Below are 71,936 nucleotides of genomic sequence, written 5' to 3' on the forward strand. Positions count from 1 at the left end.
GCTAGCCTCCCCATTGTCCCTAATTTGGTCAATTTTACCCAAATAATTAAACTTATTCATTGGCCATAGCTCTGTCTCACCTCATGTCTGTCTACCTTGCAAATTTCCAGTTTCCCCACTTTAGACCCACCTCACATCACGGCTTTACTCTATAAAAATCCCTAGAAAATACAGAATCTTTAGCAACCCACTTGGTACCCTTTCTGTCTCTTTTCAAACAGAAGCTTTCTTTCTCTCAGTAAATATTTCTGCTCTTAACCTCCATTGTTCCTAAAATTTATTCTTCGATTTTAGAGAACACAAACTCGTACCAGACATGGTAGTTCAGGAGTTTCATTGTCCTGTATCAGTTATACTACTGATTTCTCTGAGTTCACTGAAGAGAAAGATTTATACTGATATTGTTTGGACAATTGAATACAGATATCTTGTACTCTGGCTGAATGATTTGGAGATGACAGTGTGCAATGTATGTACCATTGTTGCTCAATGATTGATGTGTTTTGAAATTTATAGTTTTTTATTTCCTTTTATCTTTGAATAAAATGGATTAAAAAAAAAAAGAATTTGGGGCCAGCCACAGACAAGCCTCTCTCTGTGAGTGAGAGCCACTCGTGGACTGTGGAGGGAACCAGGACTCCCTGGAAGAAGATGCCTGCCTTGAAACTGTATCATTTTCATTGTTTTCTTGGGTTGGGTTTATTCTCTTTTGTTTGATTATGTTAAATCTGATGGCATGAACAGCTATTTGAAAGACAGCAAGACATATTATGGTAGCCATTTGGGATTTACTATTGGCTTGTTTTCAAGTCCTTTATTGCATCACTATTTTGGCTTTATTGTTCTGTTCTGTTCAATTTTTACTATGTCCAAAGGTATCTGCAGCTATTTTGAAGACAACAAAAGGCATTATGGTAACTAGTGTTGGTTTTGAAGTCTTGTATCACTTATACCAGTTTATTTTGATTGGTTTTATTGTTTCATTTTCCTTGGTTGTATCCTCTTAAAAAAAAAAACAGTATTTAAGCAAGGTGTGGAAGCTCATGCCTGTGATCCCAGCACTGAGAAGGCTGGGGCAGGAGGATTGCTGTGAGTTCAAGGCCAGCCTGGGCTATATGAGTAGTTCAAAGCCAGTTGAACTACACGGCAAGACTCTGTCTCAAAAACTAAAACAAACAAAGAAAAATGAAAGGAGAGGAAGACTTGGATAGAGCCCTTTTCCTTTCATACGAGGATGCACCTGCAAACCAGGAAGTGGGCCCTCACCTGGCACTTTGATTTTGGACATACCAGCCTCCAGAACTACAAAAAATAATTTTCATTAAATCATTCAGTCTAGGGCCGGGGATATAGCTCAGTGGTATAAGTGCCTGTCTGGCAAACACAAAGTCCTGAGTTTGATTTCTAGTACCCCCTTCCCCCCCAAAAAAACCCCACAAAAAATCACTCAGTCTACCTAAAAATTAAAAAAAAAATTGTTATCCAGAGCCTTTACATTGCACTATGCCCTTTTACTTTATTTTTTTCTAATACAGGGTCTCATAAAATTCCCTGGCCTAGAACTTGTGATCCTCTTTCCTCAGCCTTTGAACCTCCCAAAGAGCTGAGAGATATAGGAAGATGTGAGGAACAGAAACTGTGAAGGGCATCTCTTAGGGCTCCATTTTTACTCTGAGGCACTGCTGTCTGCAAGAAGAAATTGCTGAGGCTGGAAATGAACACAGAAACCATGCAGAAGTCCTTCTGGTTTTGTTTTTTGTTTTGAAATGTTCTGCTTTAAGTAATTCTCTATATTATATCATCTTTTTTTGTTGTTGTTGGTACAGGGAATTAAACTCAAGACCTCACGCTTCCCAGGTAGGTGCTGCACCACTGGGCTAAATCCCCAGCTCTGTTCTCTATATTACTGCACAAAGCAGAGACTTGAATTCATCTTTGGAGAAGAATGAAGAGAAAAAGCCTGTGAACTGCTTTTAGTAACAGATGCTTTAGAAGGGCTACCACTTAAGCCCTGATGATGGATCCCTTTAACTCTAGTCCACGTTCATTTTTGGTACTATAGTAAAATATCAGAGGCTGAGTGTTTATAAAGAAAAGAAGTTTGTTTGGCTCACAGTTTTAGAGGCTCCAGGGTGCAGTGTCAGCTCTGGTGAAGGCTTCATGGTAGATGGCAGGAGTACTTACAAAAATGAGATCACACAGACAAAGAGGAAGCTGAGAAGCAAGTCAGGGCTCAGGCCCAGGCTTGTATAACAAAGAACTCCAGGCTCTCCTTTGTGGGAAGCCCCTAGGGTTTAAGGACCTCTTGCCAGGCCTGCTCATAAAGGTTTACCACCTCCCACATCTGGAGGCTAAGGACCAAGGTTTCTGCACATAGGAGTTACATCCAAACCACACCACCATGCTCATAACCCTTTATTTACAACAGCTGATGTAAGTCCTAACTGGACCCAAGGTTTTTCATTTTTTTTGTATCAGGGATCAAACTCATGACTGTGCTTACAAGGCAAGTGCTTATGCAACTGAGCTAAATCCCTGGCCCCTGGACCCAAAGTTTTGGGGGATAATTGTGCATTAAAATTAATCTGAAAGCAAATGTTCTAGAGTTAGATTAAGTGGCCAAATGAACTGGTGTGTGAATTGTATACAGTTGAACCAACCCTAGCATTTAGGAGGCTGAGGCAGAAGAACTTCAGGGAGTTCAAGGCCACCCTGGGCTACATAGTGTTTCAAAAAACAAAACAAAACAAACATATATATATTTGGATCACGTTATAATTTGGTATTAAAATTAAATTGCTTGCTAAATGCAACACATGAGTTTTCCTGGATTCCAAATGAGTATTTATTAAAATGACAGTACATTATAGTAGTTTAAAGTTAGAAAACCTTAAAATAAGACTAAATCAAGATAATGAGTGTTCCCAAAGACAGGTGGAATTAATTAATCATAATTTTCCTCTTAATTCCATTTCATCCATATAAACAGAAATTTCTCTGTTAAAAAAAAGCTGTGAAATGAAAAGCTGGGGTTCATGACTCCTTTTAGAGTTTTTACACCTTCACAAAATAAGAAATTTTAGGCTTGTAGTTAGATACTTAGATACTTGTTGATTGATGTGAGATTTCATTTGCTAAGAGGAAGTTTAATTCAAGTTCATCTAAAAAGTCCCTGAGGAAAGAGTGTTATTCAAGGTAGAAGAGTTTTCAGTGTATATAGCCTGATTTATAGAAAGGTCCTAGCTATAGGCTCCCAAGTTTCCACCCTTTAAATCAGCAAAGGGGAGGAAATCCAGGCTCTTCAGCTTAGCTGCAGCGCTGTCAGTAAACTCCCTGGTGGCTTCCTGCAGTGGGAGCCGGGGTGGACCCATTGGAATCCCAGACACTAGCGTCATGATGGCTTTGGTCTGTGCCACTCCGAAACCTAAAGAGAAAATATAACCAAGGAAACGTATCTGATACTGTCCACTTTATAACAGACTTCCCAAAGAAAAGTTCCCGTGCTAACAAGGATGACCATCTTAGGAAAAGGTGAAAATGAGAGATAGGAACATTTATAGTCAATATGACAGATTAGGAGGACCCAGGAAATCTCTCTTCCTCCTTGAAACTCACAGAAGTGCTGGAAGATGTTAACACATTGACAAACCATAAAATAAAAGAAAGACTTACAGTCAGTCTTACGATCCAAGAAAGACAATCAGGCTTACGATCCAAAAGGAGGAACCAAAGAAAGGTGTCAGGAATATAGGGGTGGGAGAGATGAGAGGGTCAGAAAGGAAACAGCCCTTAAGGACAGTCTGATTTAGGTACATACTGTGTCTTTTTGTTTTTTAGTACATAATGTTTCCTGCTAGCACAAAAGTTACTTAAAGTTTATTTGAGAGGTCTCTGAGAAATTGCATTGTTTCAGGTGACTTATGACTCACTGCTGCCGTTTAGTGCTAGGGTTATAAAGCTAGCACATGAATGGATGATAAAGCCTTGACTTTGGGCATGGATTTAAACTCCCCGTAAAAAATGAGTGAACTGCCTCCTAACGTGAAAAGCAATAGAAAGCAGCAACCACAGCGCCACCCACTGGCCTGGGGGTAGAGTGGCAAGGAAGCATGATTGCTGCCAGGGCTGTTAACGGAAAAGAGCTCATGAAAGAAATCGCTCTTGGCTGGGAATGTTGACACACGCCTATAATCCCGGCAGGTTGAGGTAGGAGGATTGCCATGAGTTCAGGAACACATAGAAAGAAATCCCAGGCCTATGCCACCAGTGAATACTGAAATCAAATTTGCACTCTGCACTTGGTATAGATATCGGAGTAAGTTACTGACTTGATGACTGGTTAGCAGTGGTAAAACTGAACTGTCCTAGCAGTGGCAATGGAAATTAACTGGTAGGGCAGCTTACAGCCAAGAGTACTGGAGAGTGGATTACCTAGAAAACAACAGTCTCTGAAGACCAGCTGAGTACAAACTGCAAAATACATGAGAAGGATTACACGAGCCCCCAAATGCACAAATGAAAAAATTCACATCCTAAAAAGAGATGATAGAAAATTCTAAAGGAGACCTCATAGAGATAAAGTAAAGAATACAAGTCATAGGCTAAAAGATGAGCACATGGATAATGAACAGGTAGATCTGGGAAAAATGCCAAGAAGAAATACTGGAAATGGAAAAATACTGTATAATGAGGGAAACTAAACAGTGGAAACCATGACTAAAAAATTGGTAGTTCTAGCCAGGTGCGGTGGCACATGCCTGTAATCTCAGCACTCAGGAGGATCACTTTGGGTTCAAGGCAAGCCTGCGCTACACAGTTGAGTTTGAGGTAGCCTAAACTACATAGTGAAAACCTGTCTCAAAAAAAAAAAAAAAAAAAACCCAAAAAAACAACAACAACAAAAAGAAGGCATAAATTTGAGATGACCTAAAATTCATCTAATAGCCTTCCTTTTTCTCTCTCTCTTTCTTTCTTTCTTTTTTTTTTTTTTGAGACAGGGATCTTGCTGTGTAGTTCAGACTGGGCTTGAACTCACTATGTAGCCTCTAACTTATGATTATCTTATTTCAGCTTCTCAAGTGCTGGAATTACAGGCCTGTGCCACTATGCCCTGCTTGAACAGGTTTTCAGAATGAGAAACTTGAGTGCAGTTAAGACAATATTCACAGAAAAGAGCAGAGATTTGGCCAGGAATGGTGGTGCACACCTATAATCCCAGCACTTGGGAAGCTGAGGCAGGAGGGTGGCCACAAATTTGAGGCCAACCAGGGCTACATAGTAAATTCAAAGCCAGAATAATCTACATAGCAAGACCCTGTCTCAAAATTACCCCCCCCAAGCAGACTTTTTCTGAACTGATGAAAGATAAAACCTTCAGTCTGAAGCAGATAAAAAAGCAAGTAATTATTAATATGCAGCAAATATAGCTGAAAATTACCTATCACTGTTATTTTTTTTTAAGCTGGCTATTGAATTCCAGATAATAATAGGAACTAACTTCCTAACTTCCTTCCTTTCTTTCTCTGAGGACTGACCCAGAGCTTTGCACATGGTAGGCAAACTCTATCACTGAATTATATCCTTATCATTTTTAAAAACTTTATCTTGATATAGGGTCTCACTAAGTTGTCCAGGGTATCTTTGAATTTGCAATCTTTCTGCCTTAGCTTCTAAAGCAGCTGGGATTACAGGTGTGCACCACTATGCTTGGCAACTTTCTTTTATTAAATTAATTACAGTAGAAACTGAGCAATGCCTCCCGCCCTATCCCTACACCTAAAAGCGATCTAGCAACAGTGAATTGTTTCAGATAACATCTTCCAGGCGTGTTTTATAAAACTGTTGCAGTACTATTGCTGGTAAGCAATGCTAACTTAAGTGGTACAGAGGCAAGCTTTTAGTTCTTTCAAGATTTTAGTATTCCCATATCTATTTTAATGTACTTTAGGAGCATATAACTATTACATCATACCCAAGATCTTGGGAAAAGTATGCTTAGGACATGGAAATAATAAAAGATAATTAACAGAAAGTGTGGCACAGAAATCTGGCAAAAATGATAAAGGGGGGGAAATGGAAACATTGCTCTGAAGAGACGAAGAGGGTGAGCTGAGAGTCCTGTGGGAAACAGGGACACTGCGTGTAATGGCTGCTTAGAGAGGGTGATGCTGCCAGGACACGGCTGAAAGGCTGCATAGGATGCGGGATGTCTGCCAGGAGTACACTTGAACATTAGCTGGACTTGACCTGTGTCCAACTGGCCCAAGTGCCAATCTCTTGAAGAAGTGGAATGAATAGTCATTTGTTCTGGAGTAAGATTCTGGAGCGGTTTTTCTGCTCAAATTCACTGTATTTCCCTCAATTTCACTTTGGTATATTCTCTAACCTTCCACTTACGTGTACTTGTGCTAATGAACTCTTTTTAAATTTTCAGATATTCTTGGGAGAGCTGTCAGTCATTTGGTTGAGTAAGATTGTATTCAGATTGCCATCTTCCAGGTTTAGCGGTAGAATTTTAATGTGCAGAGGAATGGGAAGGAAGGAATTGCTAATACTGTAAAAGAATAGAAAATAGAAAATGGGTGTGCCTGTGGTGATAACAATATACTAAAACGCAAGAGAAGCTGTTAGAAGACTGACAAAGACTACTGTGTGAGTTTGTCTCACCATTTTATATGGTTGGCCCTGAAGGTTTGTATTGGAAACAAAACCCTGCTTGCAAAAGAGGAATAGAAGGTGTTCTTGTTAAACTCTTGGGGAAAGTGATGGAATTCTATTTCCTTGACATTTGGCAGCTGCAGGCAGAGCTGGAAGAGATGTGACACTTACCTAGTTTGATCACAAAGTTGATAAATCGCTGGATACAAAACTGAAAGAAACAAACAAATCTAGAGTCAATATTGCTGAACTGTGAAAAGAACTCAAGGAATTTAGAAGTCAAATTATAGAAACTGCACAGTCTACACATCACATTTTCTCTCTCTCTCTGTGTGTGTGTGTGTGTGTGTGTGTGTGTGTGTGGTGAAGTCAGGTTAGGATGGATTGCTAAGGTAGGATCTTTCCTCACACACAGGCTTTACAGAACTGGCCCATGCTGAGAAAAAAGCTGCAATGACAGACCACCCCAGTGAGGGAGGTGGGAATGCACCCCTTACCCATCCAGCTCTCGAGGTAAACTGAGTCCTAGTGCAGTAGTTTTCAAATAGGACCACTCATGCTTCTGGGGGTACCTTCTAAGATACTTAAAGGCACTTGGCCAATGCTTAGAATTTATGACAATCAACTTCTACATCAACTTCCACAAGTGCTGTTTTCTAAAGCTTATCAACATAATGGAGGTGCAACTTGTCCTTTTCTATTTCCCTTTCAAAGTCTTGTCCTGATTTTGAAAAAATAGGCAGATTGCTATTATCCCTGACTTAGGATACTCTTAGGGCACCAAATAAAGGAACTAATTAAAATGTTAGTGCTGAGAAGTGGGGTATAGCTCAAGGGTAAAGCGCTTGCCTAGCATTCATGAGGGGCTGGGTTCCATCCCCAACACAAGGTGGGGTGGGTGAGGGAACCACACACACCAGAACAGAGTGTGGATACTGATAAGGAATGTAGGATTCCTTAACTAATAGACAAGTACTCTTGAAAATCAGAGTTTTTGATCCTCTGCTTTCAACACTGTGCCCCAGTTTGTCAGGTGAAAACCATTAACAATCAAACATTCTTTTTTTAAAAATTAAATTACATTTAATTTAATTTAGAGAGTAATACAGAATAAGGCCCATCAAAACAAAGCAATAGGGCCAGGGATTTAGCTCAGCAGTATAAACGCCTGCCTTGTAAGCGCATGGTCGTGAGTTCGATCTCTGGTAAAAACAAAAACAAAAACAATAAAAGTGACATAGTGCTTCAAAACAAGATAATAGGAAATCAATAATGGCTACCATAATACATCTTCTTATCTTCAGAATAGTTGCCCATACAGTCAGACATAATAAAATCAAACAAAACAGGGGCCGGGGATTTAGCTCAGTGGCATAAGTGCCTGCCTTGCAAGCAGGCAGTCATGAGTTTGAGCCCTGGTACCAATTAAAAGAAAAAAAATCAAACAAAACAAAAGATAATAAAACCAAACCAAACAAAGCAATAATACAGGACTTCAAAACAAGATCATAGAAAATTAACAATGGCTACTATGCTTCTTGCTCTCTTAAAATAGCTGTCCAGACCATCAGACATAGGCATGTAGGACTAACCAAACAATAGAAGAGCTAAGTGACTTTACTTATTATCTTTACAGAAATTTCAGGTGTGTGACTTCTAATTTCTACTATATCTGTGTCTCCTGAAATTGTTCTGTGTGGGCTGGAGGTCTGAGATTGTATTTTGCTCCTTCCTCTTGACATTTTCCTATGTTCCTCTGAATCAGTCCATTGCTGCATGCTGGGTTTTCTGCATTGGCTGCCAGTTCCTTGGTATAGTGGATTGGACTAGGCACCTGGGGTCCTCCAATCTGGAGTTCCTGGAATAGTGGACAGACACAGGGTAGTGGTTCACCAGTGCTCCCCTGATGGTGGCAGGGCCACGGGGTGTGGCTTCTTCATACTAAGTCCATTTGTTCACAGATTTGGTTCAGCTCTGGTATTTCTTTGCTGATTTTCAGTCTCCTTGATTTGTCTCTCTGTGACAATGGGGTGCTGATGTCTCCTATTATAACTGTTACTGTTCTTTTCTTTTCTTTTTTTTAAATTTTATTTTGAAAGTATACAACAGAACAAGACAGAATAAAGCCAACTAAGATCGTACAGTGAAACTGGTACAGAACTTCACAGCAGGTTACCGGGATAACAGTAATAGGTATCACAGTATATTTTATCTTTATAATAGTTGTTCTTTCCATCACGTATATCAAATTGAGATGAAATATAGAATACTATAGAACTTATCAAAACAATATTGAATAGAGCAGTACCATTAATCAGAAAAGAGCAAAACAGTAATAAAAATATTTGCCTTCAAAGAGATGGTAGAAGGAAGTCCCCCTTATTTGCTATGGTCAGCCTCCCAGGAGACGCTCAGATTTCTGGTTGCTAATGGGTAGTGGTGGAGGGGGAGAGAAGGTGGGTAGGAGAAGTGGTATCTTTGACTCTAGGCCGTGCATCAGTAGGTTCACTATTGCCTAGCAGGGAGACAGGCTGGTTGTTTGGGTTCACAGCGTCCTAAGTTCCAACGTGGCGTGGATCTCAGGAGCTGCTGCTGGTTCTCCCCCTGGAGGGGCCGCAGTCTGCCAGACCACCATGGCTTACCAGGTGGGGGAGGTGCTTGCTTTGCTTCCCAGTGTCCTAAGTTCCAACATGGTGTGGATCTCAGGAGCTGCTGCTGGTTCTCCACTTATTTCATTTTCCATGTCTATCAATAACTGTCTTATATAGTTGGGCGCTTCTATATTAGGTGCATCTATATTTATGACTGCTATTATAGCACTTGTGCGGATTCCAATTTTCTCACTGACCCTAATCAATCTTGTGTCGTTCTTTCTTTCATCTTGTAGTTGTTGGATGGATTTCTCATGGTCTCTTGCTATTTTTAAGATATCTTTCTTTCCATGATCACTAGCTGCAATTCTGTCTTCAAAATCTGAAATTCTATCCTTTCCTTTGTTCATTCTCTTGCATATACTTTCAATGGATGTTTTCATCTCCTAGGTCTCTGTTTGGATCTGTTTCACAGACTCCTCTTCTTTACTGTGTTGAGCATTTTTTATTTCCATCTTTTTCTAAGTTCATCTATGCTTTTATTTATGTCTTCTCTAATATCTTTGATTTTAAGCATCGTTTCTTTTTGTACCTGTGAGATCATTTTCTCTATAGCATTTTCCACTTGTTTTTTCACTTCTGTTGTTATTGTTCCGAAGCTTTCAGTATATGACTTCTAACTTCATGCATCTCATTGAGTTTTATGCCTGTCCTGGGTGGGCTGGGGGTCTGGGGGTCTGGAGTTGCACCCTGCTTCTGCATCTTGCCATTCTCCACCTTTTTTTTCTTTTTGTCTTCTATGTTGATGCCCCAAAACCTCCCATGATATGTAGCTCTACCACTAGCACTGAGGCCTCTCTCAAGGAAGAAAGGAGGTGTCCATTCCTCAGGGATGTCCTTCAGATGTAGCTGATTCTTTATAGCTATCCCAAGAACCTACCTTCTGGCATTTATGGTTCTATGATAGAGTCCATGTTACACCCCAGAGATGTGCTGGGTATGGAGCGGATCTTGGCCTCTGGATGTGGGGGTGGGGACTATCTGTTGGTGAAGTTCTCCAGAGTCCAACTGCGTTTCTGCACTCCTGTTTCACAGGCTTCCAGTTACTAGCCGAGCCGATTACTTCACCCTTCAAAGTTATGTGTGTGTCTGCACGCTGGACTGTGGTCCGGGGTCTTGGATTCCCATTGGTCTTACACTCTTCCAACTGGCCTTGTAATCCAGGGTGGGAGAGGGGTAATGGAAGAGGCTGGGAGCTGAACTCAGTGTCTTCCAGCTGGTCTGCCTTCCAGGATGCCTGGAGCACAAACTTACCCAACAACTGAGCATTCTAATTTTGGCAGATGACACAAAATTGTTCAAAGAATTGAGTGACATCACTGTAAACAAAACTATTTCCATTTGTAATGTACTATTTTCTAAGAACAGGGTTTTGCAGCACTTATTTCTTTAAAAACACAGCTGAATCCTAACTAATTCTGGTATTTAAAATCACCCATATATCCATGAACAAACATAAAAAGAACCTCAGATACCTCTTTAAGAGATACAATAACATTTTACTTTTATGTTGAAAAGTATTTATCAAAATGTATAAGATATTTGTGCTGTTTTAACCAGCTGTCTACCTGAAGTGAAATTCAACACAGAATATAATCTTTTTTTTTTTTTTTTGGTACCAGGGATTGAACTCATGACTGCACGCTTATAAGGCAGATGCTTATGCCGCTGAGCTAAATCCCCAGCCCCAGAATATAATCTTAATATTAAAAACCTTATAAATACACGCTCTCCCACCACCATGTATAGTGCAATACATTTACTATCCTATATCGTGCTGCTTTTTTGTATCACGTGAATCTTTCCAGAGCAGAACAGAGATGTCATTCTTTTAATTGCATGCAATTGCATACAATTTCATGGTATAACTTGGGGATAACGTATTCAACCACTGGCTTACAGATGGATATTTGGGCCGTCTCTGTCTTTTGCTGTTATAAACACAAACTGCAAGGAATATGTTTGTACACGTGTCATTTCAGTCTTGTAAAAGTAACAGATGGCACTTACATCCACAAGAGTAAATGGGGCTGAGCTAACTTTTCACCTGTCTGCCTGCACTGACTGAATGCTTTGGAGGTGGTAACCAGCTTTACTGAAATTTTGCCCCTGGCGTAAATGATCGTATGCCAGGGTGGCCCCTGGCACATGAGTAAATGAGTCCCTGTCACACTTGCCTTCTGCAAGACGGCAGAGCACGTGGTGAACTGAATTCCTTACCAACACTATTTGAATGAGATAATTTGAGTAGGGACAGAAGGGAGAAAAAGACAGAAATGGAATCAGCCTGAGGAAGAGCCATACAAGGGAGGCTCACACCACAGCTACTTCAGTTTACACCGTTTGTGACTATGCTGTCCTTCATCTTGGTGCAGGTTGGGACTTCCAGAAATGACTCATACAAAGCTAAGGAAACAAGAACAGCAAACAATGCTTGCAAACAGATGGTAGCGCTTACACAATCTAGACTTGCTCCCTGAATTTTCTCTTTTTTTGCAGTACCGGTTATTGAACCTAAGGCATTCTCATTGAACTACGACCCCACCCTCTACTCTCTTTTAAAAGTTTGTTTAAATTTTGAGACAGAGTCTCATTAAATTTCCCATCTGGGTTCAAAATTACCATCTCCCTATTTCATCCTCCCAGAGTCCTGGGGTCATAAGCAGGCACCATCATATACGGCTGTTACTCTTACTTAAAATCTAGTCAATGATTAGTTTAGTTGATATAGCCTCCTATCCTGCTCCTGCTCGTGGCTTCATTTGGTCGGGGGCTGGACAAAGATAAATATTTAACCATAGGAAGCTGTAGAGGCCTGCTGGCTCAGGCCTGAGGGTGGGATGCCTGCCATGCTCAGCACATTTCCAGGGTGGACAGGAGCATCTGCCCTGACCTTGGATTAAGCTTTCCTAGTTTTAGGTTCTCATTTCACAGCTTCCTCATGCTCTCTGATGACTCAAGTGTGACATTCTCAATGTGATGGCCATATGTGGTCATTTCCCCAGAAACTTGTGACTGTTATTTTATAGTTAAAAAAGTATAGAGTAAAAATAAGATCCTCTTCAGAAAGAACAGAAGACCCATTCCTATGTGAGGCCTGTCTTGATTAGTCATACGGGGACAGATTCAGTTTTTTTTTTTTTTTTTGTCTTTTTTGTTTTTATTGGTACCAGGGATCAAACTTAAGACCGCACACTTGCAAGGAAGGCGCTTATGCCGCTGAGCTAAATCTCCAGCCCCTAACAGATTCAGTTTTAAGCTAGTAAAAGTAAGAAACAGAAAAAAGGTAAAACAAGGGAGGCAGTGAGGCCACATTAAGGGCAGCAGATGCGCCAGGAATGCAGAAGGAGGAGGATAAAGGATCTCCAAGTAGGGGAGGAAAACGGCTGTGATTTATGTGATTCATGTGAAGGGAAGAAAAAGCTTACCTGATAGCTCAGGGCTGAAGAGAAGTCCTTCCGTTCAAAGGCCTCCAATAACTGGTTTGTCTTTTTTCCCAGGTAGTTATAAGTACTGGCAAGACAAAAGCAAGTGTTGCAAGCTCAGTAACTCAATGAGGAAGGTCAAGATCTTCACACTTTTGTTGTTTGAAAAGGCAAACAATTACCCAAGAATCCCATATTTTTATTTTGAGGGGATCAGGCTGTCTTCAATTCTGAGTGCTCCAGTCACATGAAACAGTGCAACAGGGAAGGCAGATAATACCAAAAGAATAAGAAAAGAGGAAAATGGAAAAGAGTTTTAAAAAAGATGAGACATATTTGATGGGGAGGCATATTTGAATGAGGCCAACAGTTGGCCCAGGGCATACACAGAAGTGTAGTGTGAGAGAACTGTGGATAAAATGTAGCATCTGAGTCAAGTCCTAAATCACTAAATCACTGTGCTGAGAAACTGGGTGCAGGGAGCACCACAGTAAAAGTGGAAGATGCCAGCGAATTATCTAAATGCCTCCCCTAAAGGTTTCCATGTGAGTAGTAATATAGTAACAAGATTAAGGACCATTAGTAAGTGCTTATCATATCCCCGGGACTTAACATAAATCATGTTCTCAAACCCCTAGAAAGTGTCTAATTTCTACTTTTCTAAAAAAAAGACTGCCGAGGGACAGGCATGGTGGCCTATGCCTACAGTCCTAGCTGTGAGGGAGGCCAAGGCAGGAGGATTGCAAGTTCAAAGTCAGCCCAGGAAACTTAACAAAACCTATTTCAAAGTAAAATAAAAGCCCTGGACATGTGGCTCAGTGGTAGAGGATATGAGTGCGATGACCTTGGGTTTAATTCTCAGCACTAAAATAAAACAGTTACTGCTTGGATTTTCTTTCTTTTTTCTCTGGTAATGAGGATTGAATATAGCACCTTCACATTACCCTACATTGCCAACCCTTTTTAAATTTTGTTGTTGTTGAGGCAAGGCTTCATTAAGTCTCTAAATTGTCCAAACGAGACTCACACAGAGTATGGAATTCTAATAGGTGGGATTACAGGACTGTGCCACTATGTCCAGCTAATTTCCCAATATTTTATTAGGATATATATATTTTTTTACCAGGGACTGAACGCACTACTTCGTGCTTGCCGGGTAGGCGCTTCCACCATTGAGTTAAATCCCTGGCCCTTTTTTTTTTTTTTTTTGAAAGAGTCTCACTATGCAGTTCAGGCTGGCTTTGAGCTTAATTTGTAGCTTAGGCTGGTCTCAAACTCGTAATGATCCTCCTGCCTCAGCCTCCCGAGTGCTGGGATTACAGACATGTGCCACTGTGCCTGTGCTTTCCCAATATTTTAAAAACAAAATTTATCTTCTTCTACATGATCTAGTTTGAGTGGATTTTTGTTATCCATAATCAACTTTTTTTTAAAGATACGATCTCACTATTGTAGCTCAGGCTGGCCCCAAACCTGCAGGAAACTCATAGTGACCTTCCTGTGTCAGCCGTTCAAGCGGTGGGACCATAGGTATGTGTCACTATACCCAGACAGTGTTTTTGTAATCAAATTTCTGGCATGGACAGTGTGTGACTATCCCTGAGACGCTGGTCACCAAGGTCCATAGAACTCAGGTTGATTCCAGTAAGTTCCAGGCCCTGTGTGTGTCTCTGCTCAAGTCTCACCTGTAACTACAATGACTGGTGCACCATGTCAGATGCCTGGGTTTCTGACACACAGCCAAGCCCCACTTAATTCCATTCCACTAAACAAGTATGGAACCAACGGCAACTTCTACTGGAAAGGATGGACACCCAAGAAGGTAACCATGCTGGAGGAGCGTGCCTCTAGGAGAAGCAGGGAGTTTATAACAGCTGGGGAAACAGGCCATGCTTACCTGCCCACTGCTCCCGTTGCCCCCATCACCAGGCCGCTCAGCAGTTGCTAATGAGACACAGAGAGAGTACATTCGCTTTATTGAAAAAACGAAAGTAAAGAGATGCAGCCACATAAACAGCGACCATATTGAAAGAGTTGCTGGCCCAGACCGGACACTTTAACCAGGAAAAGCTGCAGCCAAGTTAGGGGACTCCTGCCTCCCCCGCCCCCTATAGATTTACCTGTAACCCTATACCCCCATCTCTAGGAACCTGTCTCTGGCGCTAAACATGTGCCAATGAAATACCTGTGCATCTCTAATGGCCTTAGGGCACTGCCCTAAGCTTAGGCTATTTAGATTCCCCCACGCCACGTGTCCGAGAGAGAGAGATCGCCAGATTCCAGCGGCCAGTGCGCCAGTCTCCTCTCCCTGTGTTCCCAGAATAACCACGGCCCCGGGTGCAATGGAGATGCTGCGCCCCGGGGCCGGGGCGGGGGGGTCTCTCCCCACATTCCCGAAATAAAGGTTACTTATATTTTATATTTCTTATCTTTGCAGCCACAACCGCCCACTACTTTCACGGCCATCCACTCCACTCCTTCCACGGACCTCTTCCTCTCCCTCTTCCCATCCTCTTCCCCCTTCTTTTCAGACCTAACACATATAAACACGAATTGCTTTGGAGAGAACCTGCCCTGCTGCGATACACCCAAGCATGACTTACCTCGTCCACCCCAAAGAGCAAAGCAAACTGTCGCTGGTGATTCTGATCCACACACTGCCCGAAGTCTAGGAGGTCGGTGTCACTGAATTTCAGACCTTGGAAGGTAGGGATCTTATCCTGAATGCCATCCAACAACTCCTCAGCACGAACTGTTCAAAACAGAAAATGCCCCTCTAATCTATCCAGCAACAGAGAACATCAAATAAGATCTGGTAGGGTCCCGTCAGCACAGAGCCACTCCACCTGTTGTTAGCCAGAGATGGCAGCAGATGGCGCAATTGCTTGCCCCTGCCCAGCGGATCCTGTGTACCCCTTAAGTTACAATCCTAAAATTTCCCTTCCTTGAGGATACCAGCTAGATACAATGATAGTGGGTATATATATACTTGATCTCTACCCCCAACTCCTGTGAAAGTGTTCCCAAATTCCTTGCATGTGTAAGAGTCAGGAGGATCTTTTGTTTTGATATTTTAGTGATGGTGAACCTTTTAGAATTATCAGTGATAACAAGCAGCCTGCAGGGGACCTGTGATGTGGGTTTGTCACCACTGTGATATTTGGTTTTTGACTCTGGTTTAGGAAGTGGTGTTTCTAAGACCTTTGGAATTTCTTGAGTGATAGGTACATCTGATGATTTCTAAAGCCTGAGGAATGTGTTGGGTGACAGAAGCATCTTGATTATACATATATATATATATATATATATATATATATATATGGGGGGTATTGGGAGTTGAACTCAGTACCTCACACTTTCTAGGCAGCATTTTAGTTTTTTTTTTCTTGTTATTTATAAATAAGGTCTCACTTTGTGGGGCAGGCTGGCCTAGCACTTATGGAGGTTACAGGTATATAGTACCACACCTGACCCAACAGAAATGTTTTGTGACGTCTGGTGGGCTCCTGGACATTTTGGATGTCAGGAACTAATCATGTGATAGAGGGTTGGGACTTTTAGTTCCATCCTCCAGTATCTTGGGAGAGGAGAGGTCTGAAGATTGAACTGATCATCACTAGCCAATGTAATCAATCATGCCTAATTAATAAAGCTTTCATAAACCCCACAGGACAGGGTTTAGGCAATTTCTAGGTTGCTGAACACTTGGAGACTCCTGAAGAGTGGTTAAACTCAGGGAAGAAGTGGGAAGGCCCTACCCCTTTCCACGTCTTTCCCTATGCATCTCCTCATCTGTATCCTTATCCTTTGTAGCACATAGACAATGTAGGTACAACATTTCCCTGAGTTCTGTGAGCTACTAAATCAATCAAACCTGAGGAGGGTGATGGGAAAACTGACTTACTGCCAGTTCATCAGAAGCACAGATCATAAGCAGGGTCTGAAGTGGGGACAATCTCCTGGGACTCAGCCGTCGACCTGCGGGATCAGATGCTATCTTGAATTAGACAGTGTCAGAATGAAACTGAGTTACTGGATGCTCCATTAGTGTCCAGTGCAGAAGTGGTTGTTGGTGGGGTGAAATTCCCACACTGAGTATCTCATTTTGGTGACCAGAGGTGAAGTATTTAGTGTTGAACGTGTGAGAGTAAATAAGAATACTGACAAAGCACAGTCTCCAATTTTTTTTTGTAGGAGGTAGCAAATAATGGGTTTTAAAAAATAATCTAATAAATTTCATCTAATTATAAAAAAGTCATCTCATTGGAGAAGTATAGCAATACTAAAAAGAAGCTAGAAGAAAGTCAGCAAAGATCAGGGTATCTTCCTGTGGGCTGAGAATACAGCAGGTACAAGGTAGACAATGTCCGGCCCTTGCTGGGCTTTGATCTTGTGTCTTCTCATGAGAATCGGAGGCCTATGTGGTGGAGTGACAGTGTGCGCTCTCAGTGCCTGGAGGTCACCTTGCACTGCAAGGAGATGTAAATGGCTGATGAGGGCTGGGAGAGGGCGACGGCATATCTTGCGAAACTGAACTATCTCCTCAGTGGTACTGTGTGTTTGAGGGACAGGGTGGATGGAGTGGAGGACTTTTAGTGAAAGACGGTGAGATACAGAGTCAGGAGGAAATATGAAGAGAAGCAGTACTTACTCTTTACCCCTGTTAGGGCAGGAATGTGATAGTAATAAAAGGGCAACGAAGGAGCAGCCGCCGCCACTTCCCTTAGAAAGTTAATCAGGACGTCTGAAAGAACAGGAGGACACGTCACGGCGTAAACAAGTGGGAAACAGTGGCTTTCCGTCATAAAAAGTGAACTATCTGATGAAATGCAGCCATCTACCCTGGAAGTTGATATCGCTACTGCAATGTCTTTTCAACCATTTCATTTTTTTTGTTCTGTGGAAAGGCCAAAATATGATGATTTTTTTCCCCTCTCATACTAAACTACCATTAAAAAAATCAAGGCTGAGGGTGTAGCTCATTGGTAGAGCACATACTTAACATAGCCAAGGTCCTGGATCCAGTATTTAGCCAACTGTGCTCCTCCAAAACAGTAAAAAACACTGGTGCAAACTTCCCTCTATCGTAGGAGACAATCATTTGATGCTCTTGTAAAAACCTGAAACTAGTCAGGTAGGACTCCTGTGCTCTTAACGCGTGTGGCAGAGATTATGCCCAAGAATCAAAACACTACAGTTGTTACTGAGAGAATGATAATGAAAGTGTAAACAACATCTGCTTCAAGAAAGAAGTTATAAGACTGGTGGCACCTTTTATACAGATTCAACCAGAGTTCGATGGTTTTCACCTGGAGGACAGATGCAAACAGATCAGAGCATGCTCTTTACTGAGGAAGAGCGCTCCCTGCACTCTCAGGTGAGCTCCCACTGTGAATTACTGCAGATGACAAAGAACTGCTTATACTGTAGATGTGACTGTAGGAAAGAGAATTTTATGGACTTTCTCTTAATACTGTGATGACTTAAGTCTCTGATACATATTTCAGATAAAATTATTATGTATAATTCATTATTTTGCTTTTTAGAAGTTCTGCTCTATAAGAATGTATAAAGTCATGTGAAAAAACTTTTAAAATGTTCATTCTAACTTCTTAAATTAGACTGGGTGTGGTGGTTCACACCTGTAATCCCAGCACTCAGGAGGCTGAGGCAGGAGGATCACCATGAGTTTGAGGCAAGTGGGGGGGCACATAGTGAGTTCAAGTCAGCATGGACTATGTAGTAAGACCCTGTTTCAAAAAAACAAAACAAAGCAAAACAAAATCTCAAGCAATATTTAAATTACTTATCAACATTAAGAACTTTGTATCTAATAAGAGGTAATATTTCATGATGATTTTGAACTATTATACTTTTACCCATGGATTTAATCATATATACAAATAACATCTGGTTTTATCCTTTTAAACTTTGCATTTCTTTTATTACTAATCAATAAGGATCAAAAAATCAACCGAGACTTAGATATATAAATAGTTTCCAAGAATGAAGAAGGAGGTAGAGAAGAAAGTTCTGATGTTTTGGAAGACAAAGGACATTTCTGTTAAATCTCTTTTCAAATTTATCATTGTTCATCAACTCTCAATAGGACATATAGTTTCAAAATGCCATTCTCTTGTCCTCCCTTTTTTTGAGAAAAATAGTTCCATGCTTTGGCATGTGATTCTGATACACATGTAATTGACCAGATAGGCACCCGCCAACTGGGCTCAGTGGATGAACCAATCAGATTACTGGCAAAAGACTTGAGGTGCTTTAAAGCAATGCATTTGTGCATCCAGGGTGAGCAAGTATTTTAGACAACCACTATCTACCATTGCAACTTCGGCCTGTATGATTTCATGTATTAAATATAACCACTCTGAATGGAAGCAAGAAGCCAACACGGTGAGGCACGGTGCATTCAGACCCACCTATTTACCTTTGTTCCACGGCTTGAAAAAGAAAGGTGCAATGACAGCAATGCCGTCAGCTCCTATGTCCGCTGCATGCTGGGCCTGCACAAGAAGAATGTGATTTATTACAGTCATCTGCAGCTTAGATAGCAGAGTTCCATTAGAGTGAAAACATTGGCCAAATTAATGAAGATATAGCCAGGAAAATCACAGGTTGCAAAATAGAGATCCTTAGTGGAGAAAAGCCATGCACTTAATCAATACTTCTGTAGATTCTGTCAGTGCAAAAAAACCTGGCTAAGGAAACATGTGTTCCATTTAAATTATAGCTGTGAGTACAGGATCTTGCAGGTGTAATTTCTCTTCTACTGGTCAGCCTACTGAGTGATATTATCTTTCCATCTAGTGGCACATTGGGAAGGCAGCTGAGAAAAGTTAAGATTATACTCATAACAAGAGTTATATTATAACATGCTTCTGCTGTTTTCTAAAATTCTCCTAGAAAAAAATTAACATTTCCCTGTGCACCCATTTTTAATCTACCTCAAGTAGAGCACCTAAACCTATACCACACTGCGGGAGAGCTGCATGTGGTGACTGTCCTCCAACTAGAGTGTGCATTCCTTGAGGGCAGGACTCAGATCTTCTTTACCGTTGTGTGCAGGTCAGTCACAGAGCTGGGCACATAACAGGGCCTTGGCAGATACTTGTTGATTGCTTCTGAAGGTGTTTCACTACCGAGGGGAAAAGGGCTTCTTGGTGAAATGTTAACTTGTAATGTCTGTATCTAATAGAGATGATTAATTCTCTGTAGGAGTAAGTTAGAGCCAGGTGTGGTGGCACCAGCCTGTAATCTCAGTCAGCACTCAGGAGTCTGAGACAGGATGATCACTGCCAGTTCAAGGTCTAGTGAGTCAGCCTGAACTGCATAGTGAGACCCTGTCTCAAAAAACAAAACAAAAAAACAAAGAAACACTCAAAAACCAAACAGAACATTGGTTATACTTTCAGTAACACAGAATCAAAATGTGTTTGTTTGTCTGAGACAGGGTCTTGTTATATAGTCCAGGTTGCTCTTGAACTCACTGTATAGCCTGAGCTGGCCTTAAACTTGCGGTGAACCTGACTCAGCCTCTGGAATGCTGGGATTATAGGCATGTGCCACCACATCCGACTAAATGGGATGTATTGAAATTACTTGTTTAGTATTCCATTTAGGAAAAGAGTAGAATAACATTAGCTGAAAGGAAGAGAAAAAAAATACCCACGAGAGGGTAAACACAGTGCCTATTCAAGGGTCATCTAGGGGACAGCTGTACATCAGTGGACAACTGTATTATCGCTTCCTTCTGTCCTGATTCCAGGTTATTCTTACACTAAAGGATTAGCTCCAAGATGACCTCTGTACTGTCTAGCAGTCAACCCAGTGGATGACATGATCTTTACATCTTGATGGAACAGTATTTTAAAGTGCTTAGCACACATCAGAAATCAATTGAAAAGAGAAAAAAGCCTCTCTACTCCATAGACTGTAGTTGAAAGAGGAAACAAAGGCTCTCAGTTCTGATTCCAGCCTTATCCACTCTAGTAATGTGTCTTTCCTTGTGGTTTGCCTAAGGGCACCAAACTCTTGTCTTTTATCCTAACTTGTTAATCCCTGAACCCACAGCAATCCATATCTGCATTCTTGTCCCTGTCTTCTAGCTGAAGAATGTCCTGGGGATAAACTTGCACAGCTCTGTGAATGGTTGGTAGCACAGATTTACCACTGGCAATTGGTGCATTTCCATCACCCCGGACAGTCCTCCTGGGTTGTAGATTTCTCCCCGTTCTCCAAAATAGCACGCCAGTTACCACCCTTCTTTGACCTCCCTTTTCCTCCTGTATGTCCAGCAGATGGCCTTCCGCTTCCCAGAGAAAACGGAAGTTGGATCAGGCTTTGCTCTCAGCCTGCAAATTTAGTTACACTCACATCTACCTTCCTTCCTCTGGAGGAAAGTCCCATGGTCTCCCGTTCCACTGTGGCATCCCCATGGGTCCCGGTCTTTCTATGGCTCAAGGCCTGCTACTAGATGGTGGCTTCCTGGAGCCCCACACCTCTCCTCCTCTGGCAGAGCATCGCACATGACAATTCCGGTACTAACACTAATGTCAGCTAAGAGTGGAGGATCTCCGTGGCCTCTCCCGTGTGGATCTGCACACGTACCAGTTCTTGTGACTCCTTCAAGCTCAGTGCCCCTACATGAATCACCACCTGGTCCAACCTGCAAAAAGATAAAATACTGACAGGTCCCTTGAGGTTTAGAAACGCAGAAGGATTGCATTGTCCACATTAATGCTGGTTTTCCTAGTTAGCTAATACTTTATTAATCTCAATCTCAAGACTGTTCTACAGTGATCTGTTATAAACGACTGTAATTCAGAGGTCTTACTGTGATTTTTTTGCAAATTAAAAATATTTAATAACTCCAAAAATCACAATAAAATCAAAAAGTAGTAAAAGCATTACCACTGGGCGTGGTTGGTCTTTGGCTGTAATCCCAGTACTGTGGGAAGCTGAGGCTGGTGGATTGCAATTTCAAGCACACCTGGCAATTTAGTGACTTAGCAAGCCTCTGTCTCCAAAAAAAAAAACAAAACAAAACAAAACAAAACAAAAAAAAAACAAAAGCAAAAACAAAAACAAAAAAACCCCAAAAATCCAAAAACCCAAAAAACTAAAATACAAGGTGGGAGGGGGTGAGGTGTCTCAGGATGCAGGTGAGTGTGAAGGCCCTGGGTTCATCTCACAGTACCATCACCATCAAAGAAAATCATTATAAAGTGCAAATATTAAAAAGACAGAAAGCCAGGGATTTAGCTCAGTGGTGTAAGCGCCTGCCTGACAAGGATGAGTTCAATCTCTGGTACAAAAAAAAGATAGAGGGTTATTCACTGGGTGTGATGGTGCATGCCTGTAATCTCAGCATTTGAGAGGCTGAGTCACGAGGATCATTGCGAGTCTGAGGCCAGCCTGGACTACAAAGTAAGACCCTGTGTCAAAACAAAGCAGAACAAAGCAAAACAAAACAACCCTCCCCAAATACAAGGTTATTAATTTAGTGCTGATAAAATCAGAAAAGATACAGGAAAATGCTCTGTTCTCATTTAGTGAGTGCACTGGCCACCACTCAAAGTTATTTTAAATTGCCTTTTTCTGCCCACTTCATTTGCTACTGTTGTTAACTGTGACTACCTGATCAAAGAACTTGGAAAATGTTTTCTGGCACACATTTTATGCTGCCTACTCAAGAGTAGGAGAAAGAATTTTTGTACATCAAGACCACAGCATTATGTATTATAAACATATCTTAATAAAACTTAAAAAAAAAATAGCCACACTAAGCTGGACATGATGGCACAAGCCTTTAATCTCAATCTCAGCTATTAGAGAGGCTGAGGCAAGAGGATCACAAGTTTGAGCAGGCATTGTGGCTCATGCCTGTAATCCCAGCATTTGGGAGGCTGAGGCAGAACAATCACCTTGAGTTCCAGGCCATCCTGGGCTACCTAGTAAGTTCAAAGCAGCAGTTCTCCCGTTAAAATGTTTTTTTTTTTTTTTTTTTTTTTTTTTTGTCTTTTTCCTTTTTATAGGTACCGGGGATCGAACTCACAACTGCCTGCTTCAAGGCAGGCACTTATGCCGCTGAACTAAATCCCCAGCCCCCATTAAAATGTTTTTGAGGGGGGTAGGAAAATGGCGGCGAGCTAGGGGATCGAGCGAAGAATCTCTCCAGAGAATTCAAACTCAAAGATAAAAAAAGACAGCATGGAGAAGACCAGACAAATCGATAGCGATTCTTATTAACCAAGACAGTACAACTGGAGGATTTAAAGTCGTGCTGAGACCGGAGGCTACAAATCCCGCGCCCTTAAATCAACAAACAGACTCGTGGACCCAGCACGAAAAGCTGAGTTGCTTTTGGAGACCGCGGGAAACTGAGACCCAGATCGAGACTCCAAGTAGCAGCCAGTTCTGCACCGCTGCACCAGCGCGGATGTACAAAGCTCTGGCGATTCAAATCTAAACGGTGCACAGAAATCTGACCGGTCAGCGCTGAGCCGCGAGTGGGGGAAAAGTGGACAGCTTGGTGTGCGGCGGTCCCGGAACGAGGACTTGCACCGGACTCTGGTGAGTACAGAAAACCCCGCCACTGCTGGGTTTGGCCAGAGAACAGCTGGCCCGCCACCACGGGGAAATCAATAACACAGAGTCTGGTGCAGACATATTAGCCTGGCGGCAGAAATCGCAGCTTGGTGATATCACCAGATCCCCCTGTAGGGAGGGCTGGTGGAAGACATCTTGAGTCCTGGCAGAGCCTGATTACTTGTTGGCTTCAGCTCCACAGAGAACTTAGTGGGAGCCATCTTTGTTTTGGGCAGATCTGCTTTTCTGGTGCACCTATCACAGAGAGGTTTGGAAGAGAACGGCTGGGACCTGGGCAGAATCCTGTGCCATTACTCAGCTGCTTCTGATTCAAAGAGAACTGGCAGGAGCTACTGGGGCTAAACCAAGCCTCTGCTTGGGGCCCAATAAGCAGATACAAAATAGTCACAACTCAGTGACAACCAGAAAGTACAGCCTAATTTATGAACTAACTGACACAGAGGCTAGAGACTAGACTGTACCGCCCCTACATCCCAGCCTACCCCAGATAACAGCAAATTGGGGAGGACAGCAAAAACTCAAGCCAGCACGCTTCTGAAAGGCCCTAAGCAATTCGGAGAGGGCCAGAGAACTCCAGGACAGTCTGAAAGAAACCAGAAACATGACAAGAGATAAAAATAAAAAAAACCTCCAGCTGTTCAACAGGAGAAATTAAACCCAAGAGAACTAAACACTGAAGAGAACAAGCACAGTAACCATCCTCTACTCGACACAGCATCAGCCGAAATTAAAAAGTACTTACATGATCTCATAGAGGAATTTAAAGATGTACTCCTGATCCAAGTGAGGCAAGATATAAAGAGATTAATTAAAGAAATGACAAGCCCCGCCCAAGAGAACACAGATGGAAGAACTGAGGAAATCAGAAAAGAAAGAGAAGCATCTGAAGAAGAATTTAAGCATAACTTAGAATACATGAAACAGATCCAAAGAGAATATCAGGAAACTCAGAACTCCATTGAATATTGGCAAAATGCCTTGACAGAAACTAAAGACAACCTTCTGAAACTTGAAGAGAGATTTAGGGCTTATGAACGTGAAAGAAAAAGCCTCTTAAAAATAACAAGGAACCAGAAAGAAGCAATTCTAAAACTGGAAGATGATAAAAAGATACATAACCTAAGGATAAAGAATGTGAGTGAGGAAGCAGGAACATCCAAAAATGAAATACAAAAAATATTCACAGAGATATTAAAGCAAAATTTCCCACGTATAGCAAAAAGAAATGATATCCAGATAAAAGAAGCATACAGAACGCCAGCTACCTACAACCAAAACAGATCTATGCCTAGGCATATAATAATCGAGATCCCAGAAATCCACCAAAAAAACAGAATATTAAAAGCAGCCAGAGAAAGGATGCAGGTTACCTATAACGGGAAATCTATCAAAATAACAGCAGACTTATCAACACAAACTCTTAAGTCAAGAAGGGAGTGGGGAGAAATATTCCAAGTCCTGAAGGAAAAAAATATGCAACCTAAGTTCATATATCCATCAAAACTCTCTCTAAAAATTAATGAAGAAATAAGATACTTTCAAGACAAGGAGGAACTGTGGGAGTTCGTGGCCACCAATCCAACCCTACAGAGAGCGCTGAAGGACATTACAGAGAAAGAGAGGAAGAGATATCAGGATTACAGCTACAGTGGCAGAGAAGCCTCAGTGAACGGGGCAGACCATGGAATGAGGGAATAAGGTGGACAAATTATAGCAGAAAAGTGGAGTAGCAGACATGAGGCAGAGACGGTAAGCTAGTCTTTAGTAGAGACAGCTCTGAAACTATATTTAAAAAAAAAAAAAGCAGAGGTCATTGCTAATGGTGTATAACGATTTAAAAGACAGTAGTCCTAGTGACATATTTAGATTGAATTAAATTTGTTCTGGTCTGTCCACTCATATCAGATTTGAGGACACAGACCTCTAGAACCAAAAATAGCAGGTTATACCACGGCAACTATCCTTACTTTCCTATTGACTTAGGCTGAAATTCTGTATTACTTACATTGTCTTACTATGACTGATCTTAATTGTATCTGAATCATAAGACTATTGGTTGGCCTTGACTGATCCTATTTGAAATCGGTATGCATGTTAGAATCAACCCTAAAAGTAGAGGAAACTACTCTGAGCATGACAAGATGTAAAGGATATCCATACTGGTATGAATCAGTAACAGCTCTCAAATACTACAATGCAGTCAAAGATAAGTTTTTATAAAAATAGGTGATAGTATGTTTAACTATAATAAGCCAGTGTTGTCGACAAATCTATTGAAAATAACAAGAGAAAACATAGTAGCTATGGAAGATCATTTATATTATAGTTTTATAAGTCCTATCCATTGCATGTTTATCTAGGAAATTGTTTCGTTGTCTTGTTATGACTTGGTTTTCCCTATAATACAGAGAGGATAGGAACAAATACTCTGAGGAAGAGACCTGAAAAACCCGAGGCTTATTTTGTAGCATTATAATATAAATTCTAGCAATCTATTGCTTGCTGATTAAAATGACTCTGGACTGGCTTCTTCAGCTCAACTTCAGCATATGCAGAGATGGGGACGGCTATCACAAAGAGAATGAGAGATGCGATGGTAGTTGGTATTGTCTTCCCTAATTTGGAACTTGAGGACCTAAAAAGACTCCATCATCCTGTAATGATTTGATTAGTTCTATAATATGCAATAAGTATAGAAAGTGGGTGAAGTTAGGGACAACTATTTGTAAGAAGCTAGAGACAGTTAGATAAGGTAGATCTCCAGTGGACTTGCTTTGAAATCTGTATTTCTTTAAATTGTTTTTTATTTTTTTTTAAATGTTCTGTTCTGTTTTGATATGGTTAACCTTATCCTCTTAGAGATGTAAAACAAATAGGTGGGACTGATAATCATATTACGGAGCTTTTGTTCGGCCATAGAGCAGAATGGTTTGTAGGGTCATTTTTTTTTGAATGTCATTCTATATACTTTAATTCTATAACCTGAACAGCCATTTCGAAGATGACAATTTGTAACTTATCAACTGGCAATTTCTTACCTTTTGTTTGTCTGTAATTTAGAATTATTTCTGCCCTTTTTTTTAAATCTCCATGTATTTTTTTTTCGTTTCCTTTTCTTTAAATAAATAAAAAAAAAAAATGTTTTTGAGAGCTAGACCCAAGCCTCTCCACAGACTGTGGAGGAAAAGACCAAGACACCTACAGGGAGGACATTCCCCCTCCCCCCGCCAAAAACGTATCATTTTCATTGTTTTTTCTTTTGGGTTGAGGTTTATTCTCTGTTGTTTTGTTTAATTCTGATGGCAGGAGCAGCTATTTGAAAGAAAGCAAAACATGTTATGGAAGCCATCCTGTATTTACCACTGGCTTGTTTTGAGGTTCTTTATTGCATTCCTTGTTTTGTTTTTATTGTTTGTATTCTGTCCTGCTCTGTTTGATTGTTAATATGTCTGAAGGTATCTGCAGCTATTTTGAAGACAACAAAGCCACTGTGGCAGCTATTGTTGATTTCAAAAGGTTTGGAAGTCTTGTATCACTTACTCTGGTTTATTTTAATTGATTTTATTCTTTCTTATTTTGTTTTTTTTTTTTTCTCTTTTGTTTTCTATTGATTTTACAAGGTGGGAAGACATTAAAAAAGGAATCTTTTGCTTTTTAGTGGAAAAAAAAGTGAAAAACGAGGCAAACTACAAAGGAAAAAGAGAAATCCTCCTGTGGGAAGAGCAGAGTTGAGCTCAAGCTCTGAGTGCAGGGACCACGGGAGCTAATTTCTTATGTTCCCTTTGCATCCACAAAGGGAGCCTCAGTGACAAGCTGTGACTTACTAGGCTGGAGCTGTGACCCACAGCTTCCTTCCTTCCTCACGGCTGCCATAGAACCCGTGGCCTCACTGAGGCAGGAACATCCTCAAGCTTGGTCAGAAGAGGAGTGTCATCTAAAGATGCTGCAGTTACAGACATTCACAGTCATGCAGCACCTGGAGGTGGTAACTATGAACTAAGAGGACTTAAATATGACAGTGAAGGACAGAGGGAGGAGGGGGAAATGTCTGCTGACATCAAACACAACCAACCTAATTACTGTTGATACTCTAGGAGACAGAGGTGGGCAACTTAGCAACTCAGAGAGACCCTGTCTCAAAACAAAACAAAACAAATAAAAAGAGCTGGGGAGATAGGTCACTGTGCAGGTCCCGAGTTCGATCTCCAGTACCACAAATAAAACAAAACAAAACATGAAATGGAATGGAGCCAGCAAAAGCTATTAAAATAGTAGAGAAGAATCCTGAGCATTGTACAAAAAACCAGCAAAACAAAAACAAAAAACTCCTCAACAGTCCAGGCTCAACCAAACAGCAGAACTTTGAAAAATAGTAACTGATTAACCCATACTTGAGTATTTATATTGATCAAGTATTGTTTTAGCCTTGTGTTTGATGGTGTAAGGAACCTGACAGTAGGTAAAATGCTGAGATATTCTTGGTGGGAGAGGAAACTGAAGAGGCACCTCGAAGGGTAGAACCAGGGAACTGGTCCTGTGAGAGATGCATCTCTTCTAAAAGCTGCTTCCAGGCTGCAGATGCAGCTCTGTGGGAGGGCGCTGGCCTAGCAGGTGAGGCCCTGCGCCGAATCTCAGGACCACCAAAAAGAAAAAAGAAAAAGAAAGCCATTTCTACCTTTTAACTCCTCAGGACATTCTTAGGAGTTTTGCTCCGAGTCCTTGTGGCTGGGGGAGCAGCCACAGTTAGCCCTGCAGCAGCGGGCTAAGAGCTCAGCAGCGCGTCCAGTCACCGGGGTCAGGCTTCCCAGGGGCTCTGCGGGCCTCTCGCTGCCCTCTTGCCACGCAGACCCGCATCCCGTTCACACCCAGGCACTGAGTCTCCAGGCACTGTTGCTCTGCTGTGTCTTAGGTAAGGATGCCTAGCTGGGGGGCGACACCACAGATGTCTGTTTCCCAGGGATAACGGGAGACTTCCGAGTGGAGGGAGGAGTCACCAGCAGCTTCACTCACCCCTCTGTCCTCCTGCTTCTAGGCCATCATGCACTTACTCCTCTGGCCTCCCCAGCCTGCCAGACACCACCTGGGAGAAGCGCCTTGGGCTGCAATATGAACCACCCAGTGACTTCCAAAGTCTCCTGGCCAGGGTGGCCACTTCTCACTTCCCTGTCCCATTCTCACAGTGGCTGCTCCAAGTTGACTCCTCTAGTCAAGCTTGAAATTCCACCCAATGAGATGTCCTTGCTCCCCAGATGCCATAAATATAGCATCGCACTCAGGCTCCTGGCCTCTCTGCTCTGCGCTCGGCTACACCCCTACCTACAGGTGCACGCAGTACTGCATTTCTCAGCTGTGTCTACAGGTGGTTTTTCCTTTTTAGCCACTTCTCTGACACCTTCCTGAAAGTACAGAGACATGGCTCTTTTCGGTATCTGTCCTGAAGCAGAGCCCTTTCAGCACACACGATGTTCAAGCTTGCTGACTTTAGGACACCCGCTCCTCCTTAGTCGCTACTCTGTCTCTCCTTCCTTTCAGTCTGGGAGGATGCCAGGCTCTCTGCCCTGCCACCCACCTGCAGATCACTGCAGTCTGGATTCCCTGCGGAAACTGGCCAGGCCCCCTCTTTCTCAAGTCGAAGATGACTTCCTCGTGTCAAGCTAAGGGTCTCCTTGGGCCTCCTTCTCCTGACTTTCATGGCATCTAATAATGATTGTAATCAAACACACCATCCATTATAAACTGTTATCTTAGTATTATGTGTTGTAGTCTTTATCACAATGCCATAAAATAGGTTTCTTTTTCTTCTTGTGATATTGGAATTGAACCCAGGGCGTCACAATGAGCTATACCCCACCTCTTTTTTATTTTTGAAACAGGATCTTACTAACTTGCTAAATTGCTGAGGATGGGTTTGAACTCTAGATCCTCCTGCCTCAGCCTCCCAGAAGGCTGGCATTACAGGCATTCATGACCACACCCAAGTAAAGGCACTGGTATCATCTCTCATTTACACAGGCAGGGAGGCAGTCCCTCAGAGCTCTGGGTCACTCTGCCACACTGATGCTCCTTCTCCTTACCAGCAGTGACAGGGTTCAGCCTCTCCTCTGCTGCCCTTCGGAGGGCTTTTTGTCCTTGTTCTCACCTCTATCCTCCGTTCCTACTGCTTTCCTAACGTTCAGCCTTCGCCCTCTTCTTTTCCCACTTTGCCCATGGCTGTTAATCTTTCTGGGTCCCAGATCTACCTCCAGAACAGCTGAAAGCAGAAGGATTAGTTCCACAAACGCTTCTGGGATGTACACTGGAATTTGGTGCCTAATTTCAAGGTATTCAAGGTGCTCAGAAGCCCCATAAGGACCCCTGAGGAGGGTGTGGGCTGACGTGGAGACCTGTGCTCCAGGCCTATGTGGGATTTACCTCCAGCCTTTTCCCTCCACTTGAGGCAACTCCAAGCACTCCCTCCTCCCCAAGTGTACACTTATCAGAGGGTCGCACGGTGGTTTTCATCATGTGACTCCCTACCAGATAGGAAGCAGGCTGAGGGCACAGACTTGGTTTATGTTCCTGGGGCCCTGCTGAGAACCAACACATGACAATCTAACAGCCAGTAAATACGGCTTGGTGAACCGATGTGCCTGTGGAACCCTGCTGTCCTGCTTGTTTTACCATGGCGGGAACGGAGCGCTGTAACAAAAAGCTTCCACTACATAGAAGTGTAGAGGGTATAGAAAGTCCCCCAACTATGCAACAGGAAGCAACTTAAAGAACATGCCAAGCCATATATACATACACACATGCACTCTCGCACGCACGTACACAAATGCAGAGACCTGAGAGAAGGCGAAAGCTGTCCTAAGCATCAGGCACCCTCCTTCAGGAGGGAAGGAGTGGGACCGGTTTCATGGGAGAACCAGGCACTCCACAGCCCCCAGCACCATCCCTGCCTCCCTCCAGCCCAAGGACAGGGAACCCTCTAGAAGGATGAGAGGTGGTTTCCAGATGGGAGCCACGTGTGCCCAGCAGTGTGACTGGCCTTCCACACAGGAAGGGAGGGCAGGAAGGAGCACCTGACCACTGAAGGCAGGATGCCCAGGTCCCTGCTTGTCTTCCCCCCAGCTGACCGCTGGCCCAGCAGGAAGGCTGGGCCACTGGGGAAGAGCCTCAGTCAACACAGCTCTTGTGAATGTACCGCATTTATTTCACTGGAGCCACTCACTTGTTCCTCCCTTGTGTCACCCATTCCTCTGCGATCTGGCGACGTTCAGAGACGCTCAGGGACAGGCCTTCTCCTGTAGTGCCATTCACTGTTCCAAACAAAGAGTCAGTCAGTGGGAACAGCCGATGCCTTTATCCCCTGCAAGCACAGGCTCAGAGACTGCTGCCTGAGAGGAAGAACCTAGAGAAACATGGGAATGAAGCGGGGTGGGGAAATGCCACGTGTCCATTTTCACTTCAGCCTCTGTCTTTTTTCTGCCTGTACCTTGTCAAGAGCAGTGGAAAGGCAGTTGTGATCTATAATTACAAATCCAGCCTGGCCTCCAGAGATAACTACCCACATCTTAGGCCGATCTCCAAGTACACCATCCAGTTCTATACCTGGCCTCTCACTGCAGGAAAATCAGTCCCCTTCGGTAATGGCAGGTCGAGCAGGTTCTAAGTAGGATTTCCTCTGCATACTATAAATCAAAAATTACTTTCTAGTTTGACATGGTGCGACTTACAGAAATCATTCGTAAGCAAGCACAGAGTACACACCTTTTGTAGCAAGCACTCATGTATGCCCTTTCTCTTACAACTCAGTAAAGCAACAAATGATTCATCTTCATAGAGGAAAACATGATGCCTGAAACAGCAAATAATTTACGTGTGACCCAGAACCATGTGATTCCTAAACTCATTCTCTTCCGTCTTCCTCCTACTTAACCATCTCGTGGTGAGGGTAGGCAAATGCCAGTGGCAGCAGGGAGCCTCACGAGGCCAGGCCACACTCTGAATCTCCAAGTGCGGAGCGCTGGGCTGGATAGGGAGGGCTGGGGAGGCAGGGGAGAGGGGAAGCAATGTTGTTCTTATCTTTAGGGGCTCAAGATACTTCAAGTACGCCTTGGGCACACAGACCAAGTTCTTGCTGAGGAGTACATGTCTGTCTTCCCCACTGTGGTTTGGAGCCGCAGGGGCCACGGAGTGGCTCCCTAGTCAGATCCAGGTTTTGACATGAGGTTTGGGTCACTTTTTCATGCACGTGTTAACTGGTTTGATTTCTATTGTGGTGTTTCTAGGGCCCAAATATGGTGTCCTCTGACTGAAAACCCATTCAAAGCTGGGTGTATTGTCGCATCCATTTACCTATTGAAACCTCCGTGTGATCCTTAATAGCTGAGTAGTATTCCATTGTATAAAAATACATCTTTTTTATCCATACTCATAGGTGATATAAATCAAACTCACGTGTGTAAATATTGTATTATCTCCTGAGAGTAAGAAACTAAAAGAGTAAGTAAGATACCAAGTCTTCAATAAATACTGTGAAAAGGTAAGGAACTGCTCAAAGGGGGAAAATAACTCAGGGAAAAAGAGAAAAGGAGGAAGAGAAAATTAAAAAAAATAAATTTGTATATATATACAAGATAGCTGAGATGATTATACAACTATTTCTATTAGTTCTTGGAACAAAACAGCTAACATTCATAGGATTAGATCAATTTTGCATGTTTATATCTGATAATCTGAGTAACTCTTTTGAAGATAACCATGCAAAATAACATTAGTTATGTTCCTACCACCTTGTTTTGAAAGCCTGTATTGTAATTATTTTGGGCTCTTTGTTATTACTTATTTGTCTCTGTTGTTTTTTGTTTTTCTTGCATTTTGTTTTGTTTTGTTTTTCCCTTTAATACAGAAAGGATAGATGTACCTGTATAGGTTTATACATGCCTTGAACTTCTAAAGGATTTACAAGAGTTGATTTTATTACATGTAATGGTATGAACAGCTACTGGTATGAAAATGAGACATTATAGTAGCCACTGCTGATTTTCTATCATCTTGTTTTGAAGCCCAATAATGCTTTTATTCATTTTTTGTTGGTTTTAGTCTGTTTCCTATTATTTGATTTCAATATGTGTGAAGGTATGGACAGCAATTTTGAAGAGAACAAGAGATGTTATGGTAGCCACTGTTGATTTTCCTGTTGTCTGGTTTTGAAGGCTGGTAATGCTTTCATTCTTTTGTTTTGATCAGTTTTATACTGTTTTGTTTTGTTTGAATTCAATGTATGTGAAGGCACAGACAACTCTTTTGGGGAGATCAGGAGACACTTGGTAGCCATGGTTGGTTTCCTGTTGTCTTGTTTTGAAATCCCATGTTGCTTGCACTGTTTTGTTCTGAACTGCTTTGTTCTGTTTTGTTTTGCTTTATTTTCTTTATAAAAAAAGAAAAGACAACAAAAAACTAAGCTGGATGTGTTGGCAAATCCCAGCACACTGGGGGGCTGAGGAATGAGGAGGAGTACAATTCCAGCCCAACCTGGGCAATTTAGCCACTTTGGGAGATTTTGTTTCAAAATAAAAAATAAAAGGAAGGCTGGCTTGCAGCTCAATGCAAAGATCCTGGGTTCACCTCCCAATATTGGAGGAAAAAAAAAAAAAAGAAAAAAAAAACCCTCCAAAAAACCCATCAGGGAGCTGAGAGCCCAGAATGCCATGTAAGGAGCAGCTCAATTTGTTCAAGATCTGCCCCTCCTGCCCCTACAACCTTCACTGCTTCTGAAGTGAGCAGAGACAAATGATAGAACTGAGGTCCCTCTGTGTTGCGGGAGTCTTTCTTCCACTCACAGTTTGCGAGCTCAGATGCTGACAGACCAAATCTCTTTCCTAAGAAGCTAAGAGGATTTTGTTCTTTCGAGAGCTGAGCTACCACTTCTTGGTTGAATGGCCTAATCAAAAAACTGGGCTACAGACTTTTATTTCTAAATGGCAATAAAAACAGTACCGTACCAGTTGGCACACTACCAAATGAGATCCTGAGGTGCTTTGTAGATCAAACACAGGTGGGCCCACAAATGCACATCCTTTAGTTAGCATAGCCTGTGACACGGTGATTCTATGACTGCCTGGTCAGTAGCCAGGTGAGATCTATCTTCAAAAGACTGAATGAGAAATACACAGAGAAAATGCAAGGTAACTTACCAAAAACATTCTTCACTCCCTGTTCTTTCACAAGATAATCCACATACTGACCAATTACTGAAAAGTTGATTTCTCTAAAAGGCAGGGGAAAAAAATTGAAAAGAGTGCACATTTAGTCTTTTAGAGGACTATTCCAATTCCTATGGCTACACACTGCTCTATCTTGTTAGTAGACATTAAAAATCCACTTGGCCAGTTAGCGAATTCTTGGACTGCTCTGAATAACGCCTTTGTTTTGCTGCTGCTTTTCTGACTCTAGTGACTTCTCCTCCAGATTCCCTTGTGCTGAGTGCCTGACTTAAGTGAGCAAAACACTACCACTTATCAAGAGAGGTTCTGCATTTAAACGGCACCTCTCGTAATATTTTAAAAGTGGTTCTCTCTTCTCTTGTTCTTTTTTAGGAAGAGTGATGCTTGGGGACAAGGATGTGATGAGAACTTAATATTTTCTATTTGGTGGGCAACATTATTTCTTAGGCTTAGATTGGAAAATTCACTCAGTAATATAAGAATTTCAGCACTTAATATTGGTGATAACACAGGTAGATTTAAGTCCATCTGTATTTGCTAGTTTCATACTGAAAAGACTAACAGCTGGAGGGGAATTTTGCTGCCATGTTGCCCCTCAAAGAGAGGTCTGGGGAAAGCAGCATTGGTGTTCTTAAAAATGCAGGCCCAAGGCCATACAGTCCTCCCCTCCCTGGGCCAGGCGCTTGATCCTAAAGGCGACAGGGAAATTTTTCCTAAAATCACACTGACTTGAAAATCTGTAAAATGGGGCCTGGGATATAGCTCAGGGACATAGAGCTTGTCAGGCAAGCTCAAGGTCCTCAGTTTGATTCCTGGTTAAAAAAAAAAAATCTATAAACTGACTCAGAAAGACTGTATTATGTGATTTGTCCCCATGTAACGCACAGATGGGGAGGATGGGCGACAGGCGATGGTGTGAGAAAATACGAAGGGACACGGTGCGGCGAGTCTGGGTTAATGTGGCAGCACCACGGTCACTCTGCCAAGAACACTAAGTACTAGTTGGCTGCCTTTTGTACTTTTGTTAGTAGGAACCGAGACTCCTAATTTAACTTTAGCCTTATTAACATTCTTTTCATCTTTACATATTGTGTTCTTTAAACAACAAAAATAGAGCAAAAATCTGATGCATTTAGGAAACAGACATCAAAGGGTATTTATCAGAGAATAGGAACAAGGAGCTGAACACGGCTGACTCGGAGATTAGAAGCAAAGACGTGGTCAAGTGGGAGGTAGGAGGGGAATGAAGAGAAAAAAAATGATGAGGAAAGAAGGCAAAAATGGACAACGCTTTTGTAAATAAGGAGGGGAAGAGGTGTTGAAGAGAGGGGATGGGAATGGGGAGAAAAGAGTCAAGTTAGATCACGTACAGGTAAAACTCCCGATGACAAAAGTGACCATTATGTGTACCTAAACTTAACTAATTTAGAAAGGGAAGCAAACAGACTAAAAACAAGGACTGCAGAGGCGAACACTGCCCATGGTGTGCTCAGAGAAAAGGGAGAGAAAGGTTTGCTTTACTGAGGTTAAGAGGGAACAAAGCCCTCCACGTGGCTCACGTCACAATGCCACAGCACTGCCCCTCCCTTCCCTCACCTGTGCCTGGCACAGAGCAGGTGCTGAACCAAGGCTGTGCAAAGAGTGGGGATGTGAACACCTAAAGGATCCCCGCCTTTACCAGCAGTTTCTACCACTGCACGAGGTTTTGAAATTTCACTATTATGGTAGCTGAGTAAAAAATATAGTGTAGATATGGATAATGAACTAAAATAGGAAAATACAATAGCTTTGACTGAGTCAAAAATTAAACATGTAGGGGTTAAGAGGGACTGATGAATGCCAAGCAGGGAGGCTGTCAAGGAGACACCAAGGAACTAGGTCTGGACGGGGAAGAAGGGCAGCACCCTCCGACTCCCTTCCTCCCAGCGGTACTCAGGGCAGCCATCTGGCCCTATCCTGGTGGTGCTCTCTTTCTAGGGTGTTGGCTGCAGCCTCAGGTAGGCAGACCTAGGTCCATGTGTGAAACTCAAGACTCCTTCTATTTCTTCAGAGAACTTCACTCGTCTGCTGATCTCGCTGGGTACAGCTCCCACGTACACCCTCTCCCTTCCCTGCCACAATCCCTGAGCCTGGCCGGGGAGAATGCTGCCTTGTCCATCAGTTCCTCTCAGACCGAATGGTAATGGGTGATGAACTATCTGTCCCTTCAAGAATGGAGAAAGCAGCTTGTCTTTTTCTTCTAACATGCCTCTAACCTACAGGAATGGCAGCAATAGTAAAATTCCTGGGCAGTGGCAGAGTTGTAAAGAAAATGACTTTGCACCTATGGTCTTTTGGGAACTATTAAATATCCTTAGGAACACTGGAGATTGAAAAGTGGCAACCTCTAGATATGTTCTATTTGACTCTCATAAGGTCAGAATTTTTTATGTAAAAGAATGTAAATGTAAAATATAAAATGTAAACAAAAGTGGCTCTGTTGGAAAAGCCAGGATATCTAACGATGCCCAGGTTACACTTCTATACTGTAGGCAAGAAAAGTGGCTGCCCCGCCTGAGGCTCAGGGGCTCCCCAGGACATCTGAGGCCATTCAGAACCCTGCCTGGCTCTGCAGAGACCAGGCTGCAGCCCTTGGCAGAGACACCCAGAGGCCCAGTCACAAGTGGACCCAGCGAAGCCAACCGGGCGGTCATCAGTTATCACAGTCATCTCATGTGGTAGGGTTAAAGTGTTCATAGTTCTCTTTGGGGACTTTGTCCCTTTCCCTGGTTCTACTTCCACAGGATCCTCTACAGGATTCCTAGGTCTCACTTGATGGCCTAAGGTCCTGTACTAATTAGCAGGAGGTCACTAGAAAGAATGCAAAATGAGGAACTTGCATTGTTTGTCTCTCTGCGCATTTGGGGCTTGGTGCTCACAGAAGTGAGGTGTCATGTCAGCTTCCTGGTGCAGGCTGTACTCTACCTGTGTCTCCTCGGTGAGCCGTGAGACCACATCTAAGCACAGCTAGCTCAAGGGAGGATGACCGGCCCTGAACAGCTCACTTGCCATTCTCCTACTTAATCCCAGGCTACGGTCTTAATTCCAAGTCTTGTGAGTGCAGATCCTTTGCCTTGGCTACATGACATATTTAAAAATAAAAAAATAAAAGTACTTAGCTGTTTTCTTTTCCTACTACAGAAACTACATAGATCATTTTAGAAAATATACACAATAAAAAAGAAAAAACTTGGAAATGATTCTTCCTGGAGTTTGATATTTTTCTATTCACAAATATACAGTACCTGACCTCTTATGTGACTATAATGATATTATAGAAGTTCTATAATATTTTTCTATTTAGGACTCTAAATTGGGCATTTCTCCACATTCTTAGATAACATATTACTATACTGACAACACAATACTCCATCTTATGGCTGAACATAATTTAGCTAATTTTCCTAGCATTTAGTTTACCCATAAAAGGAAGGAACTCTTATCAAATTATTTTTACCACAAATTTAGGCCCTGTCACAGTGGAATTGTAAGAGAATTCTACAGCTCTTTTCTCAGGGCACAAAGATAAGACAGCTTTATATATATATACATATGTATATATATATATATATATATATATATTTTTTTTTTTTTTTTTTTTTTGTCTTTTTCCTTTTTATCAGTACCGGGGATCGAACTCACGACACTTATGCCGCTGAGCTAAATCCCCAGCCCCAAGACAGCTTTTTTGAAATAGCTTTTCAGACAGAACTCAGCATTGCTGTTTTTCCCTCCTGGCACATGACACAAAACTCCCTGGGCAGCAGTGTAGGGAACGAATGTCCCACCCTACTGGAGGCTGATAATACTCTGATCTGGGAGCCTGGCCACCTATCCTCCCAAATATTGATAAAGAGACAATAACGAATGCAATTCTGCCAGGCCCTCTCTGACAGTGGTAAGAGGTTTATTTTTTTGGCACTGGGCATCAAACTCATGACCTCACACTTGCCAGGCAGGTGCTTATGTCACTGAGCTAAATACCCAGCCCCATGAAGTTTGTTTCAGAGTTGTAAAAATTTTCATGTTGAAGCCAGACACATTTAAGAAACACAACTTTTTTCTTGAAAGTTTGGCCAATCTAAAATACTTGCCCAAAGGGAAAAATGCCTTCCTGAAGTTACAAAGGAAAGCAAGAGTCTTTCTCTTTTTTTTTAGTGTAGACCAAGGAGACAGGCCCTGGGGGTATACTTCAGTGATAGAGTGCGAGCCAACATATATAAGGACTGGGTTTAATTCTCAGAATTGAAAAAACAAAAACACAAAAATAAAACGAAGGGAAAAGGAATTAGGGAAAGGTAAGAAAGAAAAGGTAAAAAAAAGGGATGGTTAGGTGTTTGGGATGGATGGAAAAACACCTTCCCTTTGCAGCTATGTGTCCTGGGGAGAGGGTGCTAGCCTTTAACATCCCAGCTTTTCCAAATGCAAAAAAAGAGCTTTAGCTCTGTTGCATTGTCAAGATTAGTTGACCTATGTCAATGAAAATGCCCACGGTGGTTTTGTTCAGCGGCACAGTGCCTGCCTGGCAAGTGCAAAGTTGTGAGTTCAACCCTTGGTACTCACACTTACACACACACACACAAAGAAAAAAAGAAAAAACAAGAAAACACAAGACCCAGGGTGATTTTCAATCAGGGTAAACTTCTTTCCATTTTTTCTCTTGACTATCAGCATGCTATCTCTATATTATATTCACTCATGAAATAACAAAATTGTGGCATAACTTTGCTAGATACTGAAGTTACAAGGCTAAATAAGATATAAGCCAGGCCTTCTACAGTACCTGGCACTCAGCAAATACCTGTTAAATAAGGCAAGACAGCTCAAAGCCAGCTGGAAGACCCAGGCACATAACAATCTTATTTTAATAGTTATTATAAATAAATAATTTCAATACAATGCAAAAAGGTAATCATAGGTGCTAGGGGATCACAGGGGAAAAAGAGCCTCTAAACTCTCTTAGGGGAAATGGAGAAGAATGACTAAAGGCTGATGTTGGAGCTGGAAAACTGTAGCTCAAGGTACGGCACTTTGGTATGCTTGGCACTTTGAACTAAAGGTAACAAAAAAGCTTTAGAAGCATCTAGGTGTGGTGGCACATGACTGTAATCCTGGCATTCAGAAACTGAAGCGAGAGGGTCATGGCAAACCTGAGGCCAATTTGGGTTATATAGTGAGTTCAAGGCCAGCCTGGATTACAAAAGAAAAAGGGAAAGGAAAGAAAAAGGGAAGGGAAAGGAAAAGAAATTTAAAAAAAAAAAAAGAAAGAAAAGAAAAGAGAAGAGCAGAACATTAGAAACGGCCTTAGAGGCAAGAGCTTTCCGGTCTCCTCCTGCTTCGTCCCCAGGCACAAGGTGAAATGCATTCTCTAAAGCTTCCTTGGAGGAAGCCCCTAAAGACTCCAGGAGGAACACAATTTCTGTCTTTATCATCTGCCTAAACTTTGTTGACAAGAGAAGATTAATCTGCCATCACAGGAAGAAAGACTGCACATGTTACTACACCTAGACATTTTATCACAGTTACTGTGTGTTTGGTTTCATTTAGCTTCTAGGGAAAAATTTACAAATTATTTTCTACTCCTTCAGCCCACTGATTTCTCCTGAAAATCATTCATTCCTTCTAGAAGTGCCTGGACCCCTGCTGCCCACTACCTCTGACAAGGAGATGTAAGCTTCAACCACCTGGTCCCGTTTTGCAGTGTGTATTCTGTATGGCTCCTGTGCACAAGTGCATGTTAAATATATCTGTATGCTTACATTGTTTATTAAACAGTAAGTTTATTTCAGCAGATTTAAGGACTCAGACTTTTAGAGGGGGAAAGAGAAATTCCTTTCAGCCCTTTAGTGGTTTGATGGATAAATAGAAATGTCCTCACAGAGAGAGGAAAGTGGGTGGTGGAAAGAGGCAGATGACACAGAATCCATAAAGACAGGAGCATCCTGGAGGGGAAGAAAGGGCACCTGCAGAAACAGAAATGAGGCAGCAGAAATGAAAGACAGATTACGAAGGATTTACCAAGCCCTCCCAGGGAGCCTATGCTTTAACCTTTATTAGTTTACTTCAGACTTTAACGTGCTAAAGAATCATCTGGGGCCACTATTAAGATGCAGGCTCTGATTCAGTAGTATGGGGTAGGCCTGAGATCCTGCAAAGTTCCCTTATGACACTCAGGTACCGGCTCCCTGGATCACGCATAGCAAGACTTCAACAAAAGAAAATTAACAGTGATCTCTCAAGAGGAGAGCGACGCGACCAGATGTGTTTACTGGGAAGCTCACTGTGATGCAGGGTGAAGGAAGACTGGCTTTCATGTACTTTATACAGTCTCAAATGGTTATATAGAGTAGCTAATGACAGTGCCACAGAACTGCACTCTCAGAGTCAGAATCGCTCCTAGAGTGACCGTGACTGGTCTCTTTTCAGAGTATAAAAGCACTCAATGGGTAAAAAGAGGTACTTGGTGGCAAAGCTGGTGATACTCTATTTTATCATTTTGTTCTTCTTGAGACAGGGTCTTGCTGCGCAGTTCAGGCTGGTCTTCAAGTCACTTTGTAGCCTAGGCTGGCCTTAAACTCACAGCAATTCCCCTGCCTCAGCCTCCTGAGTGTGCACCATCACACCTGGCAAGCCAGATACATTAACCAAAATTCATTTACCAATATTTTTTCTGTTATCTTCCTTATTTTGAAACATCAACTTACAGTAAGCAGGCAGAATCATTAGTGAATAGACTTTGGAATTAAGAAGAAAAAGGGTTTCAGGAAAACACTGTGTGTTTAGCCCCTGGGAATTACAGAGGCAGTGGTTTTCCTGACAAGCCATGTTAGGAACACTTTCACAACAGCACATCAATCGGTAGTATTTCCAGTTATTGTAGCCAATGTGCCCCTTATGTCTGCCTGATCTCTTATAGTCCAATAGGTCAATGCCCACCTGTGCTCAAGGGGTACAAACCCATTTGTACACATAAGAACTGTTTTTCTCTTAGTATTAGCATTTGATCTGAAGGAGTATTGAGCTACAACTCAAGTCCTTTTTTTCTTGGTCTTTTTGAGACAGGGTTTTGCTATACAGTTCAGGCTGGCTTTGAACTCACTTTGTAGCCCAGGCTGGTTTTGAACTTGCAATCTTCCTGCCTCAGCCTCCTGAATAGTTGAGATTGCAGGCATGTGCCCCCACACTGGCTAGGAATGTTTCATAGAACAGATGAGAGAGAAAAGAGCTAACACAGCTCACGTATCTGTCATGTGCTACACACTGTTTAATACTCCAAAAGTTCCTACAAACTACATATTCTCATTTTGATTTCGTACTTCAGGAAAGTAATGTTCCTCAAAGAGAAAATAAGAATTGATGGAGAAAGAGGAAAGGGTGAAATAGAGGCAGTAGGATTAGAGAATTTGGGGAAGTTGAAAAGATCCAGAAGAGCAGAGCCCTTTGAGTTATTTGTAATTCACAGCATCTGGATTTCCAGGAAAACAGCAGAACAAAGAGGAAGAACTCACTTAGACTCTCAATGTGTCCCAGTGAACAGCAAGACTGTTTGAAGGAGCCACTTCCAGACTGAGAGGTCTTTTTCAGAGGTTAAAGTGGCACGAACCACATGGAGTGTGCTGAGCCTGCAGACAGGCTCTTGCTCTGTGGCAGGAAGTAAACCCTCCCTGCTCACATGGTCACTTGTCTCCGTTTTATCTGCTCGACCAATAGCTGATGCACTGAGAAAAAGCTGACTTCACTGTTTCTCAGAAGTTGCGGAAAGGGAAAAGGAATAGAAAAACAATTTTTAACCAGCTGAGTAATCTAAATGCTATCTCAGCACGTTAGACCCAGTAAGGGTATGATTTTTCATGAACCATACACACTAGAAGTCTAGCAGTCTAATGACCTGAGGAAGAATTGTGATAGGTACACAGTTAAATGAGAATACTAAAAGGTCTAAGAAATTTCATTTAAAAAGGTAAGGTTTACAAATTCAGTAACAGTACATGAAAAAGAAAAGCCTTTAAAAAAATCTTGAATAGCTCATCTTCCTTTTGCCCTTGTCCAATGCCGTGATTGTTAAACTTACTGACCTAAATGCATTTTGAGCCTGTACTAAGCATTCTTGTGTTTAATGTTCATAATTCTATGACATAGGTAGAACACTACGGACAAAGAAAGAAATGAGATGCTTGAAGAATTCAGAATTCTATTCAGTAATTTGATGCCCCTGACAGGTCAAAACCATGTAGATCCAGGGGGCAGGGGAATTCCCTCTTGAGGCAATGTTCAAGGAGGAGTTATATATAGCACAGGACCACTTAGGGCACAGGACCATTGTCCAATCACACAAATAAGGGGACTGTCATAGTATTCATCTGCAAGTCCAGAAGCCTGGGTAATGATTATTCAAAAGTCACCTACTGTTTCCTCTGTTCCTTTGCATCCCTCCATGTCCTAACATTTAACCAATATTGAGAAAAAGATTATAAACATGCACAAGGGGCCTATTTCGTGGATACTCTCCCACTTTCTGCAGGATATAACCTTTTAATGAAGTCTGTGAACAGCATGGCTGAATCATGCAGAAGTCTGGCTCCCCTAGAGGGGCAAGGATAGTGCTTGATATCAAATCATGTCAAAATAAGATTCTCCTCATGCAATTTACTGGCCCTACTTGGGAGATTCAGAGCTGTGGTGAAAGAACTTGCTTCATGGAACTACAGACACCAGGAGAATGCAGATACAAGGTCCTTCTCGGACTTGGAGGTTAGGGACAGTGCAGAGGGTGAGTCATGGGAGCTGCCACCATTTGGCAAGAATACTGCAGAGGAGCCGAGCCTAAGGGACCTTATCACCAGCTTCTGTCCTGTCAGTTGAATGAGAACAGATCCCTTTATGGCCCCAAATGATAGTTACCCATTCTCAGTCATTGGTGTGAGTGTGGCAGCAACCAGGCCCTGAAGCTTCTTCCTTGGGGAGCCCATTGAACTGCTGGAAAGTCTGAAAAAACACACAAAGTCATTCCTGTCTTCAAGAAATGTCAATTAATAACCATACTCCCAGGCAAAGTCCATTCCTCCTTTAGAACTATAAAACATGCTTAGAAGCACACAAACACACATTGTGAAATTTTCAGCTTAAGTCTAAATTTTAGAGCTTAAGATAAAACTTTAAGAACAAGGAGAGGGTGGACCCTGGAAAATGCTATCTGGAAGGCCTCCTGTTTTAATTACAAAATGACCCAGGCAGCCCTAAACTTCAGAGTAGTGATAACAACACTCAAGAGACCCACGTGAATCCAATATAAAAGGTTATTATTTAAATTAAAATTTGTCAGAAAAAAAGCAAAAAGGACATTCTGCTCTCTTTTCAGCTAGTCTTACCTAAAATCAACACTTACAACTAGTACTTAAAATTTCAGCACAGTTTATATAACTATCAGATTTACCTAATTATTCTTTCATATTCTAATTTTGCCAAATTGTGCCAAGTTTTCCTGATTCTAGGAGACCATGTACACTACATATTCAACTCTCTTCTCCATCTCAGCAAGTCCCCAGAAAGACCCCAGGAGTGGGTGTTCCACTCACCCCGAGGTCAGTGTAGGTGAGTGCGTGAGATGCTGAGCCCGTAGCTGGATGATGACTTCCCAGACCTGTGCTCCCTGTGCAGAGCCAACCCTGGGCCACAAGCTGCAGCCAGGACAACCCTTTCACCTGGCAGAGCAAACCCGTCTGGGCAGTGTCGAGGGCTTAACAAAGGCCATGAGAGGGAACACGGCACACCAGGTAAGAGCCTGGATTCGGAAGGCAACTTTGCCTCTTCATAGTTATAGTTATTATTATTTGAGTTGTAAAATATGAAAAGCCACAAATCCAACTTGAAGCCACACATGCCGTATCAAACAATCAAAGATGAAAGTAAATGATCATTGGCGTTTTGTGGCAATTATACAAAAGTTAATGGGCATATAACAATTATAGTGATCTCTATCGGTGATCAACAAGAAGGTATGTTAAAGTTCGATATCATGGGTACATTTAAAAACTCAATGCCCACTACTGAAATATGACTCCCACAATGTAGTACTTTTTTTTTTTTTTTTTTTTTGGCTTTTCGAGAAAGGGTCTCACTATGCAATTCAGGCTGGATTGAGCTCACTTTGTAGCCCAGGCTGGTCTTGAACTTGCGATAATCCTCCCGACTCAGCCTCTCAAGTACTTAACTATGAACCTATCCATTTTGTTTGCTTTTGTCATATAATTGTTAATTTCATCTCCTCAAATAGAAAATAAATCTCTGGAGTTCAGTAAGGACACATTCTATTTCTTCTGTATCCCTTCAGGGGAACTTTTGAAAAATACATCCTGCTTCTGTGCCAAGCTAACATAACACTTCTTGCAAGCAAGACATGTGCCCCTCAAGAGTTGGTCTTGAAATCAAACTCAAATCCATTGCTTTGTATCAAGTGGCAGTAAAAAGGACAGCTTTAAAAAAGGTACAGGATACTAGGTTTTATCGACATTTCCCAGTTCATGTTGGAAGTCTCCAAAGATAAATGCAATCACCTGGCCCAGAAGGATGACACAAGACATATCCTAAGACAAGCTTCTGACCCCCGAGCCTCACGTGACCACCTTTCGTACAATAGCCAGGCCACCTGGCCTTTGGGCCTGGTCTACCCCAGGAACATCTGAGCATCACATGAGATCAGTGCTATGCCTGCTGCCCATCTTCACCTGGTACTGCTGCACACATCTTAACTCAAGCTACCCAAAGTGAACCTGCCTTCTTGTCCTCTGAACAATTTATCTGTTTCTTATCGTGGGGGAGTTAGAGAGGCCCAGCTCTGGAGTCAGACTTCATGGGTCTGCATTCTGGCTGCACCACTTTTCGGCAGGAGGACCTTGGGCCTGCTACTTAACACCTCTGGGCTTCCTTTACCCTACTGTGAATGGGGGTAAAAGAAACTGTGTTTCTTGGGGGTTTTGAGAAATACAAATGAATCAATTCATGCAACATGACTGACAACAATGCCAGGTACACAGCCGTTAACTCTTCAGTGCATGCTACAGTCTTGTCTGGCAGGTGCAGGATGGGCGTGGGTGTTACTGTTCCCTTATCAGCACCACCTCCCTAGTCACCTCTGTTCTGCTGATGCCTTTCCCCAACCTTCGCTGCTGGCCTTGGACTCACTGTAGCCCAAGCTGGCCTCGGACTCATGGCAATTCTCCTGCCTCAGCCTCTTGAGTGCTGGGATTATAGGAACGTGCCACCACACTCAGCTCCCTCACCACTCTTGTCTATTCTGAACCCAAGTCATTTCAATTCTGCTCTCTCCTTCTCTGGCAGTTCCTCCTCCTCCACTACTGTGCTTCTCACCCACTCCCTTGTTAACGCTTACTTAGCTCAGTGGTCACCACTCAAGGTCCAAGGGTTCCATCAGGGTGCACAAAGGTTCCAATGATGAAAGTACTGAGAGTTTCAAGCAACATCAACAGTCTCTTAAACACTATTGGCCTGCTCAGGCACATTCTTATGCTTTTGGCTACATTTATTTCCTACTTAGCAACACTGATATCCCATAGATGATCAAAAGCTCAGACTGGCAGTTATGTATCTTTTTTGTTTGTTTGTTTGTCTGAGACAGGGTCTGGCTATATAGGTCAGGCTGGCATGAACTCACTATGCAGTCCAGGCTGGCTTCAAACTCATGGTGACCCTCTTGTCTCAGCCTCCAGAGTCCTGGGGTTACAAGCATGTGCCACAACGCCTGGCAGTGATGTGCCTTTAATTGAAGGAAATCAAATTAATTGGCACTTAAAAACTGTTGGAGTAGTTAAATAAATTATGGGACCTGTAGGAGAACAGAACGGGGGATGGGAATTATGGTCCTAATCTCCATTCTCCTGTCTTCCTTTAACCCACAGAGGATGCCAGGTGAATCTTCCACTAACAGTGACATTTCTGTTCTTATTCTTGCCTCCTTTCTGGTCTGTTCTCTACACAAGGTTCTTCGGGACTCCAAGGTACAAGCCCACACTTAGTTTCTGGGACTATCCAGCTGCCTTTGTTCCCAAGTTTCTCCTGCTGCAATTCCTTTCAGTCCAGCCAACTATTTTTCCAGCACTCAGAACTGGACCCATGACCTTCACAATGAGCTATCTCCTCAGACATTTTTTAAAACTTTGAGACAATGTTTTACCAAGTAGCTACACTGCCCAGGTTATACTGAATTTGCACTCACCCCAGCTCAGTCTCCCAGAGAGCTGGGATTACAGGCACACACAATCATGTTGGCCAACTTTCAAAACTCACCTAAGAATTCTTGCCAGGTATCCTGGTACACACCTATAATACCAGCACTGAGAGGTTGAGGCAGGAGGATCACTGTGAGCTCAAGGGCAGTTTAGGCTACATAAGTGAGTTTAAGGTCAGCTTGCACTACATAGCAAGACTCTGCCTCAAAAAAAAAAAAAATCTTTGATCTGCCAAGATGAAAATTATTTCTTAACTCTTCAAGAGTTGGCCCCTCAACACTTGCTTTCTACCAAAAACCTCATACCAAGCCAGGCAAAGGGGCATGGACCTATAAGTCCAACACTCCAGAGGTTGAGGTAGGAAGATCTCCAGGACTTCAAGGTCAGGTTGGGCTACACAGCACGACCTTGTCTAAAAACCTTACTAGATTCATAAACAAGGCAGGTTTGCAATTCTGCTGGACTGCAAGCCCTTTAGGGCCAGGAATAGCTTTAACAATTTATCTTTGCACAGAGCAGTACACTAAATCAGTGAAGTTTGCTGGTCTTATGAACTGTTAAAATTCCACAAGAGTCCACAATTTTAATAGAGAATGATCAATATTTTATAAATCTGAGGTTTGCAATAAATTTGGCATTGTTCCGCTCTGAAATTTTCTATAGCTTGTATTGAGAACAAATGGTTAAAATGTTCTCCAGCCTAAGTTTTTATGCGAATTTGGAATGTAATTCCTGAAACATGAGAGGGGATATGCTTGACATCTTATTTCTACATCTACAGATAAAAACGCTTAGTGCAAAGAATTTATAGTCTAAGTCACAAGTCGCAATTCTTTTTTAAAAGGCGAAGTTAAAGGGAAGAAAAAGGAAGGGGAAGATGCAATTTTGCAAGCAGAATGACTTGAAACAGTAGGGGAAAAAACAGATACACGAAAAGACAAAAATACAACAAAAAGCAGAAATACAACCAAATCCTAGTCAAACGAAGGCCCAAGGTGGACGAGATTGAATCGCTGATCTCCGTTCGGCTCAGTCGCTAACCGATTGTTTGGAGACAGAGATCCCGGACGACCGGCTGTGCGGTGCGCCCAGATCGCGGGGCACGCGGCCGCTCCTTCGCTGCTCGCCCAGCGCCGGCTGCTCCCCCGGGGACGCCGACGGTGGCACGGTCGTCCGCGGCCGCTCGGCGCCTCCTTCCGGGGAGCCCCGCCCCGCCCCGCCGCGCCCCAGCCGGCTCTTTTTCTCTGCGGCCGCCGCGGGGCGCAGGACCGCGGCCGTGCCGCGTGGGGTCGCTCGTCCCCGACGGCCCCCGCGCGCGCCCGACCCGGGAGGGTGCGGCGGGCAGCCGAGTGCCGGGGCGCCCGCACCTCCCCTGCTCCGGGTCGCGCGCGTCCTCCCGCTGGCGACGGCCTCCGGGGCTGCTGTTGCCCCGGTTCGCTGCGAGAATGGGCGCTCCGGGCTGTGACCTTGACATTTGGGCAGCTGCTGCAGAAACGGCGGAGGACCGACTGCCCGGCAGCCTGTGGCTTTTCAAGCTGACTCTGCGCCCCCAACCTAGCTCGTTCTCCTACGAAATGAGATGAGCAGGTTTAAAAATGAACTAGCTAGTCGGCCTTGGTGGTACAAGCCTGGGAGGCTGAAGCGGGAGGATCGCAAATTCAGTACCAGACTTCACTCTTTAGGGACTTAGCGTGACCTTGACTCAAAAAGAGAAGCTCATGGGGATGTTGCTTAGTGCAAGGGCCCTGGGTCAACCAGTCCAAAAGAAAAGGGCGGGGTGGGGGTGCAGCTGGCAGTTACTGTGAGAGATGGGGTCCAGGGCAGGTTCCGAGGTTCTTGCGCGGGCTGGTAAGGAAACAGCATCGAAGTTTCTTAGAGCGGTGTTAGCTCCCGGCGAGCCGGTTTGCTGGCAGGCAGGGCGCTAAGGGAAGGCTAGGGTGTAGGGTTTTAAACTGTTACCCAGTGCTTAGGGCACCTCCCGGTGGATGTTCCAGAGCAAGAATGAGACGTTGTAACTGAGTTCTGTCAGTTGCCTCTACTTCAATGTCCTTTCCCACACGTAATTCAGTGTAATAACTGTGTGCATGAGATGCTTTCGAGGACCTCCAAGGCAAGAAAGGTCACCAGAGGTCACGTGTGGGAGAGAGGCAGACTGGCCGGCACGCATCCTGGTTTAGAATATTGGAATTTTTCATAAAAGGCTTGGAGGTTTGTGTTTTTCTTACATCTAGAGCTTTCAGTGATAACAAACAGTCGGCTGCAGCACGGTTGCCCAGAGGTTCGTCCCACTGGCCCAGGACAAGGGTGTGAGGCAGGGGTTGCCCTGCGGCATGGCCCAGGTGCAGTGCAGTGGTCTGTAGCCTCCGATCATACTATGTGCATTATTGCCCCCCCCACCCACCTGGCCCCCGAAATCTGTAACGGACGTTGAGTCTGGAATGTTAGTCTTCTCCTGCTGAGCAGGTGTTTTGACACTAGCTTGCGTAGTGTGGAAGTCTTGCCATGCAGGATCTAGGGGCTCAAAGGACCGTTACCTCTCCTCCGAGAATTGGTTGATCAGCACTAGATCCGAAGGTGGGTGTTGGTCCTTAGTATCACTAGGTCTGAGAGGAGCCCATCCTTTTGTAGAATGTTTACTGGGTTGCTGACTCCTGTCATATAAAAAGGATTTTTAGGACGCTTCAGTAAGAGGAACGGAAGGTTTTTTAGTTAGGGATTTTAGGACACACTCAAGAGCGGAGTTCAGGTGCTCAGAGAAGTAAGGCACCTTATAGTTTGGAACTGGGAATATTTGTAGTTTTGGTGGTGGAACTCTGGAATTTGGTAATCTTGGTCTGGCCTTGGTCTTGGTCTAGTGGGTAGGGGAGGATGGCTCACCCATAGAAAGATCATCTTTATGTTTTAGGTAGTGGCCTAATTTGTAGGTGAAAAGATGAGCAAGTGAAAGAGGACCATTTTCACGTACAAAGAGGATAGCTGAACATATTTGCAGATCAGAGGGAATTGCCCTGACTTATTATGTACTGGGAGAAGAGAAACAAACAAACAAACAAACAAACTGAATTATGTCCTGAAACTGCAATTTTTGTTTTAAAAATTATTTCCCTTGTCTCCTTTCTACCTAGCTTTTGGTGTTTTTTTTTTTTTTTTGTCTTCCCACATTTGGTTTGTTTCATCATCTGTAGTTTAATAGCCATTGAATGAGTAGAAACAAGTTTGATGTACAGATTGTGTGCATGAAAAAAAATTTTTTGGGGGGCCAGGAATATAGCTCAGTGACACAAGTGCTTGCCTGGTGCAAGGTCCTGACTTTGATCCTGGTACCAAAGAAGAAGAAGGAGGAGGAGAAGGAGGAGGAAAAACAAAAGCAAAAAACCAAACCAAACAAACAAAAAAACCCTTCCAAAAACATTTTTTAAAAAAGTACTTATAGTACTAGTATTAAGGCCATGGGATGCAGTAACAAAGCTTTCATCAAGGGGAGTAACCAGAATGTCCAATTCTAGATCTTTGTCCCCATAACTCAGCTAGTTCCTGGGAGGCTTAGTAATGCAATCAGCTGGCTTTTGCCCCGTATTTCTTACTACTCCAGACTAATTGACATAAAACTAATGCTTATCTAGAAACAAATATAATCCCCCTTCTCAGCAGTTCCCTAGGATTTTGTAGATCCACCTCTGCCAATGAATCTGTTTGATTCTAGAGGATGACAGTCTCTGGCAATTTTGTCTAGACTGTCAGGCCCTTGGGTAACTTTGGTAAAAGAAGAGAGATGTGGCAGGTCCTCCTATTCCAGTTGCTATGCCCAGGTCCACTAGTAGAAGAGTGAGTTCTATGGCTCGCTTGGCTGTTGTCCTGGTGGCTGAAGGAGCTGACTGGGATTGGGTTTTAGGTGCTGTGTTGATCTTTGGGGCCAGATAAATGAGAGTGCATGATCCTGTCCAGTTTGCTCGAACACACAAGTAAAATTAGAACCACATATGTAGAAAAGTACCCGTGTCTCAAAACAGCAATTGTTTTCCATAGTAAACATGTGTGAGCTGATAATTTTCATTTCCCCACATGGATAAGGTCCCTGCCAACGTAACTCTCTTATAGACAGCTAAGTGAGAGAGAAAGTGGTGTACAGTTGGAGAGGTGCCAGGCTCTCAAGGAAGTCAGTACAAAAGTAAGGACATCAGCACTGTGGCTGCACGTGCATCTGAAGAAGGCCAGGCCTCAACATGAAGATGCCGTGGCCAGGTTTATACCTCCCTGAGGAATAAACAGTGACATAGATTATGTTGTAATTAGTATCACCTGGGTCACTAAGAGCAGCTAGGCATGAATTGTCCTGGCTGGTGACTAAAACATCTGGACCCATCCCTCTCCCCAAATGCCTTTGTTCTTTCAAATATCCTCGCTGCATGACTCATTTCATCACTCGATCTGTATTAACTAAGTAGCTATGTTTGTAATCCTATAGATTGGTTGTAGTTTGACCCAGATTGTACCCACATTGTCACTTTGCTGTGTAAATTATGCCTGACAAAGTGCCTGCGTGACCACCCATTCAGGACCCCTCCTGGAAATCCAGCAACTATTCTTCTCTATTTCCAATAAAACTCTCCTAACTTTGTCCTTTGGTTTGTGACTTCTTTCCTCAATGTTGTGGGACCGTGAACTTGGTACATTTGACATCTAACAGGTCAAGAGTTATGTTAGGTTGGAACGCTCATAAGTGTCTGGAGAAGTTTTGTAGTTCTATTTTTCTAATGTATGAAACTTCTTGCTGAATGTGGTGGTGCATGCCTGTAATTCTAGGACTTGGGAGACTGAGGCAAGGGATGGATGTGAGTTCAAGGTCAGCCTGAATTACATAGTTAGATCCTATCACAAAAAAACAAAAAAATTTTTTTTTCTTTTTGTATCCACCAAAATGTATGCTAATTTTCACAGTTGGACACAAGCAGTCACTGGTCATGGGCTGAGCAATCTTCTCATGTGATATAGAAATATGATTAGAGGGTCCCCTTGGCAACAGTGTGACCCCCTGGTTTTCTAACCTCTGTGTCCAGAGACAGCTTCCATGAGAACCATGTCAGGTTTTAAAGGGATATGGCTTGGGTTACCTGCATACTGGCTTGGTCTTGCAAAGGTTATATTTTTAGGACTTGTTTGCAAAGGGGCTCCTAATTACCCAAATCTTAACTCTGTTCTCCGTCTTGACTCATTGTACATGAAATTTGAGCTGCACCTGACTGAATATTGGGCCCCAAATGGGTGGTTATTCTGATAGGATCTGAGGAGTGTAGCAGCCTTCTGTGTTGAAGTCATTCCTTGACCTGAAAATCATACAGGACGTCTAAAAACATTAGCTGAAAGAGGCGGCTCCCTTGATGTTTAGGGTGGAAGGTCATCGTTCCTGAGGCCCAGAACGGAGCGGGTTTATCACCAGGCTGGGTCTGAGAGATTCCTGAAGCTGGTTTCACTGTAGCAGCCTCCACTGAGCTGTTACAGAAACATCACAGGAAAACAATTTTCAAGACACTTCAGTAAACGGCACGAGAGAAAGATTTATTAGAAGTTTAGGACACGCTTGAGAGTGGGATGTGGGTGCTCAGAGAAATGAGACACATTGCAGTTTGAAACAGGGAACATTTACACTTTTCTTGGGAGGTAAGGTGGAAAGCCTGGGGAAAAAAGTAGCCCACACTCCTCCCCCAGAAGTGTACTTAGTGTATTCCACAGACATGGGCTTTTTTTTGGATAGGTGATTCAAACATTCTCTGGCTTTTCTCAGCCTGCTACTTGCATTCCTAATTCTGCTGATTTAGACAGAAAGTCTCTTCCTGAGGGATGAGTAGTTGTGACACGACGTATTTAAGGAGAATAAACTTGCTGGAGACTGGGCTGTACAGGATTCAGTTGCTGAACACAGGGACCTCTGGCTGTGCCCATGGTGCTCCAAAGTCAGGCTGACAATTCCTCTGCCATGGCCTATTCCAGAGCAACAACTCTGCCAGTTAAGAGAACTGGTAAGACAGTTCTCTTAATTGGCAAGACTTACTATGTGGAGAAGTCTTTGAACTGACTCCCAAGGTCCCACTCAGTTCCTGGGTTTGCCTCAGTATCCCTTTCCTTCATGTGAAAACCAAATAAATACGGGCAGCCCTTTGAATTTCTTTTCCTCCATCTCCAGGGAATCTTGAATTCTGTTAGAGAGTTTTGATCCTCCCAGAGCCCTAAAATCGTACCATTTGTCCCTTTTAGTTAAGCCATTCACCATACACTTGTTTGGGACATTGAGGCTAGGTCAAGACCCCGATATAAACTTAGCTAGTTTATCTTGAATCAGCCTTCTTCTTCTTCCTGACTACAGCATGCAAGTCCTCCAAAGGCTCGCAGAAGTGTTCATCACAGGTCTCTGTCTCCTTGACTTCTTGACCTGGAAAAGTCTCAAAAGAAACAGGTTTAATTCTTGATAGATGAACCCAAGATGTGTGTTCTTGCAGCTTGAAAGATGTGGTAAAGCAAAGGTGGAGGCTTACTTTTTTGTTGTTGTTTCAATAGCAAAGGAGGAAAGTCCTTCTGACTTCGTGAATAGTGGATTCAAGGATTTTCCCCCCCAAAAGCATGTTTGACTGAGGTGGGCAGGGCTTCTCTTCCTAGATGGTGTGAATCATGATTCCTTTAATAATTTTCCACTGACCATCCAGAGTTAATAAAACTTTGTGCTCTTTCTCCTTGTCTACCAGCCATCCTTTTGTGGTTTACATCCTCACTGCCTTGCCATTCCTTTTTAATCTGAATGGGAAGGGGTTGTACTCAGGCTCGGAGTTGAGGTACCAAAGCCATCTGTGAGGCTGCCTGTTTGGCACTGTGAGCTGCTAAGACATTTCCCTAGATTATGAGAGAATTGCCCTTGACATTTTCTGCAGTGTATGACAGGTCAGTAACCACACTGCTTCTAGGAGAAAGAATCTCAGGCTGATGCTTAATTGGAGATTTTTCTTTATCTGTGAAGAGTGCCCTTTCTCTCCTTATCCCTGCATAGGTGTGAAGCACTAGGAAAACATCTGGAGTCAGTAGAGATGTTGGCTTCCTTGCTTTCTCCTAATTGTAAACTTGGGTAAGGGGAAGGATGTTTGAAGGAGGCAGCTTTGTTTCCTTCACCTCTGGGAGGCAGAAACTTGCATAACCTGCCTTCTAACTCTCATTATTTGGGTAACTACTCCCATCGGAATCTGCGGCAGGTTATCCAAGAACTGTTCTTTCAGGCCTGCTGGAGTAAACCTGTTCTACAGTTTTCACACTAGAGTGAAGTAGGCTGTCTCCTGGCATAGAAGGCAAGGTTCCTGAATTTAAAGTTTGGCAAACCAATCAGTAGACTGAAAAAAAGAAAAAAAAAAAAAAAAAAAAAGGAAACTTTGAGAGTAATCTCTGGAGATTCTATCAAGAAGAGTTTGATATTTAGATAGCCATCCTCCAGTTAGCTATGGGTGTCCTTTAACTTTAAGAACATTTTGAACCCAGTGACAGTCTGTACCTCCAGTGGATGCTCTGGAGTTAATTTAGTGACTTTATTAAACACAGTGTTGGGCATTCAAGCTCTCCAATGACACAGACTCTAAATATTTAGAAAGGTAGGCCGCAACCCAAGGACTATCTCCCAGGCTAGGAGTGGGGATGCCCTCCTTTCAGGCTATATAGAGGGTAAATAGCTTATCTACATCAGGAATTCCTAGAGTGGGAGCAGATGGCAACAAGTCCTTGAGTTTTGAAAAGCCTCCAGCTTTTAGTCCATTCTAGAGTCTCGTGGTCATGGCCTTGTGTGGCTTCATGGAGAAGCTTAACTATGAGTCCTAAACTGGGAATTCATATCCTGCAAACACCAGCTATCTCTAGAAAGATCCTAACTGTCTTTTGTTTGGAGGTGGGCTTAGTTTGAAAAAGTTTCCTTTTTTTTTTTTTTTTAAATCTTTTTATCCGTACCGGGGATTGAACTTGCAAGGCAGGTGCTTATGCCGCTGAGCTAAATCCCCAGCCCCAATTTTCTTTTTTTTTTTTCAGGGGTAAGAGTTTGTTTCTCCAGTGTCTTAGATACTTTACTGCTGAGACAATATGATTCAGTTCTTAATCCAATGGACCCAAGGCAGGGCGGCATGGCAGAGGAGAAACCGTTCACAGCAGGCAAAAGACAGCAAAGCCAAGCAAGCAAGGGACCTTAGCAATTTTTTTCTACCACAAAAGGAAGTATAGAAGGACTCTTATCTGGGCTAATTGGATTAGAGTGGTCCCAAGCCAATCGGTAGACTGATTTAGTAATTACACACCCTTAATCCCAGCACTGCATATGAATCAATCACACACTCTAGATCTAGCCACCTCTAAAAAGCCCACCTATGACTAGATGAGGCTTGGGGGGGACATCTAGATACAAGCCATAATACCTGGGGATTAAAATATGTCCTTATATACTTACCTCATTGCTGAGCTATCTGGGCCTATTGTGGGGATGCTTGGTATGCTGAACCATGAGAAATTTAACACGAGTTGTGTTTTCATCAGAGTCTAGCTTTGTGGAGTTACAGATAAGAAGTTTACCTACATACTGGAGCAGTGCTCCATTTTTAAAACTTAGATTTTAATTTAGGAACAGGAGTCTGACCCTAACATAAAGAAAATTCACGTCAACACTCCTTGGGTTAGATTTATATTCCTTCTCTACCAGACATCTCTAAAAGGTCCAGTCAATAATGTAAACTGCAACTGGGTGTGGTGGCTCACACTTGTAATCCCAGCACTCAAGAGGCTGAGGCAGGAAGATAATCACAAGTTTGAGGCCAGCCTGGGTTGCACAGTAAGTTCAAGGCCAGACTGAACAGCATAGTGAGACCCTGTGTCAAAAAATAAAAGAAAATAAACAAAACAAAAATGTAAGCAGCAGGCTGAGAAAATTCAGAGAATGTTTAAATTATTTATCAAGGAAAGAACCCTCCCAAAAAACCCAAAATCATCTGTGGAATGGACTAAGTACACTTCTGGAGGAGGGGTGTGGACTACTTTTCCCCAGGCTTTCCACCTTAGCCCCCAAGAAAAGTGTAAATGTTCTCTGTCCCCAACTGCAGTGTGTCTCATTTCTCTGAGCGCTCACACTCCACTCCAGAGCGAGTCCTAAACTTCTAGTAAATTCTCCTCTTGTGCCTCTTACTGAAGCATCTTGAAATTTTCTCTTTTCTGCGACAGAAATCAGTGAAGCTGCTCCAGAGGAGCAAATTAAATTCCTTATTTCAGCTTCAGGAGTCTCTCAGATCCAGCCTGGTGACACTTCTCTTAGCTCGTAAGGAGGTCAAGAGACATCAAGAGGAAGGGTGCCTTTGGAGTCTGCAGTCAAAACCATTATTATTTTTCTTTTCCTTGTCTTCCTTTCTTCCCCATGCCCTCTTGCTCTCTGAAGCGTAGTTTATCTTTTCCCTGTGCTTTTTCCCTCTTTTTTTCTCTCCATCTACAAACTTCCACAGCACTTAGAGACCCCAAAGCACCTAGAAAATGAATGTGTGTACATAAAAGCTCTGAAAGCAAGAGACACTCTAAACAGAAATGGGGAGAGAAGTCAGGGGCACTCTCCAGGACATGTGGTGGGCTCTTTTAGATGAGCATCACACCACCTTCCTGGGTTAGATGGGCCTTGGAAAAGCTTGCTCACCCAGGAAAAGCTTGCTCACACACACTAAGGCTGAGGCCCCATCCAGTGTCTTGAGCAACAAGCATGGGAACCTCAGTCCTCAGATGTGGACAGGGCCAATCTCCAGAAGACATCAGAGATACCACTGTGGATCCTAAACGCGTAGACCGAGGCAGATCCTCTACGCTGCTCTTTCCCTCTCTCTTTCTCGCTCTCTCTTAAAGGGCGTATGCTTGGTCCAACTGATGCTGCAATTCCCCCTTTTGGGTGTCAGAACCATGTCCTAAGCTGTGCAGATTCAAGTGGTGGTTCAGGTGATAACCAGCATTACCTACGGGGCTCGGGGGCATCTATAGACTCCACCTGAGAAGGAGCCTGCTGGTTTACTTTTCTACTTACCTTTTCTCTGAGAAAGCCCCAGTCGCCTTCTTACCACATTTTCATTTGTCAGAAAACTCACTTGGAGAGCCAGGGTGGTGTCTCACGCCTGTAATCCCAGCACTGGGGAGGCTGAGGCAGGGGGCTCGTTGTGAGTTGGAGACCAGCCTAACTTACAAAGTGAGCTTAAGGCCAGCCTGAACTGCATAGCAAGACCCTGTCGCAAAAAAGACCAAAAAAAAAAAAAAAAAAAAAAAGAAAGAAAGAAAGAAAATTCACATGGAAGAGGGGAGGGGAAGTGTTTGGCCTCCGTGTTTTCCTTGATGTGTGAGCCTTAGGTGCATCTGTAGGTGCTGAGTGACATCTGTGGACTTTTCAGACTCTCTGAATTCTTTGTATGTATTATAAGTCCCTAGATAAACAAATACTTGGGATAAATTTTTGAGAAAAACTAGCTTTTTTTTTTGAGACAGTTCTCTCTATGTAGTTCAAGCTGGCCTTGAACTCACTTTGAATCCCAGGCTGGCCTTGAACTCAAGTCAATCTTTCTGCCTCAGCTTCCCAACTGCTGGGATTATAGGTATGTACCACCATGCCTGGCAAAACCCAGTTCTTTTATTTTAAATTTAAAAACTCTTTTAATTTTTAATTTTTATTTTAAAGAGGGTAGAATTAAACAGAACAAAACAGATCATGAGGAAACAATTTTAAGAAACACAGATTTCAAAGCAAGACCACTGGAGATCTGCACTGTCTATCATATTGTCTCTTGTTTTCCTCCGCATAGTTGTCCACATCTTCACACAGTGAATACATACTGAACAATATAGTACTAAACTGATCAGAGCAGGATGATGAAGGCATTTTAGGTCTTCAAAACCAGACAGTAGGGAAGTCAACAATGGCTGCCATAATGTCACTTGTTCTCTTAGAAACAGCTGTCCATATCTTTATGTATGTTGAAATTAAACATAAGAGACTAGACTAATATCACTCTGAACAGTGAATAATAATATTGCTAGATTTTATATCATAATGCTACAGAATTAGCACTGAGTATCTTGTGTCTCTTCTTCAGAGTATCTGTTCATTACATCATGCATTATATAATCTATTCCCATAAACTATTTCAAAATTCAACACGTGTGAATCTCTACATGTATACACATCCTTCCTGTATTATAGGGAAAAACAGATCAAAACAAGACAACAAAAAAAATTCCTAGAAAAACATGAAATGAAAAAGACATATAAAACCACAATACTAGGTGATCTACAGTAGTTACTATGCTGTCTCTTGTTATTTTCAATAGAATTGTCTACATCATCAGGCATAATATAATTAAATGTAGCATTACATAGCAATTTTAATAAAAACACAACATTGGAGACATTGTAGGACTTCAAAAGCAGTTAATCAAACCGGAATGGGTATCTTATTACATTTTGTCATCTTCAGAGTAGTTGCCTCTCCTCTTAGACTTCATACTATCAAGCATACCAAATTCGAATAAAATCAGTCAAGACAAAACCGCGGTCTAACAAACCAGATTCAAATAAGATCAGTCATAGTAAGACAATGTAAGTAATACAGGGCTTCAGTTTAAGTTAATAGGAAATGAAGGATAGTTACCATGGTATAACCTGCTATTTTTGGGATAGCTGTCTGTGCCCTCAAATCTAGTATGAGTAGACAGACTGGAACAGAATAAAATCAAACTAAACAGAGTGATAAGACTAATGTGGTTTTTAAATTCTGATACACTATTAACAATGTCCTCTGCCTTCCTTTTTTAGACAATTCCTCCCCTTTCCCTTTCTCAGGGTGTTTGTATATTTTGGGTTCCACTAACTCCTTTAGTTTTTAGATTAGGGGGACAACCCATTATCTATCTAAGTGGTGCTGAAACTTTTTAGCCCTGAGCTTGATCTTGAGCTGTATTCCTTTACTTACTAAAGCCTCAAGGTTTTTCTTCCTTATAGCTGAGTAGTTCTCCACTGCACAAAGGTGTCATGACTTTACACCCTATCTGTAGCTGCTGGACGAGTTGTCCCTATTTCTCTCTGGTTTACTGTCACATAGAGCATCATTTTTTCATCTTTGACTTTTGGTTTACTAACCCTCTTTCAGGTTGTGTATATTTCCTATTCAGAGCATCTGGATGGATCCTATCTCCTGATTTACTCTGCCTGTGTTTCTTTTTGTTAGTGATCAAGACCATCTATATTAGAGATTATAGCCAACCTTCTCTGTCTCATCTCTGCTATTCGATTTTCTGCTGTTATGTATCCACTTTTCTCCTTCATTCTACTGTCTGTCCCATACATTGAGGCCTCTCTGCCACTGTTGCTGGAATCCTGGTATTTTTTTCTATCTCTTCCTAGAATGTCCTTCAGTATTTTTTTTTTTTTTGTATTTTTGTATTTTTACTGGTACCAGGGATCGAACTCATGACTGCCTGCTTGAAAGGCAGGCGCTTATGCCGCTGAGCTAAATCCCCAGCCCCCTTCAGTATTTTTTGTAGAGTTGGATTGGTGGTCACAAACTCCCACAGTTCCTCCTTGTCTTGGAAACATCTTGTTTCTCCATTAATTTTGAGAGAGAGTGTTTCAGGGTATATCAATCTGGGTTGGAAGCTATTTTCTTTCAGGGTTGGACTACTTCACTCCAAGCTCTTCTTGATTTGATAGTTTGTGTTGAGATTTTGATGGATTTTCCTTTATAGGTAATCTGCTTCTTTTCTCTGACCACTTTTAATATTCTGTTCTTGTGGTGAATTTCTGGAATCTTGATTATTGTATGTCTGGGTGTAGCTCTGTTTTAGTTGTAGTTGACTGGAGTTCTGTATACCTCATTTATCTGGATATCATTTCCATTTCCTATGCTTGGGAAATTTTTCTTAATTATTTCTGTGAATAGCCTTTGTATAGTTACTTCTGCTTCTTTGCTCACGTTTTTTATTCTTAAGTTATAGATCCTCTTGTTGTCTTCTAGCCTTTGTATTATTACTTCCTGGTTCCTTGTTATTTTTAAGAGGTCTTTTCTTTCATGATCACACATTGCAAATCTATCTTCAAATTTTGAAAGGCTAATTTTAGTTTCTGTCAAGGCATTTTGCCAGCTTTCAATGGAGTTTTTAATTTCCTGGTAATCTCTTTGGATCAGTTTCATATATTTTAGATTTTGTTTATGTTCTTCACCAAAGGTTTCTCTTCTTTTTCTGGGTTCCTCCATTCTTCCATCTGTGTTTTCTTGAGAGGGGCTTAGCATTTCTTTTATTAAGCTTTTTATATCTTGCCTCACTTGGACTAGAATTTCAGTTTTAAGTTCGTCTATGAGGTCACGAAGGTATTTCTTTGTTTGCTGAGGCTGTGGCTGATATTGCATGATTGCTGTCCTGATCTCTTCTGTATTTACCTCTCCTGGGCTTATTTTCCCAGGGTCAGTGGCTGGAGGCTTTTTCTTATTTCTTTCTCTTGTCCTGTTTCTGGTTTCTTTCAGACAGGTGGATGGTGGAGGTCTCAGGCTCTCTCCATATTGCTTATGGTTTTTCTGAAGCATGCTGGCTGGGGCCTTGCTGCCCTCTCCAGCTTGCTATTATCTGAGGTGCACACAGGGACAATGCGGGCTGGCCCTTCTTCTCCGAGCCAGTCAGCCAGTGAGTGCCTTCAGCACGTTAGTCTGTTCCCTGAGGATATCACAGGTTCGGGACAGTTTCGTTCCTGGCTGTTGGGTCCTAACCAGGGGTGTGACTCAGCCCAAGCAGATCCCACCAGTTCTGTTTGGACCAGGGGTGGCTGACTGATGGTTCCAGGTTCAGGCCTGTCCCGCCCAACTCCAGCATGTCTTCCAGCCAGCCACACCTGCTGCGGGACCCAATTTCCAGCACTCACCTCGAATTAATGCAGCTCTCCACCTTGGCTCCACTGCCCTCCACAGCACCACGTCCTCCCGCCAAGGGACCGGGGACTCACCAACTCCTGTTATTGGCAACCACGGCTTCAGTGCGACCGTGAATTGTCTGACTCCACGGTGCGTCCAGCACAGTGTGGGACTGGTCCCAGTGAGCGCATCTGGTTCCAGCCTTTCATACACGTTTTTCCTTCCTTTCTTTCTTTCTTTCTTTCTTTCTTTCTTTCTTTCTTTCTTCCTTTCTTTTTCTTTTTCCTCAGTTTCTTCCTGGGTCATGAGAATCCCTCTCCTTTCATCTAGTCTTCTCCATTTGTTAAATTCTAGCATCTGAGTTGTTTTTCTCAGAGAAGCTCTCTACCCTGCTGCCTATCAAGCCACTATCTTCAGAATGCCAAAACCCAGTTCTTGTATACAACTCCTTTTCTCCTTTTTTGATCTTTAATAAAGGTTGGAATAGCTGTATGTCAGGAACAAGGAGGTTGATTCTGGACTCGAGTACCAGATTTTGGTATGACTAATTTAGAATGCCTGGGCTAGCCAGTGACTGGGCAGAACTGCCAATCATGGGCGGTTCTGATTCTAGGGTGACAGGGTGGAGGTGCTGCATTCCTTGGGTGGTTGTGGTTCCAAAAATGGGGCAAATGGATGTGGCGTGACCTGGTTTGGGCAAGTTGCACTATGTGGCCGGGCTCTGTGTAGGCGGTTGCAGCTGCATAGCGTGAACCTGCGTGGCGGCAGGCAGCTCACACAACCTGAGCCTGGGGACCTAACTAGGCTCTCATCTTTTTCTTTTCCTTCTTTATTTTTTTTCAGAAGTACACAGAGGAAATCTTGAAAGTGTACAGCACATCTTGCTGGCATATGGGTAACCCAATGTCTATCCCAAAAACATCATCTTTAGCTTATATTTTGTGAAATTGGGATCATTTAAAAATAGAGGATTTAAAAAAGAAACAGATAATCTTTGTTTGCAACTCTGTGTGGGGTCAATATAAGTTACAGAATGGGGAGACATAGTTTCTCAATGGGACCCTACATTTTTAAATGATGTTCCAGCTTGATTTATTCTGTGTGTGTGTGTGGGGGGATGGATAGATATTTTGTATGTCCAGGTTTTTATGTACTCATATCAAGACCCAAAATTCCATGGATCTTGTATGATCTCTTATGTTCATGTGCCAGTAGGACTAGTCAAAACCAGTCCACAGACTCTATGGAAGTTAAACTGTCTAGTGCCTTGAACAGAGCACTCATAGCACCAGCAAGACACCCATAGCACCAGCAAGTGACCCAGTAGAGCCCCCTGAAGAGGGCTCAGAAGTTATTTCAGTTACTTCATCCTCTTCCAGGGCCACTTCTCACATTCCAGCTCCTTATTAGCTATCTACCTCCCTTACCAAAAAACTCGAGTCCTGCTAGTGTAAAAGAAGCAGTCCTTCTTACCACCTCAATGATTCAAAAGTTAAAATGCATTCACTTTGAGAACTCTTGCAGGGAGGGGGCCACATACATGGAGAATACGTTCCCCTTCTCCACGAGTGCTCTTCCCAAAGTAAACCAAAATAGACATTTCCTGGAGGACCCAGATAATTCTCAGAAGACCCAGATAGATTCATAGACAAGTTTCAGATTTTGACTGTAACTTATTATTAGGTGGATGGGGGAGTGAGGCAACACCAGAGACTGAGGCTGTGGGAAAGATCAGATTTTATTCACCTGCCTGCAGGCAAGGCTGACCTCAGAGTGACAGCAGCAGCTGTCTGGAGGGAAGGCTGAATATATAGAGAGTTTTAGGGTTGGCTTCAGGATTTTAAAGAATCTCAGAGTCTGGATGGAGTGTTGAGTTCTAAGCTGTAAGACAATCAGCCCAGGTTGATATGTAGAGTTGGCATCAGGGTGACTGCAGGTCTTGTGTTTAATTTCTTTATTGCTCTAACTTCGCATTTACCAGGGACAACCTATTGTTCCCCATTGTTTACGAGGGGAAGGATGGGGTCTTTCAGGTCATTCTCAGTTCCCTCTCAGCCAGTCTTGACATGATCTAACTTGGATGCGTCTGTATAATATACTGTCGTCTGTTTGATGCATCCCTGAAGAAAAGGCCCATGTAGGGGCAATGGCACAGGCTAAAGGCTGTGAACAGGCTGACAAAATGCCTGTCCCAAATGGTGCCAAAGGTGTGGATACCATTACAGTGCCCATGAGAGATCCTGGTTGGTAATACCAGATTGGAAATGTGCATTGTTAGACACATGATGAAATGATTTATTTGATTGAAAGGATGATAAAGTGTGTAAGTGAGCCAGTCAGTTATGGAAAGTTAGGGAAATCACCAAAGACAAAGAAGAAAATTCTGCTTATTTCTTGGGCACTTAATGGAAACCCCCTATAAGTATACTAATAATAAGATCAACTCACAGGAAATACAAGTTTTATTGGAAAGGTATTTTATTAGCCAATCTGCCTCAGGAATTCACAAAAAGATACAGAAGCAGGCTAGGAGTCCTCGGGCCTCAATTAATGAACTTTTAAACTTGGCCTTGAGGTCTTCAACAGCTAGGGAAAAGTAGCAGCAAATACCATGGCCCAGTGGAAGTGACTTGGCCTAGTGTATTGCTCGGCATTAGAAACCAAAGCCCTACCTTCTCAAAAAGACCCCAAGACTCCACACACAAAGAGGCAGGATAAGAGAACAGATGGCTGCTACCACTGTGCAGAGGCTGGACACTGGTGAAAAGTGAGGGCCTCCTGGCATGCGTCCCCTCTGTGAAGAGCAAAAACACTGGAAGCAAGGATGCACTCTCTTCTGAAGGGAGGAGAGGCCACCTACTTCCATTTTGGCTGCTGTGGAAGACTGAAGATGCCCACATTCTCTCAAAGTCCCTCTAAAAAACGTGGACATCAACCCGGAGAAGCCTCAAGTAACTCTTGACATGGCAGGTAAAAATACTGTGTGTTGGGTAGTAGGACATCAATATCTGTCTTGCTCAAGTTGCCTGGGCCCTCATTTTGTTTTGTTTTTGGCTTTTGGAAACATGGTCTCATTATTTGTTCCAGGGTGACCTTGAACTAATTGTAGAACTACAAGATTTGGTTAGCTATTTTAGATCGTAAGGATGCCTTCTGTGTCCTGTTGCATCCCAACTCACAATATTTGATTGCTTTTGAATGGATTTATCCGTACAAAGCAGAAAACTGCCCAGTGTTCTTGGACAGTACTGCCTCAGGGATTCAGAGACAGTCTCCGCTTCATTGGAAGTGCTCTAGTGAAAGATGAGAAAAGGAATAGTCAACAGTCCTCGGCCAAATTGGGGTTAAAAGAAGAGGAGACGGATTAGAGTTAAGGTTCTGTGTAGGTAATCACTATATATTATTATTATTATTTTTTTTTGTTCTTTTTAAGACAGGGTCGTGCTTTGTAGCCCAGTCTGGTCTCGAACTTGCAAGGATCGTCCCATCTCAGCCTGCCGAGTGCTGGGATTACAAGTGTGAACCACCATGCCCGGCTCTGCAGTACCAGGGACTGAACTCATGACTTCATGCTTGCCAGGCAGGCACTTATGCCGCTGAGCTAAATCCCTGGCCCCCTATTTATTCTTGAGTCAATCCTTCAGTTACTCAAGGGGATCCTAGGCCAAAGAAGAACAAAATAGGCCAAAAGAAGTAATTTTACAACTCACGGTGAGTATCTCAAGATTGAGTCACAGCAAGCAAGAGTCGCAAAACTAGCTACACAAGATACTCAGGGAGGAACTGTATACCCAAGATGGGGCTGATTTTTTCCTTTTTATCTAGAGGGAGCAAACCGGTTTACTTATCTGATTTAGCAGGTTAATGGGTGTTTTCTTTTTCATAAAGAAACTTGAGGCCATTCACCAGCTCACAGTTGTAGATTTGTGGTGTCCCTTCTTTGCTGGTGCCTAAATGGGTTGAGTGCTACCCTGGGAAGGTGAATTCAGTGATCTCTTTCCTGTGTGTTGATGGCAGAGGGTGTGGTAAAGAGGCTTTAAGCAGGTGTATGTAAGGGACTTCCCATTTGGGGGTGAGTTGGTCCTGGGGCCTACCTTCCTTCCAGATCTTAATTAGAATCTGGCCACTGGGGCAGATCTTGAGCTGACAACTGTTGTTTTCATATTCCTTAAAGACCTGTTGCAGGCCTTGAATCAGATCAGATGTCAGGAGGAGTCTAAATAAACCATCTCAAATCGGCTGAGATTAAGTTTGGATTTGGGGGCAGCCTGACGTCTCATTAGGGCAATTCAGAGATCTATTCACTTATGGTGGATTTCCTAGCACAGCTTGGCTTGGTTAAGGTCCACTTCAAGGTTTGGTTGGCTAACTCAACCTTTTCTGAGAACTGGTGCTCCTAGGTAACGTGGAAATGATATTTAATGACTAGGAATGGGTAAGTACCCATGAGTGTCAGATGTGAGGGAGGCTTCATTCTCATTTTGGATGGACCTACTAAGGTTTCACTTCCTTAAGAAGAAATTTTACCACCTCCAAGATTTAAGCCTCCATTCATGCAGTAAGGATATATGTGCCTTCCAAGAGATGCCTATACCCCTTACAGGGAGGCATGTAGGTAAAATCTATTTGCTAGTCTTTCCCAGGGGTGGCCCTGTTGTATTCAGGGGTTGTACACAGAGAATAATTCAGATCAGGACATAGAGTTTATAGTATTTTTATAGTGGTCACCGGGAGTTAACACTGGAAAATGCAGGAAATTTATCCACAACACCAAAGACATAGATTATTTAGTCAAGGATCTAAACCCCACGGCAATGTCCCACATAAGTCCAGATAAAAACCCAGAGCTCAGGACAGTGCCTCCCACAAGTCCAACTGGAGGTCCAGAGCCCACAAGAAGGACTCACACCAGTCTCTTTACGGATCCGTGCCAGGAAGACCCAAGGGTCAGCAGTGGAAGCCAGAAAGGCTATGCCAGCAGGATGAAGGAGCCGTGCTAGTGGGATGAGGGTTCTACCTTGGAGCCGAGAAGTCACACTCACAACAAAGAGCAGGGCTAGCCTGAAAGGCACCACAGCTGTCCTCAGCGACATGGAGGCCCCGAGCTCCTCCAACCACAAGCATAGTCGGGTACGTGCCAGGAAGCAGCGTGACAAGTTCATCCTGGAGACCAAGCAGCACATGTCTTCCCCTCCGGAGCCAGGAAGCAATGCTCGATATGAGGACCAATGCTTCTCCAGGAGAACCAGCAGCTCAGACAGCAACTCATAGTAGAACCCACAATGCCTCCTTAACACCTCGATCCCTCTCAACACCTCTCTTCTTCTCCACCTATGTATCCTGGCAACCCTCCTCAGGTGGAGCATCTTCTCTCAATGCATGCTTATGTAATTCAGCTGGCATTAAGTTGACCACCAGTTTTCAAACCATAACAGGCCCTTTACTATTATATTGGTTTAGGCAATGAAGTAGATGGATCAGTGGGTTATGGAGGGCACAGATAGGGCATACCTTACATGGGGTTAAATGTTATGGACCTCAGGCCCTACAGAAAGGATATGTGCCATACCATAGTGGTGACAGCATCCTGCCCAGGGTGAAAGGCATCATATCGGACTTAATGACTTTCCACTGTGTTCACTGCAGCAAGAACAGCCAGGCCCCACATATCACTGTTTTATCTGGTGGAACTCACCTGGACCCTAGTCTCCCCTCATAAGGTTTTGTCTCTTCCTCTAGTACAAGAAGAGGAAGAGGAGTCAGAGAAGATGAGTGCAAAAGCAAAACTTTTATTGCAGGGTTTGCAAGAGGCAGTACAAAGCCACTTTAGGGGAGGAATAGGGGCACTCAGAGCTGAGTCACTGCTAAATCTAGGGCTGTGGTCCCGTCGTATGGAGTTGGAGTCCTGTTTCCACCTCCAAGAGGGTCAACACTTAGTTGACTGCTGTTGGGCTTGTTCCTAGGGGTATGGTCTTGTTGGCTAATAGGGAAACTTGGGTAGGCATGGGAGGGACAGTGTTGCCTGTATGCAGGCAGGTGTCAAACCTACAACCTGTCAGCTTTAATCCACAAAGCTGCTTGCAAACTGCTTGCTGCTCATAGCCACACAGAGGCTGCTTTTTCTACCCTCTAAAAAGGACCTGGGTCTTTTTAACCTCTCAGGGGTTTCTTCTGTCCTTATATACCATTGGCCCTTTGAGACTCCTCCTCCTCATGAAATTTTTGAAGCTCTTCTGTAGAACACCCTGGTTCCAAGTGAAGATCTTGGAGGGGGACCATGGGGACAGTTATTGATGGGCCAGAGTTATTTTGGAAGGCAACCTCTTTCGCATCCAGATCTGCCTTTGAATTATCCTTAAACCTGACCCTAGGAGGCTTGATGTCTTTGGAAATAGACAGTTGCTACCTGACTTGAACGATTTACTGCTTTGATGAGGTCGAGGATCTCTGGTTCATATTTTATTGGTGATTGGGGAATAGTCAAAAGTTCCCTTTCTTTCCAGTGTCAGTATGTGCATGGAAGGCCAGCAGAAAGGCGTGCTTGGAATCAGTATATATATTGACTTTTGTCCTCTACGAGTTGAAGAGCCTGAGTCAGGGCAATAAGTTCTGATCTTTGGGGCAAGTACTTTTGCTTTCAATGCTCTGGGTCAGCAATGTCTATTGCACATCCACTCTCCTGATGCCACCCTTTGTGAAACTGCTGCCATCAGTGGACCATGCATTTGCTGTCCCCATCAAAGAACTCTCGGATCAGAGAGGCTGCCGTAACTGTGGGTGATGGTTTGTTTGCACGCATGTTCTACCTGTTGGTTAGTTGGGAGGAGAGCTGAGTTTAGAGCTGTGCAAGACTGAAGAGTAATGTCTGGTTTTTGATAAGGGTAGCCTCGTGTTTAGTGAGCCTTTCTCAGTGATTCACAAAATTCCACGAGCTGCATTGGTGTGGGGTTAGAACCAAGAACTTCTGTCCCAATGTTACTTTAGAGGCTTCCTCTATTAAAAGTGCTGCAGCAGCTATTACTTGTAGGCAATTGGAGCAGCCCTGTGCTACCCCATCTAATCATTTAGAGGAGTAGACCACCAACTAGGTTTGTTAGTGTTCCAGTGGCTATCCTCTGCTTCTCAGCCTTAAGAGAGAATAAGGCTTAGCAAGTGCTGGGGCCTGCATCAGGGCCCATTTCAGGGCCCGAAAGGCCTCCTTTGTAGCTGGGATGCATTGTAGGCATTTTGCTCTGACTGCAGAATGAAGTGTATTTTGTGCAGATCCTGGAAAGCATTATCTTGTTCTTATACCCCTACTTTGCAATCACCTCAAAAAAGCCCTCCGCCACTGTTTAAACTTTAGAGGATCCAGCTGGGAAATTGCCTTTGTTTTCCATGAAAACAATTCTCTCTGTCCCAGTGTTAAAATGTACCCCATATGGATTACTTTTTGTTGAGAAATCTGGGCCTTATGTTGGGATATCTTTGCTAAGAGATTGAGGATTTTAACAGTGTTTTCATCAGTGATGTATTGTAATTTATATAATTTTTTTTTCTTTTTTGAAACAGTCTCTTCATGTAGTTCAGGCTGTCCTTGAACTCACTATGTAGCCCAAGCTGACCTTGAATTCACAGTGACCCTCTTGCTTCATGCTTCTGAGTGTGGCCTCATGACCTGCTTGGTCACCTACACATTGTAGCGGGCCTCCCTTCTCAAGCGTCATTCAGGTCTCTAACATCTCAAGCTGAGACCCACACAAACAGATGGGGACTATCTGTAAACCCCTGAGGAAGGACAGTCCAAATACACTGTTGGCAGAGCCCAGTTTGGGGATCCTCCCACTGAAAGACAAACAAGTATTGGGAACTAGGGTCCATGGGAATAGAAAAGAAGGTAGGACAAAGCACAAGGTAGTGTCTGTGTAAGGAGGGTGTATGGATCTGTCACAAAGGGGTGAATTGGTACTACTGCCTCACTAATGATGCTGTACTCTTGTAGTAAGTGAAACTCTCCTGATGGCTTGAATACTGGTAAAGTGGGTGTATTGTACAGGGACTGGCAGGGCACCAGTAACACTGCAGGCCAAAATTTATCAACAGTGGGCTTTCATCAGCCTAGCCTCTCTTTTGAGGGAGTACTGCCTTTTATGAGGATATACTATAGGTTAGAGTCCTTGGGCTGAATGATTACTTGGGCGATCTTGACAACCTGCTTTTGGGGTGCTTTCCTACCACACTTGGGGATCAACTCCTGAGAAAGGAATTGGGCCTATTTGGGCCAGGTTGGCTGGGCCCCTAGAAGCTAGGACACAGGTTGCCAGAGGTCTGAGTGACAGAGTGGCCTTTAACAGTCTGGCGTGTGCCTGGAATGAGCAAGCAAGGACACAAAACATGGGAAGAAGAGGAGAATAAATACAATTATTTCTAAGATTTCCTCAGAGGGGCCTAATTCCTGTCTGGCTTGCCAACCTGCTACTCCTGTGAGTGCTGTGGTCAGGGATGGGTTCCTGGATTCTTGTGTGTAACAAACAGGCAACTGGACATGGAGCTTGATGGAGGGAAACAGCAACAAAGTTTATCAAGGCAATAGTGTGCTCAGAGTGAGCAGGCTCATACCAGCGAGGGAAAATGGTAGTCCCAAGGGCACAGGGCGTGAGGTTTAAACTACTGTGCCAGTGCTAGGAGTCTCCCAGTAGGACGGTCCAGAGCATGACTGACAAAATGATTGACAGGGGCTGAGTCTGGTCAGCTGGGTCTTGAAGTGTGTCCCCATAATTCACTGTATTATAAGGTATATATGAGATGCGCTGTATAAGAAAGAAAAATTTAAAATGTTTTTTTTTCAGGAAAAGATCTTTTAGCCTACAGATGTGCCTGGGGCTATAAACCTGACAAGGTCTCTGTACAAAGGGGTGTATGTGTGTGTGTGTGTGTGTGTGTGTGTGTGTGTGTGTGTTTGTAAAAAGTTAAGTATAGAATTCACTAAGCAAACTTCGGAAGAGTACTGGCAGTTAAGAAGTTAACCTCTTGCAGTTTAGTCATTTGCTTTTAAAAACCTACAAATTGCTTACAGAGGGAGCAGGGTAAGGAAGTTAGGTGCCAGCTAAGTACAGCATTTGGGCAGTGAGGGAAGGAGGAGAGAACGGGGGAGGTTAGAAGGGGGAGGTACCTGCACATTAGGGTTTATGTGGCTCCTTGTGATCACTCTGAGGGTGTCAGTCTGATTTTTGGGCTTGCATCCATGTTGCAAGGATGAGAAATAAAAGTCTCAGTTTTGTTACTCATCCTGTCTTAAAAGGCTATTCTTTGAGTTTGGACAAGTGAACACTCTCTCACAAATCTATGAACATGAACCTTCAGTGAGCTTTGGATGAAGAAAGGTTGTTGCAGGTCATGCAGGGGATCTGGTGAGCATGCATCCGGGTTGGGAACTTGAGAATTTTCCAGGGCAGCCTCCAGTGGGCTGAGGTCTTTGCTTTTCTTATCTCTGACTCCATGAATTAAGCTTTAGGACAGTCGGGGAGGGGCTGGCCTGGGGCATTGTCAGAGTCAGGCAGTGGAGAGGTGTGGTCCCACAGTGAGTGGAGCAGAGTGGACAGGTGGCCCCGACTTATATTATCTGTATTAAAGCTACTAACACAATAGCTTTTCTGGCTTACTGGGAGAATATTTGAAAGAGTTTTTAAAGGGAAAACTGTTTTTAGCTGAAACATATTTACCTGCCCCAAAGTAGAGTATTCTTTCTAAGTAATTATGTACTGTGTTCTTCAGTCAGGATCATACTCATAAACAAGTCCTCAGTTTTCTTCCACGAGTGTCAATTGGTCTCAGTGTGAATTGACTTCATAAAAGGCAATGGCTTGATGCTTGTTATTTTAGTTAGAGAAACTGATTTTCCAAAACTTTCTAGTTTGCAAAGTGAAACTGTTCAAATGAAAAGGAATACAAGGGAGTGGGGAGCGGAAAACAAAAGGAACAATAACAACAACAACAAAGAATGGGGAGAAAAAGGGAAACAAAGCTTTTGTAAATAAGGAGGGAAGACGGGTTGAAGGCAGGGGAGAGGGACGGGAAAAGAAGAAACAAGATACATCATGTACAGGGCAAGTTTCCTGCGAATGAATGTTATCACTGTGTATATTTAAAAGGTACCAATAAATAGTTCTTTCCATGGGTACAACACCAACGATAATAGCAAATCATTGTAAATACCATGTTCAGTTCTTATTCTGCCTGTGCCATTGTAGCTATTTATAAAACAATTCCACATGGTGGGTACTTTGAAAAGTTTTCATGTATTATAGATGAGAAAGCATCACTCCCTTTTATAGCTCGGAAATAGAGATTTAAAGAGCTTAAGAAGCACCAACGACCATAGTGATGCCCAGTGGTTGAGTTTGATTTGACTTCGCCTAGTCTGGGGGGCTGTACTTTTAACCACTGTTCTGTGTTATCATGTAGAAGGAAGGAAGCTTTGAAAGAAGGAAAGCAGGAATGGAGGGAGAAGGAGAGGGAGAAGAAAGGGAGAAAAGGAGCAAGGGAGAAAGGGAAAAGGTCCTAGTGACAGGAAACAAGTTCTCTTGAGGACTGAGGATCTGTTTTTGTCATTTGTTAATACCAACACAAATATTATACCTACATGGGACAGTATAGGTCCCATGTAGGTATAATATTTCTTCCAAAGTCACACTTTAATATATGTGAAACTAAGTAATTTTGTACCAAGAAGGTATAGATTATTAGAAACCATTATTAATCAATAAACCAACATTCTAAATGCATAAACAAATTATTAGTTGCATAAATATCATAGAGCAAAATAATTTCTCATATTAAGGTGTTAGCATTTGCTAAGAAGCAGATTCTAGTATCGAATTAAACATACAAGAGACTTATAAGGGAGGGAACTGGAGAAAGCAGGGACTGTCTTAAGACTGCCATGCAGGGGTGGGAAGGGAGATGCAGGGAAGGTGGAGGGAAGGAAAGAAAGTGGGCGGAAAAAGTGTCACTGCCCCACGGAGTGCCCTTAACAAGCCCAGGGCCTGTACTGTGAACACCATGGTGTGGAGGAGATAGCAAGCTTTAAAAATATGGTTAAGGGTAGTGACAGCCTTGTGTGGAGGTCACGAGAACAGTGAAGTGGGGCTGAGGGGTGTGTGTGTGTGTGATGGGGCAGGAGAGTGTTTCAGAAAAGACCACCGAGGGGAAGTGACGGCCCAGGAGTAGGGCAGAAGGGCTTAGGAAATGGAGAGGCAGCAAGGAGCCCGCATTGGGCTGCAGCCCTCCAACTATTTTCTGGTAATGCGGAGGACTCTGTGCTATTTTTCTATTGTCAACCAATGTCTGTTATTTTTACCTATTTATTTTTATTTTAAAGACAATAAAATCCAGCAAAATAAAACAGAATATGGCCAATCAAAACAAAGCCATGAAACTGCTGCAGAACTTCCAAGCAGAATACTAAGAAGACAACAGTGGCTAGCAGAGCAGATTTCATAGCAGGCATTTTCATAGCGCTTGTCCATTCCGTCATACATAGCAAAATCAAATCAAAACAAATCAGAATAAAACCAATCAAAACAGAGCATTGACTACAGCAAAAACAATCAGGGCAAAACAAAACAATGAAAACAATATTGGATTTCACAAACAAGAAAGAAGAAAACCCCCCATGTTTGCTCTAGGGCATCCTGTCATCCTCCCTGTGGATGCTCAGACTGCCGGCCCCAGGCCTGCAAAGTCAGCCAAACAGTACAAGCATTCACTTGTTCTTGTACCTCAGTTGCTATCAACTCAGCCTGTCCTCTGAATCAGCTGGCTGCTGCCGGGGCTGAGGATGTATGTGTGTGTGTTGGTGGGGGGAGCTGGTGATTCTCAGTCCACGTGCCAGTAGGTTCATGGGAGGTGATATCTGACTTTTCTCTTCCTGGACCCCGCAAGGCTTGCATGCTTTACCAGAAAGTCTGGCTAGCGGGCTTCTTGGTGGGCTCCTCCTAGTCCCAGCATGGCTAATTCTCAGGAGGCATTGATTTTTCTTATAATCAATGTCTTTCAATCATTGTTGTCTAATTTTTCATGTTTTAATTTATTTTGTTGTTTTGAGATAGGGTCTTGCTACGTAGCTCTGGCTGGCCTTGAACTCACCACATAGCCTGGGCTGCTCTCTAACTCATGGTGA

The 71,936-nt window shown here is 43.0% G+C and overlaps 1 protein-coding gene across 9 annotated transcripts; it reads right to left on the reverse strand.

The window, feature by feature from the left end:
- Nucleotides 1-2,821: 2,821 nt before the first annotated feature.
- Npl (N-acetylneuraminate pyruvate lyase) lies at nt 2,822-47,051 on the reverse strand. 9 transcript variants are annotated; one of them, XM_063240181.1, is made up of 13 exons: nt 46,817-47,025; nt 45,275-45,376; nt 42,505-42,588; nt 33,535-33,608; nt 30,567-30,654; nt 21,356-21,413; nt 19,176-19,251; nt 17,385-17,477; nt 15,337-15,485; nt 14,631-14,677; nt 12,737-12,821; nt 6,829-6,868; nt 2,822-3,424 (listed from the first exon to the last, which is right to left on the reverse strand). In XM_063240181.1, the coding sequence occupies exons 3-13, from the start codon at nt 42,570-42,572 to the stop codon at nt 3,240-3,242; spliced, it is 963 nt and encodes a 320-aa protein (XP_063096251.1). In that variant the 5' UTR covers nt 42,573-42,588; nt 45,275-45,376; nt 46,817-47,025; the 3' UTR covers nt 2,822-3,239. The 9 variants fall into 9 exon arrangements, with proteins under 9 accessions (XP_063096251.1, XP_063096252.1, XP_003474972.1 ...); XM_063240182.1 differs by having other exon boundaries at nt 46,890-47,017; XM_003474924.5 differs by lacking the exon at nt 45,275-45,376 and having other exon boundaries at nt 46,890-47,051.
- Nucleotides 47,052-71,936: the final 24,885 nt, after the last annotated feature.

Source organism: Cavia porcellus, unplaced genomic scaffold (assembly GCF_034190915.1).
Source record: "Cavia porcellus strain 051 isolate PalLab524CR breed Dunkin Hartley unplaced genomic scaffold, mCavPor4.1 scaffold_29, whole genome shotgun sequence".
In the NCBI taxonomy this organism is placed as follows: domain Eukaryota; kingdom Metazoa; phylum Chordata; class Mammalia; order Rodentia; family Caviidae; genus Cavia; species Cavia porcellus.

Coding starts and splice junctions, on each gene's coding strand:
- Npl (XM_003474924.5), bottom strand. CDS start 42,572: ATGGGCTCCCCAAGGAAGAAGCTTCAGGGCCTGGTTGCTGCCACACTC. Junction 12,822..14,630: donor GCAACGGGAGCAGTGGGCAG/GTAAGCATGGCC, acceptor TTGTCTTGCCAG/TACTTATAACTACCTGGGAA. Junction 3,425..6,828: donor CAACTTTGTGATCAAACTAG/GTAAGTGTCACA, acceptor TTTTCTCTTTAG/GTTTCGGAGTGGCACAGACC.